Source organism: Hyperoodon ampullatus (assembly GCF_949752795.1).
Source record: "Hyperoodon ampullatus genome assembly, chromosome: 2".
Classification (NCBI taxonomy): Eukaryota; Metazoa; Chordata; class Mammalia; order Artiodactyla; family Ziphiidae; genus Hyperoodon; species Hyperoodon ampullatus.
The window spans coordinates 161045834-161112122 of record NC_136915.1 but is presented as its reverse complement, the minus strand read 5'-3'; the positions used below and the strand labels follow the sequence as shown (position 1 = coordinate 161112122).

At 51.4% G+C, this 66289-nt stretch overlaps 1 protein-coding gene across 1 annotated transcript; it reads left to right on the top strand.

The window, feature by feature from the left end:
* Positions 1-23194: 23194 nt before the first annotated feature.
* LHX4 (LIM homeobox 4) lies at positions 23195-65841 on the top strand (the record flags this gene model as incomplete). Its single annotated transcript, XM_079697922.1, has 6 exons — positions 23195-23270; positions 40955-41126; positions 57536-57738; positions 62561-62715; positions 63117-63288; positions 65447-65841. The coding sequence occupies 6 exons, from the start codon at positions 23195-23197 to the stop codon at positions 65839-65841; spliced, it is 1173 nt and encodes a 390-aa protein (XP_079554048.1).
* Positions 65842-66289: the final 448 nt, after the last annotated feature.

Genomic DNA, 66289 nt, shown 5'->3' with positions numbered 1-66289 from the left:
CATCCCAAGACTCCGTCCATCCTGCTACAAAGAGCCCTTTGCACCAGAGAAGGAAGGACTGCCTCTGGCCCTCTGTGCCCGCTCATCCTCCAGCCCCTCAGACCCTCCTGGGTGGGGTTTGGCTTTAGGGTGGGCTCCGGAAGCTTCTGGAAGTCATGCTGGTCTCCCAGGTGAGGTCTGTGGGAGGAGGGCCTCTGGCTGGCTCCTTCCCAAACCTTGGGTACGGGAAAGGTACAGGCTGGAATTGGTGTGGTGATGGTACTGGGCTGGGGGTGGGGGGTTAGGGAGGGCTGTTGGGATCTCTAGTGCCTTAGCTGTGAGAGGCTGAGTGAAGCGTTTGCTTTGAACATGCTTTGGCTTCTCCGCATTGGGCTCCACCCCTCTTGGAGCTGGGTCTTTTGTCTCTTGTTGATTTTCATCTCCAAAATAGATGCTAATCTTTACTGTGGAGGGAGGGGAGTGTCGTCCCTCTCAAGGGTCCACCTTCCATCCTGTAGAGGTTAAAAGGGTCAGAGGGGAGGGTGACGCTGTACACATGCTTGATCCCCACTCTGCCCCGCGGTCGAGGGGGCTCTGGAATAAATTATTTTTGTTAAGGCAAGCGCCGGTGTGTTCCTCAACTTGCTACTAGTGTCCGGGTCTGGGTAGAATGCAAAACCTAGCCTGACCTGGGATGCAGCCAGCTCCCGGGGGCTCAGAGCGCCCTTGTCATAGCCCCTGTCTCCTGGATGGGGCCCTCCCGCACTGTCCACAGAGCTCTCTGTGCCCCGAGCCCCTCAGTCCCGCCTCCCACCCCACCCCCCCGCTCCCCCGCCCTCCCAGGGAGCACCTGCCCCGGTGCTCTCAGTTCTGCCCCAGGAAACTTGGCCTGCGCCTGCCTGACCCCTCCTCAGGCAGGCGGCCTACATCTCCAGCTCTCCTTGGAGGAAGGAGAGAGAGCTTGTTTTCCAGAGCCAGCCTGGGCTGCCTGCTCAGCAGGGAGGAGTCAGCCAGATTGGAGAGCCTGCCCCTAATCCGGCCTGCTGGGTTCTACAGGGATCAGAGCAGCTGATAATGAGCCTCATTAAGGGAGAGCAGGAGCCTCAATCCGATTTGGGGTTTTCTCTTGGACATCTTCGCTCTGCTCAGATGGCCTCGGTCCTGGGTGGAGCAGGTGGGGTGCCAAGCACGCTCCCTCTGCTAGGGCAGCTGGGTGGGGAGGGTGGAGGGGGGCAGGCAGGTCGACCCCCCCCTTCCCTGCTTGTGTTAGCCCTGTGTCACCTCCTTAGCTGCCTGGCTCCTCGGGTGGATTGCAGCCCGGAGCCTCTCTGCAGGCCTCTTGTCTGTCCAAGAGTTTCCTCTCTGTGTCCTTGCTCTAGTCACCCACCTGCCCCCTCCATCCTCCAAGGCGGGCTCGGCTCATCTCCGCCCCCGCCCCGCGGGGCCCTGGCTGACAGGCTGACAGGCCCACCAGAGGGTGAAAGAGGCTCCCGGGGCCAGTGCCCACTGGGCCAAGACCGCCTGAGTACGCCCGCTTCCTCACCCCCTGGTACCTGACACGATGCCAAGAGTGGAGGATTTCTACCAGCCAGCCCTTATGGCTCCAGTGACCGTATTTTCTAAAACCAGGATCGGGTGTTCAGAGAATTAGGACGAGGCTGGAAAAGCTGATAGAGCAGCCCCAGCTCCACGGTGACTGCCCACAGTGCCCGAGGCAGGAGGCAGGGCCTTACATGGGGCCACCAGGGCCCTGGTGGTGGCTGTGGGTCCCCTTCGTCACCGCGGCCTCTGGCAGGCGGCCGAGCATCTTTTCACCCCGTCCCAGCCCCTCTGATTGATAAACAGGGGTGGGCCTCCTCCTTAGCAGGACTGCTGCCTTTCACCTTGATTTCCCCAGGGCTCGTAGAAGCATCGATAAACCCGCTTCGCCCACCAGCTGGTCCCCTCCCCCACCCGGGCTGCCAGCCTGGGAGCTGGGGCTTCTGTGGTTTGAATGCAGCCCGCCTGTCGTTCTAGGTTGTTCTCTGCACCTTAGGAGAGCTGCCATGCAGGAGAGGTTCCTCAGAGGAGCCCTGCAAAGCAAAGGGCCCTTGTTCTGGGGCCCGACAGAGAAATTCACCTCTGCCTGGGATGTTACATACTGAGTTCAGGGATGATTTCCGGGAGGAGGAGGGAGCTGGCCTGGGTTTTGAAGGATGAGTGGGTGTTAGCAAGGAGAGCGAGGAGGAAAAGGCGTCACAGGCAGCGGAGAGAGCACACGCCAAGTCCAACACAAGAAATTCTAAGCAAAAAGCTTCAAAAAAAATTTAAGGATTTTTTTTTCCCAATGCTGCACTGGGCTAGAAGCTGGGGATAGACAGAGGAAAGAGATGTGCTGTTACGGAGCTTACGCTCTAGAGGAAAAGACAGACAGGTGAGGAAAAAATGACAGACTGTGGGAGGTGCTCCGAAGGATAAAGGAACGGCAGGGGGATGGGGAAGTTTCTCTGAAGCCTGAAGGAAGGAAAGCCAAGATGGGGTCCCATGGGCAGGGGTGGAGGGACCACCAGCCTGAAGGGCTGCTTCATTCAGAAGCCACCCCTGGGCTGGGGAGGACCCAGAGCGGGGGCCCACCTCTCGCCTGGCCCCTCCACGGCAGCCTTGGCACAGGATGGGGTTGGGGGAGCCTCCGCGACTCTGCTCATCGCGGAGGAGGGGTCTCCTCCCCAAGCCCTGGTCCCTGCCCCGGGGAAGAGCGCCCCTGCGAGGGGGGCGTGATGGCCTTCGGGGGGGTCACCGGAGTGCACAGGGCTGATGGCTCAGCCTTCCCTCTAGGTGTCACCTGTGCCTGGGGGGCTGGGGGTGGTACCAGGCATGGGTGCTAGACAGGCAGGAGAAAGTCTGAAAGTCACAGGGCAAAGGTGGAGGCACCCCTGCCGAACGGAGGGGTAAAGCTAAGGGGGACAGCCCATGGGGGCATAGGCCTTGGGCATGTAGAGGAAGACTCAAGGAGCATCTGTTTAGATTCTAGGGTGAGATCTACCTGGCAGGGCTGGCAAGTTTCCAGGTGCTTCTTTGGCAAGACTTGCTCATCTCTACACTGAGAGAGCCAAAGGCCTCTCCCTACCTAGGGCGGCTGGGCTCCCCCAGAGGAAAGTGGACCTCAGTGCTGCCTGTTAACGTCCTTCCTCCACCACCGTGATGGCACGTCCTGCCCTCACCACTGTCTTCCTGGAAGCTTCTGCCACGGCAGGATTGCAGCTTGTGGTTGGAAGGGACCAAAACCTCATCTAGGTTGAATCTGCTCTACCGTGTCCCCATCAAGTTCTCAACCCTCAGCGCTTCCAATGGTCACAGAGTTTAGCAAATAATGTTAAGAATATTGATCATTTGATAAAAACTGAGCTAAGATCCCATTTTTACACCATACACCAGAGTAAATCCCAGTGATGCAAAAACCAAGGCATAGGAAAATATAGCTGAATACTTTACTGTGGTTTAAGCACAAAATCAGTGGAAAAGGTAACTACGGTGAGAGTTTGAACTACTTGATAACACCAATTTTTAAAAATAAGTTAAAAATAAAATCAAGCTACCTATTAAAAGAAGTGGGAAATATATGCGATAAATATCACAAAAGAGGCTCTTCCAACTGGTGGTCCAGTGGTAAAGAATCCGCCTTCCAATTCAGAGGTTGCGGGTTCGATCCCTGGTCAGGGAACTATGATCCCACATGCCGCGGGGCAACTAAGCCCACGCGCCACAACTACTGAGCCCACGTGCCGTGGAGCCCATGTGCCCTGGAGCCCACACGCCACAACTAGAGAGAGAAAACCTGCACGCCACAACTAGAGAGAAGCCTGAGCGCTGCAATGAAGAGACCGTGCGCCACAACGAAAAGATCCTGCATGCTGCAACTAAGACCCGACACAGCCAAAAAATAAATTTAAAAAATATATTAAAAAGGAATATGTCCATTATGAAATATGCCATCTTCAGAAAGAGAGCAATTTGCAAGTATTGACCTAAGATGTCCAAGGATACATTTCTGTTAACATAAATATTACTATTTATTACTATCTTTATTAATAAATGTACATATTTAACACTGTAATTATTGAATGTAATTTAATGTAAATGTAAAATTATTAAATATAATATATCCATATATGTTAATAATGTAATTTATAGCATTGTTTTATATATATATATATATATATTAATGTTTGGCTAGAAAAAGTCTGGAAGAATATACACCAAACTATGACCAGTGCAGTTATATCTAGAAAGTGAGGTTGGGTGGACTTAAAACAGGGCCAGGACTAGAGTGAGCAAGGGAGGTATGTAGGGTGCAAAGCTTAAGGAGATGCTTATCTTCAGGGTCCCCCTATTTCAGGTCAGCCCCTGAGAGTGAGTGCCTCCTTAAATTTGGTGCCAAGGCGCCTCCATAGCCTCACCCTCATCCTGGCTCTGACTTAAATACTTAAGTATGTTTTTGAATTTTTGCAATAAACATTTTTGAAACAAAAAAATAACAAGGAAAATAAATAGAATTAAAGGATCTTACAGGTCTATTGTAAATAAGAAAAGCACTAAAGCCCTATTAAAAATGATGAGCCAAAGTATTAAAACCAGAAGAGAGATGCCACTTTTGTCTATCCTGTTGGCAAAAATGGAAGGGAAAAAAAAAAAAGATAGTGGTAGCTAGAGTGAGAGGAAATGAGATGCATCAGTTATCTATTGCTGTGTAACAAACCACTCCAAAGCTTAGCAGTTTGAAACAACAACAATCATTCATTTTGATCACAAATCTGCACCTTGAACAGAGTTTAGCCTAAAATGGCTCATCTCTGCTCCATGCAGTGTATCTGAGTGTGGTCCATCTGGCAAGTTGATGCTGGCTGTCACCTGGAAGCTCAGCTATGCAGTGGGCAGGAGGCCTCAGTTCCTCTCCACGTGGGCCTCTCCATGGGCTGCTTGGGCTTCCTCAGCATGGTAGCTGATCTCCAAGAGCAAACATCCAAAGAGAACAAGGTGGAAGTGCATGGCATTTTTTATGTGCTAGCCTCAGAAGTCAAATAGCATTACTTTTGCCATTCTTCATTGGTTGAGGCAGATTTAAAGGCTCACCCAGGATGCAGATATAACGGGCTTCCCAGGTTCAAGAAGAGGAGTCCCAGGCTCCACCTTTTGATGGGGCAGTGACAAAAAGTTCTGGAAAACTATATAAGATGGAAGAGATTGTTGAGGTCACCTTCGTACAATCTGCCACAGAGCACTCTCAAACACTGCTAGCAGTAGTATAAACTGATACAAATTTGGGGATATATGTAATGTTTAATGTAACTGTTAATAAGTTTTAAAAGCTTTAAGAAAATATATAACCTTTGATCCAACAATTCTATTTTTGGAAACTATCCTAGGGAAGTAATTGAGGATATTTACTAAGATTTGCTACATGATGAATATTTATAATACCAAAACAAGATTGACCTAAAGTCCAAAATAGGGGATTGATTAAATTCTGGTACATCATTGCAGTGGAATACAATACAGCCAACAGAAATGATTTGAATGTGTATTTTTTTTTTTTCGCGGTACACGGGCCTCTCACTGTTGTGGCCTCTCCCGTTGAGGAGCACAGGCTCCGGACGCGCAGGCTCAGCGGCCATGGCTCACAGGCCCAGCCGCTCCGCGGCATATGCGATCTTCCCAGACCGGGGCATGAACCCGTGTCCCCTGTGTCGGCAGGCAGACTCTCAACCACTGTGCCACCAGGGAGGCCCTGAATGTGTTAACCTGAAAATATTTCCACATCATATTGGTAAGTGAAAATATGAAGTTGCAGAAATAATATAATCTTGTTTTTGAAAAAAGAAAACACGCATATACTTATGGATACTGGATATAGGAGCGAAAACCTGGGATATATACACCAAAAATATTAACAGTGGTTAATAGTCAGTGGAGTTATGGGTGTTTGGTTTTCTTTTTATTTATCTGTATTTTCTTATTTTTATTAAATAAATATATATTACTTGTACAATTGAAAACACTTTTAACGGGCCAAGAATATGAACTGTCAATTCATAAAAGAAGAAATACAAAGATCAATATATGAAACAATATCTTTCAATAATCAAGGAAGTGAAAGATTAATATCTTTTTCTATACATCATGCAACAATAAAATCTGATGCTGGTAAGGTGATAATGTAAGTTGGCAGAATATTTCTGAAAAAAAGCAATCTTAAAGATGTTTATACTCTTTCATTCAGTAATTTAACTGCTCAAAATCTATCCTAAGGAAGTAATCAGAGATACTGACCAAAACCTGGAAACACCTACATGTCCACCATCAGAAGACCTGCCCCCACGGGGTGCAATGCCCACAGGGCAACTGGGTCCCCCCTTCCCAGGGCCATAGTTCCCACCTCTTCCTTTTGCATTCCCGATTTGGAGGCCAAGGGACAAGTTACCTTTATCATCACATTTGCACTGTTGATTTAGAAGAGGGAAATATTTCCAAGCACTCATATCTCTTAACTACATGAGTCATGTTTCAAGAAAAATGAAGAAGGCGCTATCTGTGTGAAGAATATTCCTATATATTTGATACTCAGGCAGAGCATATCTCTGTCTAAGAATGGAGCTAGCTCACTTCATTCCTTACCTCAGCTGCCTGCCCCTTGGGCATATGAGTTGTGACCTGATTTTAGACTCAGCTGAGACCTCACTCCTTCGGGAAAGCCCTCTGAGCCCTCGAGCCTGAGTCAGGTGCCCCAACCCCGTGAGAGCACTTACCACTGGGCAACGAGGTCCCCTGGCTGTGGCCGCCTCCCCCAGCTCCTCTGAGCTCCACGAGGACAGGGACAGTTTTCCACTCTTCCACTGCAGCGCCAGGACTTAACACGGGGCCTGGCACATCAGAGGTGGCCAACGGATGTCTTTTGAATAAATGGGCATATATCCTAGGGTCTGCATTTCTCAAAGCATGTTGTTCCTTTTTGTACCCCTTTCAGTGCCGCTCAGTGAGTGCCCTGAGCATCAAAGATGCTTAACGATGTTAGGATGAGGGAATAACAAATTATTAAGAATTTAAGAAATTATTGGGACTTCCCTGGCGGTCCAGTGGTTAAAACTCCATGCTTCCACTGCAAGGGGTGCAGGTTCGATCCCTGGTCGGGGAACTAAGATCCCACATGCCGCATGGTGTGACCACAAAAAAAAAGAATTTAAGAAATTATTAAGTGGTATAATTATTATTACCACTGTGGATAAACAATATTTTAGAGTCAAGAAACCTGGGTTCAAATCCTGCTGCTGCTCTTTACCAGCCACATAACCTTGGCAAGTGTTCCCTGAGCCTGAGTTTCTTCATCTGTAAAGAAGCTAGCACGGGGTTAAAGGTGTGTGTGACAGGGCCCAGCACATCACAGGATTTCAGACAGAGTCCCATTATCGATAGCTTCAGCCTTCCCTCCTAATCGCAGCGGGCCAGGCATCGGGAAGGGCGGTGGACTCCAGAGACCCAAGCAACAAGGGACAGCCAGGCAGCCAACGCCCCTGGCTGCACGAGGCGCCGAGGCGCCAGGCCCTGGGTGTTGGAACTGGCCTGGAGGCTTGGCCACTCCCTACGGCTGTGGAGCGGCAGAGACGGGGCCCGGCTCAGGACAGTTCCTCAAAGGCAAGAAACACTATGTTCTCAAAGTCTTCTCTCTGAGGCCAGTTTCATTCATGGCCAGCCACAGGTCAGACCACGGGCACCAGCCTGAAACGTGTGTGGTAAAATGGACAAATTACCCTGATGAGTTCCAATTTTCACTCTCCGGGAGCAATTCCCCACAGGCCTGTTCCAGAGCTGCAAGTGTGAAATGCGGCCTTCATGGTGGATTACCCGCCTAAAGGAAGCTGTCATCTCCAGGCCTCCGGGAGAGAGTGGGGCTAAGTCTGCTCCTTCCTGGGAGAATTCCTTTCTGTGTCCAGCTCCTGGCCTGAGCAACCCTTCCTGTCACCACTGCCCTGTTTCTGTGACTGAAAAGACTGAATCCATGTTGCGTGTGTGTTTGGGGGACAAGAGAGGACTTGCTACGGCAGGCCACACGCGCTGCAGATTGGGGAACAGTCTCCTACAGAGGAGACTGTATATAAGTCTCCTGTATGTATGCCCCTCACGCCTTATCTCCCGTCTAGGGGAGAGTTTTGGGTGGGCTTCTCCTGAGGGGCAGTGACAATCATAGCAGATAGGCTTATGGTGCCCTGTCCTCAAGGAGCGTGAGTTCCATTATAACTGTGCCACAGAATGGCTGAGGAAGCCCTGAGCTGTCACCTGCTCTTCAGGAGGGGAGGTGGAGGGGAGGCGCACAAGAGGAGCAGGTGTTCACTGGGGAGTTAGCATGGGGACAGGGTTGGGGGGAAGCACCAAGAGTGAGTGGGAGGGACGTGGCTTAAGCAGGGGTCTGAAGGTGCAGCCTGGAAGTCGGGACTTGATCGGCAGGGGCTGGTGGGGTGTTTCAGCAGGAGAGGGCACAGTCTCAGGTTTTTGTTTTTTTTTTCTTTTTTGCGGTACGCGGGCCTCTCACTGTTGTGGCCTCTCCCACTGCGGAGCACAGGCTCCGGACGCGCAGGCTCAGCGGCCATGGCTCACGGGCCCAGCCGCTCCGCGGCATGTGGGATCTTCCCGGACCGGGGCACGCACGAACCCGTGTCCCCTGCATCGGCAGGCGGACTCTCAACCACTGTGCCACCAGGGAAGCCCTCTCAGGTATTTTTTAGCAAGATGTCCCTGCCGTGAAAGGTGCAGGCCTGAGGCCCAAGTTCTCCTCAGCCAGTAACATGTAACACCTTGGTGCGGTTGCCCAGCTGGCTCTGAATGCTTGCCCGCCTCTCCAGCTGCCTCTCTGGCCATAGCCACAGGTACCCTCCCCACCCCAGGCTGGACAGTAGGACTTGTGGGCCCCCTAAGTCTCAGGATCTCTCACTCCATGGGCCTCATATGTGCTTTTCTCCCCACCAGAAATCCTTCCCCACCAAGCTGTCTGGGATCCTAGGTCACCTCCTCTGAGAAGCCTTCCCTGGCCCTCCTTATACACCCTGCCACCAACCCCACAGTCAGGCTCTTCCTCCCCTCCCCTCTGCAGCCACACTAAGCACTCCTTTTCCTCTCTTGTTGCTCCCTGCATTATTGAAGGTGCGTGCTGACCACATAGCCTCCCCCCGTCAGACTGTGAACTCTGGGAAGGCAGGGACGGCATCCTGTCCATGCCTGTATCTCCTTGTTTGTCACCCTCGCTGCTCAACGAGTGGTTGATGAACGAATGTGTGACCTCCATACACACTGGTAAGTAAAACACTTGCTGACTTTGCTAAGACTCACCTCCTCTCTGTCCCAGGCCACTTCGGCTCTCTGCCCTGGCTGCACTCAGTACCCTAGGGAGAGCAGAGATGCCAAAAAGTGTTTAAAAAAAAAATTTAGGTTCTCAGAAGCACTGTAAGATATGTCCATTGATAGACCCTTTTTTGGCAAGCTTTCGGCACATGGTCTCCCTGACAGAGCAGTTGAACGTCTTATATACACAGGGCCCCCAAACCCCCCAAGTGCCATGCCTCCTTAAAGCTTAGTCCCAGAACAGGCCCAGTGACACATCTTCTGCATTCTGTTGGTTAAAATAAGTCACAGGCCCAGCCCAGATTCAAGGGGAGGGTATTCCACAAAGGCACAGATACTAGAGATGTTCATTACACATCACTTGTGTGACGCACGACCACGTGACCTCTTCTGACTAGTATAACCCCCAAAGGTCTACTCCATGGATGAGAATGTGATGTGTGTGCTCTTTTAGGATGTGGTCATGTAAATGGCAACCACATTTTTGAGAGCAACTCGTTTTTGTGTTTTCAGGAAATAGTCAACAATCTAAAATTCAGTTAAAAATCATAGCCCACTTTGAAAAAGCAAAGATCTAATCATGAATTTTGGAGATCACCTCTTATCATTGTCATTTAAATAAATGGTGGAAAAGCAAGTAACTCCAGGTTGTAAAGTTATTTTGAGAGAATTTACAATAATTTAGGCGCTAACTCTAAGGCATACGTTAACATACACACAGCAAAATCACACTTTCAATTAAATTTATTCGAAGGCAAAACTTTGTGGGAAGGAATGGTCCTGGGCAGAACTGCCTGGTAATGGTCCTGGCTGCCTCTGAAGAGGGAGCCCCTGAAACCTGCTGTGTCCACACAGAGGCCGGATGCGTGCCGCGCAGGGGTGCACAGACCTAATTCTGCAGGGCGGGCAGTGGGCTAGAAGTCCTCTCAGATGCTTCCAGCCTGAGGATCCGGTCCTGTGATGCCAGAGGTGGCTTTTAAAAGGGGCCAGGACTTGGAAAGAAGGAAAGAAGCAGTGTGCACCCTGGGCCTGGAGCAGCACCCTGGGGGCTGGTGGGCAGGAACCCCCCAACCTTGTCCCAGCAAGCAGCCCTGAAGCAGGAGGCTGGTGTGGCTTTTCCTGTGCCTTGGTGTCTGGGTGGTTATCCCAGGCTTTCCCCTTCTTCTTTAACTCTCACCACAGGGATCACGTGGCATACGTAATAAAGTCCAAAGAGTGCCATGGGAGAGCAGGAAGTACATGAAAAGCCAGGGACCATTAGGGGTAAGAGGTAAGTAGGGCCCTGACAGCTGAGTAAGCCTGAGTCCCCAGCCAGCCACCACATTGACAATAGGCCCTGCAGCCTAAACAGGCCCGACAGGGCCGCGTGGCCGCTCGGGGAGCAGCAGCTGAGAGCCTGCTTCTGCCCCTGGGAGGATGTGCTCCTCCCATTCTCGGGCTGCAGCAGTGGATTACTTACAAACTCACTCGCTCCTTCATTCGTTTGTGTAACATATATTTACAAAGACCCCGTAATATGCTGGTCCCTACACTTGGAGCTGGAAACATAACGGCAAACAAGACAGTTTCTTTACTGTCAGCAGAGAGTATCAAGGACGGGGCCCAAGGCTGTCATAACAACATTTATTACCACCTACACAACACCTGTTCAGGGCCAGGCCCTGAGCGCAATTATTTCAGGTGTAATCCTGAGGCAGGTGTTGCTCTCTCCGTTTTCCTGTGGTTGAGTAACTTGCCCAAGGTCTCCAGCACTGAGGCCGTTAGTAAATGAGATCGCCTTTGGAGAGCACAGCTAGTGAGAAACAACAGTGCTTGAATGCCTTCTCAGAGCCGCCCAAGAGGATCCCCATGACTGAGTGGCTGGGACAAGGTGCGGGCACCCAAGGTAAGGGCAGGAATGTGTGTATTATCACGGATGTTGTTGTCATGACAATGCTGGAACCCCTGGAGGGACCTGCCCCATGTTAGCACAGGGATGAGGGGAGGGCGTTCTCCGGAAGCAGGGGCCTCGTCCACACTAGCTGGTGTGTCTGAGGCCAGAAAGCCTGGACCCTGAGGGACCTGGGCAACCTCCACGGGGAGGGCGCCAGGCTATCTGCAACACCAGCCGGCTCCTAGGGCTCACCTGTACCTTCAGGGGCTAAACCCACACCCTGACAGTTGAGCAGGAGGCAGGGGTGGATGGGACTCGCTGGAGCCCATCCCTGGGCGGGAGTAGCTTCTCTGAGAGAGACCCTGGGCTGGAGAAATGGGCAGAGCAGTCCTGGGCTTCTCCCCACTGCAATGAACAGAGTGACTATGCTGCACGCAGCCTCGAGACCGGCGACATCCTGCACTCCGCACAGCACACACTTCCTTTCTTTCCCTCCCTTTCTGAACACCCGCTCTGCTGCCTTCCCCACAGAACACAAATTTCTTGCTATTTGGGCTAGTGCAACCACCCCAGCAATATAAAGAAATGGTTTAACCCTTGGTTTAAAAGTCAAGCTCGCTTGGGGCTGAAATTCTATGTCCTCAAGGCACTTGGGGGAGCCTTAGACGAGCCCTCAAGAGGAGGGTCACATACAATAGAATAATTCTGGCCGCAGGTCAGAGACGATGCTGCATTATGTGTTCTCAGAACTCATTTTATGTTGCCTGCACTAATGTTTCTCCTTGTTCTGGAAACTACGTACGGGCTCTCCTCATAATACATTTCAGGTGCTTTCGTTAAGCAGCTGAAATAATTTTATAGCCAGAAATTGAAGGAAATCAAGCAAACTCTTTCAATACCAAGGAGAGGAGGCACCACACCATCTCTTCATGGGGCTGATGGCCGGCAGGGTCCAGAGGCTGGTCCAGCCGGTTGACACTGGCCCATGAATCAGGGACCTAACCCTGGTGAATCAGGTGCCACTGGTGCTAGGAAGTAGGGGACTGGTAAGTGGGCCTCAGTCACGGGGCCTCAATCTAGACCTTTCTGCCAAAGCTTGGATACGGTGTGACAGGTATTAACACACAACCAATAGCTAATAATAATACCCTGAACATTTGGTGAGCTCAGTATGTGCATTTAGGCAGCACAACAGCCCCGTAAAGTACTTGATATTATTATGATGCCCATTTTACAGATGAATTTATTTTACCAGTTACTATTCCATTACATTAATTTATCATTACAGTGGACATTCTCCAAGTGTCATCACTTGTATTTCTCTGTACCTACTCCCTGGTGCCAAATTCTGCCCATTCAAACCCTGCCTCTTTGTCCATCTCCTCACTTTTACTTGTGCCCTTTTGCTCACGGGATCCCCTCCTCTTCCCCCTTCTCCTCCTATCCAGATCCTTCCCATCTTCCAGCCATCTGACCACCCGGTGCCCAGTGGTCTCCTTCATCTGACCTCTGACCTCCCCCATCCCTGCCCCAGGCCTAAGCAGTGGAAATCCCAGCTCGGTCCTCCCTGGCCTTGCCTGTCCTTGTTTTCGGCCTGTGCTCTAGGAGGACAGCCAGGGGCTCACACCCTCTTGGCCACTTTCAAAGAGACTGGGGGGCCATGAGTGGTGACAGAAGGGTCCTCCCAGGGTGGGCTGGGGGGCAGGAAAGGGAAGCAGGGGCGGCTGGGCCCTCAGAGGCCGCAGGCCCGTCTCCCCCAGCTGAGGGAGAGAGCTCACCAGGCTCTGGGGTGGAGGTGCTGGGCTGAGCTAATCACCTAAATGGACGCAGGCTGTTGAGAGACAGGCTCTATTCCCTAATAGAATTTGCCCTCAAGTGCAATTTAATTTTCTCTGAGGCGGTCTTAGCCCCCCTGCTCCCCTCCCCAGACAGACCCTCATTTCCCCAGCTTCCAAGGGGCAGCAGAGCACCTTTCCTCAGAGGAAAGAGGAGAAGGGCCTCCCCCGGGCTCTGTCCCGATCTGTCCGTTTGGCCTCCTCCTTTGGAACAGCCCCGCCCTTGCCCCCACGCCCCTCCCCCAGCTCCCACCCTAGATGGGGGTGCCGCTCCCCTCCCAGACACTCTCTGACTTTCCTCTAGAGCCGCCTGCACTCAGCACGCGTTGAGAAGAGCAGCTCCAGCCTCCAGTCCTCACCATGAAGGCAGAGTCTTCCCCTGACCTCTGGTAAGTTCACATGCTCCGAGAATGCTTTGTCCTGCTTAGTATCAGAGGCGTGGAAAGGAAACAGGAGGTGGGTGCGGGAGATACTGAAGTGGGAGGATAAGGGCCCACGTGCACATGCGCCCAGGCCCCGGTGGAGGCGGCAGCAGTCCCCTCCGAGCCCTGTGGTCTGGGGCGGAGCCCAGCTCCCGAGCACCCTGGGGACTTTCCTGCTCCACCACAACCTCTTCTGGGCTGGTTTTCCTTCCCCCGTATGTCCTCGTATCCCCAGATCTCAGACTGCAGCGCCCTGGAACCTGACTCTGGTCGCTGGGAGGATCAGAAGATGTGGGAATCTGGGCTCTGAGCGGTCCTGCTAATTTCAGAGTGGACGTGGGGAGCATCTTTAGAAGCTGCTTGCCATCTCTTTCTCTAAGATCCCGTCAGGTTGTGACAGGGGCTCAGGGAGGTCTATGCACGTTCATACCTGGCCCGTGCCCATGATCTTGGACTTCTCTCCCATCCCTCCCCCTTCACCCCCCACCCCTCCTAGCAGGGATGGGGTGAAGACCACAAAGAGAAGCCTGGGAGAGGAAAGCAGAGGAAAGGGGTGGGGCCCCCAGTGTTAGCTGAGGTGGCTTTCAGAGAAGGCAGGAAGCCTGCGGGGCACAGACTGGTCCCTGGATTCAGGCGACCCTGTGACCATCTTCTTTATCTGGCGAGCCCTGGGGAGGGAACACTAGAATTCCTTTTTCTTTGCCATCAAGCCTTGAAAAGAGCAGAGGGTGGGCCGAGGATGACGGAGAATGGATGGGTGGCAGGTCAGGGTCAACTGCAAGGGGGAGATGGCCATTCTTCAGGCAGAGCCACCTGCTCAGCCCCGCTGGCTCCCTGCTGCAGCTGAGGTCTCTTCACCCGCGTGCGGGGCCATCTCTCATGGGGCTCCATTTGTGGGCATCCTCCCCACTCATTCACCAGCAAACGCTTATTAGTCCCCTACTCAAAGCCAGAAACTGTGCTGGGTTCTAAGGGGGAAAAAAGGGACTGCTGTATGCGTACGTGTGTGTGTGTGTGTGTGTGTGCGCATGAGCACAGTACAGTCAGGTCAAAACGCCCAGGAACAGCACTGTCCAACAGAAATATGATGCCAGCCACTTGAGTAATTTTAAGTTTGCTGGTAGCCACGCAACTAGAAAAAAGAAATGAAATTAATAAATGATATTATTTAACCTAATATATCCAAAAGATCAGCATTTCAACATGTAATAAAACTTTCTAAAATCTTAATGAGATACTTTACACTCTTTTCTTTGTATTAAGTCTTAGAATCCAACATGCAATTGACATTTATAGCACATTTCATTTCCTATCAGCCACATTTCTCAGTAGCCACGTGTGACTAGTGGCTCCTGTATTGGACAGTGGTGCCCTAGAGCATGCCCACACACAGTGGCGTCCACGGGCCAGCAGGAAGGGCATGGCCTGGCAACTTGTTAGAAATGTAGAATCTCAGGTCCCAGACCTGCTGAATCAGAACCTGTATTTAAACAAAACTCCCAGGTGATTTATGCACACTGTAAATCCGAGGATCCTGTGTGTGCAGGGACAGGGAAGTAGAGTGAACTTTTATGGAGCATTTGCTTTAGGGGCTTTTCATATGGTCTCATATGACCCCCAACAACCCCTTCTCAGGAGAATTATCTGAGTATTATCATCCCCAGCTAACACAGCAAAACAGAGGCTGGGACAGCTCAACTTCTCACAGCCACAAAGCTCAGATGTAGAGTAGATCCAGGGTTTATGTCTTCTATGGAATGCTTCCTCGGTGAGGTCTTGGGGAAATCCTTTGCCCCCAAAGCTCTCGGTATTTCTTCTTTGACCATCCAAAATGGCCATCGTCACAGTATGTCTTTGTCCCTTCGCTGCAGGCAGAAAGTTTTGGTGATGAAAGGCAGGCCCCTTCCCAGTGAACCAGGGCTGTGAAGAGAGGAGGTGGCCAAGCAGTGAGAGAAGTAAAAGAAGTTCCTCGTCCTTATACACTCACAATAGCGGGCATCTGTGGGGGACTTTCCATGTGCCAGGCCCTGTGCTAACAGCTGGAGCCCTCCTGTGACCATACTACCAGGCAGGAACTGGCACTCTCCACATACCAGTCAGTAAGTGGAGGCTCAGAGTGGGTCACCCTCCAACAGGCAGCGAAACTGAAGTCCATCTGGTCTCGGGGTGGGGAGTCTGACCCCCGCCTCACCACTTCTCACGTGAACCCCACCCCTCCCCCAGCCTTTCTCCTGTCACCTCTGCCCACATCTGGCACATTCATGCTTTTTTGGTTGTAAGTCAGTTCCCGAGAGGAAACTGCTGAGTTAAGTTCCTCCAGTAAAAATTCTTCGCCAAGATGACAGGGTTGTCTTATAGGTTAGCCTTGACACCTGCAGCTATTTTCAAATGGATCCAGGCTGGACTTCCCACCCCTCTTCCTCCTGCTCCCCGTTTATAGCCTCCTCCTTAGAAGCTGAGACAACAGATCATCAGGTTAGAGGCTCTGGGAGTGGGCCCTGGTATGGTAGTGTAGACAGCCCCACATTTTTGCACTGTTTCCTCATCGGTAATGCAGTCGGATTATGATGGGCCCTACCTACCTTGTGAGGCTTGGGTGAGAATAGGTGTGGGAAGGCCCTTAACCAGCTATCAAGCACCACAAAAATGTTGGTCACTGAATCATTCTTGGATTCAGGATGCCCCTGAGTCCTGGAGACTGAAGAGGGAAATGGGGTAGGGAGAAAGGGTGCCAGCTGTGCAACATCTGGAGCCCAAGTTCTTTCTTTCAATGAACTTGGATATTAGATCAACTTTAAAAACAAAGGCAAAGAGAGCATAAATGCAGGTTGTGTGGGCAGAGCGGCTTCTGAAGAGAAGATGTAGCATCGAGTATCTCACTGTGCCATGGAGAGGCTGTTTGGGGAAGGATGCAGGAAGAGCAGAGCCCACTTACTGATTACGACTGTGGGTCACCTTGTTAACAACCACCACAATGACATCTGAATGCCTTGTGTGTGTTGAACACAGGGCTCTGGGGTTTATATGCATTATCTCTAATCCAACAAGCACCCTGCAATGTAGGGGAGGCATTTCCCAATTTTACAGATGAGGAAAGAAGTCGGCAAGATTAAGTAACTTGCCCTAGGTGTCAAGTGAGCCCTGATGGTCTGACCCATTGCATCAGAAGGCTATTTTCAGGCAACGCTTCTCCCAGCCACCACCCAGCTGTACCATCCTGTCTCCTTTGCTTGGTACAAAAGCTGCCTGTTTCTATAGTGGAGTGGGAGCTTTTCACAAGACGGTTAAAATTTCACCAAGGAGTAATTGTGGCACCTTGACCTCAGCTTGTGACCATGTTGTAAGAGTAGGTCTCCTCCACCTCCAAAAGGAGGGAAAAAAACCAATCATGGGTCTCTCTCCCAACTAATATTTTTAGGAAAGAAGAGCTCCCAAGTTCTAGTCTTTGCTTGAAAGTTCCAAGAGAGTTTCTTGCCTCTTGGTTTCTCCCATAAATATAAAACAAGAGAAAGAAAAACAGGCAAAATACTACAGAGGGGGTACAATAATGATGCCAGCCAACGTTTCTAGGGAAAAGCTCCCTAGGTGCTTCAGGTGACCGTCTGTGAGGAGAATACTATCGTTATTTAGCCATTGAGAAGGCAAAGCAAGGAAACTTCCAAAGGTTACCCCAATTAGGATGTACACAAGTTGGGATTTGAATGCAGGTACTCTGAACCTAGAACCCAAATGTCTGCTAACCCAGTCTCTGAGTCCCTCCCAGCACAAGGAAGGCAGATGCACCTGGGGAACTTTGCTGACACTATGTCGTCACCAGCAGGCTGGGAATCCTGGAGCAAAGTAGGCTACGGGCTATCTGCGCCTGACACCCCGGTCATTGTCTTCCAGGGCCCAGCCAGAAGCTGGCATTCAATAGATGTTCAGTGAATGCATGAATTAAGAAGTAATCTAAAATACTCTAGATTTTTGATAGGAAATCAAAAGAATAAACCCTGAGATTAGAATGAAACCAAATCCCCCAATTCATTCCCCTGCTCCCCGTACACATAGGCCATGGGGTACGATAGCTGCACAGGTGGATCTCAGAGGATTTGGCCTTGCCAGGTAATGTACTCTGTGTGGACCCACCACCTGGCTATGCCCAGGAACCTTCAAATAAAAGTTACTTTATGGTGCTGGCAGAAATATAACCAGACTACCTATGACAATACCCTGGCTCCACTTCTTACTACCTGTGCAACCTTGGGCACATCACTTGACCTCTCTGTGCTGACTCAGTTTCTTCATCTGATGGGGATAATAATAGTTCCTGCCTCAGGGGATTTGTGAGGATTGAATGAGTTAACATATATGGAGCACTTAGAGCAGTGCCGGCGACGTAAGGGTTAGCTTTTGTCACTTTCCTTCTTTCTCTAAGGATCCCAGTGCCCTTTACTTATTCCGTTTCTCAGCCACTTACTGACTCATAATCTCATTTTAAGAGTTAGATGTCCAAGTACAGGACCATCTCTTTTCAGTGTCCCTTAAATTCCTGTGTCAAGGACACAGGGCAGGTTTAAGATGAGCAACAACTAATCAGCATCCCAGCGGGGAGAGATCCCTGGAAGATTCTGGGAAGAGAAGGAGACAAATGACAAAGTGGTGGGCTCACAAAAGGGGCCTGTGACAAATGACTGGGAGGACTGGGTGGACAGATGGAGAAGAGCAAAGGCCCCTGTCCTTTCATTGGAGAACTCCTTGTGGCTCCCCGAACAAGACAGTGACTCCCCAGGGGCTGGGCTTAGGGTTTGTCTCCCTGGTTTTCTCTGCTGGGATGACTAATATGGACCAGGGCAGAGGGTCTATATCAATCTAGCCCAGCAGAAAAATGAATGAAAATTGAATTCCCCAGGGAGAATCGGGGAGCTGTTATCCAGACAGAGATAAATCAAAGGATGCCACAAAGACAGGGGGAGCAGGATTCCAACAGCAGGAGAATAATTAAGGAAACAGTTTCAAAATGCAAATGATAAAAGAGGGTTTGAGAGGAATAAGGACAAGGAGGAAATAATTGGAGATGGGGTGACAAGGAGTGGGGGCAGCGAATTCATCCCTCAGTGGAGAAAGAGACTGGGCCTCAGGATTCCTGGTGTCTGAGGGTGAACTTGCCCACTCTGTGAAGTTCCTAAAATGCAAGGGTTAGAAGACACACAAGTCTGCTGTGCGGAGTGGAAAGAGCACCAGATTGGGAGTCAAAGGCTGGATTTAATTTCCAGTTGACTCTGCAACTTATTAGCAGTGTGACCTTAGGCAAACCACTTAACTTCTCTGTTTCCTGATAATCATACCCAAGCCCAGGCATGATTATGAAGATCAAATGAGATAAAGTATGTGGAGGAACTTTGTAAAATGTAAAGACGAATGCAAACTTTAATCATTTTCTTAAGTTGAGTTTCTGGAGATTCTTCCCTTAGAACTAGATCCACTGACATGTTGGGTTTGGTTCCCAGAAATGTAATATGTAAATGTCCAGAAAGTACTGGATACTCTTACTGGCTATTGACCGACTGCCCTGGCAGAACTTACACCTGGGGAAAGCCACATCACCACCAGGCCATCCTCTGGTACCCACCCTCCCATTGGGTTGTAGCTGGAAGGCACAGGTCTGAGGAGGCTCTGAGGACCATTGCTCCTGGGAGGTCACCTGCCAGCCATGGGCAGCTTTCAGTGGGAAAAGCCCTGAGTCAGCTCAGAGGTTTAAGTCTGAACAGATGCACCCCAATGGTCTTCCTGGGCTATTCCACAGTAGAGATTATCTGCCTTCTGTGGGAATCAGCCATTCTTCCATTCTGTGGAGGGTAGAGACAAGCTTAGCCCCTGTTAACCTCAGTTTTTTCATCCACCAATACCACTTATGGTACTGTTGTGAATAATAGGTGGAATTATACATGTAGAAGCACTTACCCTGGTGCCTGGCAGTTTTAAACTTTCAATAAATGTTGGTTATTATTATTACCACCATATGCTGTTATGTTGTTATCATTATCGCTATCTGCAGCAGCAGCAGGCACTAAAAAATACATTTAAGGAAAGATTTTTATTGGGGATTTTTATTGGGGATTTTTATTGGGGATTCATTATTAGATGGGAAGGCTAAGGCCCCAGGAAGAAAGTGAAATACCTTGGCAGATGTAGATGTTAGTGGAAGACCTTGGGAATGGGACTCAGCTCATACCAGGAGGCAAATACCTCTAGAAAAGTATAGGAATGTAACAAGGGCATTTATTCGTGGAGCTACATTGCGTGTACATGTGGGAACACAGAGGGGTGCGGGGGGAGCAGTTGCTCACAAGGTCAAGAACTGAGAGCCAAACGGATCTCCCAGGGCTCCTCTGCCATTGGATAGACTTGAAAGTGGCATCCCCTGAACCAGCCCTAGGCACAGGAGAGTCTCCACCACAGTAATGCTGCCCCTCACCCAGTGAAAGACTAGTGACATGCAGTGGGAAGAGGGCAGGACCCAGGCAGGTTCATATCAGGGGAGCAGGAGCTGCAGAGAGCATTTAAAAAATGTAATATTAAATTATAAAAATAATTACCACATATGCTCTATATTTCACTGCATATAAATATTTTATCTTTTACGAATATTACTGAAAACATATAACAACTTTACAGTAAATCTGAAAGAGAAGAAAGAAAAAATTTCATAAAATACATCTCACTAATATACTTTTTTCCATAATGTACTTCTGAATAGCATTCTGATATATTTCCTTCCAGTTTGTCCCCAGTGTTTTTGAAAACAACTTTTATTAGTTTTTTTCTGCTTTATAAAATAATGTGCTCACTGAGGAAACTGAAAAAAGCAAAAAGAAGAAAATAAAAATTATAATGTACAGGTAACCACTTTTATATTTATATATATTTCTATTTACGCTTCTTTAAAAAAAATTATCCTAAAGTTCATACTGCTTCATATTCTCTTTTTTCCCTTACTTCCTTATAAATCTCAAACACTTTTCTACGTTATTACTCTTGTGTTGTATTTTCTAATGACTGTAACATTCCATTTTATATACTCTAATAATCCCCTGCTGTTGGATATGTAGGTTATTCTCTTTTTTAAGCGTCCTTGCAACTATATCATTATAAATATTCTTGATTATTTTCTGTGGACAAATTTTTGTATGGATTGGGTCAAATCCATCACACTGTTGGGCTATAAAAGATACTGCCAAAATGCCCTCAGAGGACATTGTCCCTCTGCATACCCACCAGGAAACTGTTTTCTAATTTCTGCACACCCTAGCCAACAATGGGATTATCACTGCTTTTATCTTTAACATTTTTACATACTTATGATAATCCAATAGTGCATTCTGCTTTTTAAAAAATTTAGTATTTCACAATTTAGTATTTCACAGTTGCTAGGTTTCATAATTAGTTTCAATAATTGTATATTACTTTTCTTTTGTTGGATATTTAGGTTATTTTTCTCCAAAATGTAATGCTGTAATAAGCATCTTCATGTATGAAACTTGTTTCGAATTTTATTATTTCTGTGGAATAGACACTCAAAAGTGGAATTACATGAGCTAAAGTGTATGAAAAATTTATGGGTTTGATACATATTGCCTAATTGCTTTCCAAACGAATTTAAGAGCTTATAAGCACACCAGCAATATTTGTGAGAGTAGCAGTATCAAATAACCTTCACCAGCACTGAATTCTACCATCCACTCCCCTTTATTCATTGAACAGACAAAAAAGGTGTAAGTGCTACGATGCTTTGTTTTTCCTGTCTTTGATTCTTAATGAGGCTGGCATTTCCTCGTGTTTGTTTACTAGCTAAATTTTTGTAGAAAACATTTTGGTAAACACTGAAAATGTCACTGGGTTCTTGGCTTTTTTCCTGTGCCCTGGAGTTACCTCGCAGGTAAACAGGGCAAGAGATGATGCCAACCCAGTACTAGGTCACATAGAAGTCATTGTGACTTCATTGAAAACAAATTCGAAGCGCTGACAGCCATGCCATCCGCTCCCACACCCATGCTTGTCCCTCACCAACCCTGGTGTCCCCTTTTTGGGGACAACGCCAGGAGAAAAAGCAGGGGACACGCTGGAAAGTTGGAGAGAGCACACAGTTCCCTTTCCCACCCGGGCTGGACCCCACTAGGCTGGGATTACACATCTGTCTACATCTCTAGAACGAATTCCGAGTGGCGGTGTCGCGAGCTCTGGGATCCAGAAAGCCGCCGGGTCCGGGGGATGGGTGTCCCACGTCTGCCGTTCAGGCGGCGTAGAGAATCTAATGAAGCATGAGGAAACCTCGGCGGAGACCTGTCCCAGCGGTGGGCCTTCTGTTTTATTTCCTCCAGGAACTCGCGTTGAGAATTTGTGTGTGTGTGTGTGTGTGTGTCTTGTAAATACCGTAACAACACACACGCCTTTGCTGGTTAGCCCCTGGGGTGGGGTGCTCGCTGCCGCCCCGCACGCACGAGGTGGGGAATTGTTCAAAACGCCCGCTGTCGCAGCGCTGAGGCAGAGCGGTCTCTGAGGGCAGGACAAGCTGAGAGGACGCGGGCAGAGCAGTCGGGACGGGGCGGGGAAGGACTGAAGAGCCGACTCGGGGCTGCGGGCCGCGGCGTGCGGGGGCGCGCACCGGGGGCCTGCGCCCTGCCACCTCCGTGCGCAGCCCCTGGCTGCTCTCCTCGGCCCGCCGCAGCCCGCTGCGTGACTCGCGCGTTCCAGGCTGAGTACGGGCTGTCCCTGGCCCGGCCTCAGCCAGACGCGGGGGAGAGCGAGCAAGGGCTGGGAAGCGCCGGCGGGAAAGGAATTGGCCGGAGGAGAGGAGGAGGAGGAGGAAGAGGAGGAGGATGGAGTCATCTAGTTACGGAGCACGCTCCGTCCGGCCGAGAGAAGCCCGGGACCAAGAGAGCGCGACGGGAAGACACCGCCGTGAGACCGCGGCCTCCGGAGCGCCTGACCCGCCCTTCCCCGCCCCTTGGTTCGAACGGAGGGGCGGAGAGGACACGAGCCGCCGGCTGAGGCCGGAACCCCGGGAGGATCCACGGAAACCTGCGAGCCCCAGACGCGGCCGTCTGGGACCACCTGCTACCGCGGCTGAGCCAGCTGCAGTATTTATACATGGGGCGCTAGCCCGCACCGCGGGGACCAGGGGGAACGGCCCGTGAGGCCCCGCCCCGCTCCATGCGGTCCGGCCCTCCTGCCCGGCCGGCCTCTCTCGGGGCGCTAGCACCACCACTCGGGCCTGGGTCCGCCGCTCGCTGCTGGGTGGGGGGCTTGGCTGAAGGGCGGGCCTCCCTGCGGAAAGCGACGTCACGGCCGTTCCTGCAGTGTGAATGAATCAAAATGCCTGGGTGACCGCGGCCTCCTGGGCGGCCGGCACGCGAAGGGTGGAGGGGGAGGGGGAGAGAAGCGGGAGGGGGGAGGGAGGAGGGGAAAAAAGCCAGAGCTGCAGCAACAGCGTCTCCTCAACCCGGGATGTGCACCAACCCGGGAGAGCGAGATCAAAGGGATTTGAAACAGACTGTGGATTGGCGGGGGGAGGGGGCCAGGCAGCCTGTGGAATCCTCCCGTAGAGGCGGAGGGTCCGGCTTCCACCGTGACTTCGGCGGTCTGGTTGGGTTTTTTATTATTTTCAAATTTCTGAATCCAGCTTGAGCGAGAGAACGAGAAATCTCCGTAGACTGCGACTCGCTGGCTCTCGCTCGGAGATGATGCAGAGCGCAGCTGTCCCCGCGGAGGGGGCTGTCAAGGGGCTCCCGGAGATGCTTGGTGTGCCGATGCAACGTAAGACACCCCCCTTTCTCGCTGACTTAATTTGATAACAAGACGGCCGGCAGCTTTGGCCGGTTTGGGGCGGGCCGGACGCTGCGCGTAGCCTGGACCGGAGGGGACGGGCGGGGCGAGGGGCCGGCGGCCCGGGCGCAGAGGCGGTCACAGGGCAGGGGCACCAGCCAGAGTGCGTTTGAAGGGCCTGGCCCTTGGCTTTTGGGGGTCGAAAGTGAAAGCCTCCCGGATGGTGCTTGAGGCGAGCCGAGGGATACCGAACCCCGCATCCCCAGCCCATGGTTTTTCTAGGAGCCTTGGGGAGAGTGCTGTCTGGGGACAGACACCAGAGGAACGAGCTGCAGGCCAGGCCTAAGCGCTGGGGTGGTCCCCCAAACCCCCCTCCTCCGCCGGGGGAGGGGGGCTACGGTCAAAGCTCGCAGTACCGCTAGTGCAACTTCACCCCAGCTGGCGGGAAGTTAGAGAGCGCGTCCCCCGCCCCCGGGGCTGGCGGCGCAGAAGCCCAGGCCACACGCGCTGTCCCCGCGCGCAGGGCGTGCGCGCCTGGTGCGTCCCCAGCCGCTGCTGCCCGCGGCGCCCGCCGCCTGCGCCGCCAGGGACTGCCGGCTCCTGGTGAGGAAGTCCACTCGCCATATTCCAGCTAGCCGAGGAATGAAGGGAGGGAGAAACACCGGGAAGAAGTTGTGAACTCGGGGTACAGCCTTGGCGCACGAGAGAGCAGGCTCTCAGTATGGTTCGGATTCGGAAGGGGAGAGACAAGGGTGTGCGGGCGCTTTCTTTCCCGTGCCCGAAATTAGGAAGGCGGCCGGAGCTCGGGGCTTGTTTATCCTCAGGTGCGTGCGTGTGTGTGTGTGTGTTTGTGTGTGCGCGCGCACGCGCTCAGGGATTTTCCCGGTGAGAATTTTCTCTGTTCCTTACTGGTGAACGATATCTTCGATGGAGAGCCTGTGCGGAGGCCAGAGCAGGTCCCGTGGCGTCGCGCTCGCTTGGCTGGCGCCGCGTGAGCCCTGCCCCGCAGGCTCGCGGGTTCTGCGGAAAGCCCCTGGGCACGGTAGAGAGAAGAGGAGCTCCCTCACTCCGCTCGCCAAGGGGCTGTGCTTCCGCCCGCGACTTCTTCAGTGGACCGGTAGCTACATCCTTGAGGTTTAAGTAAGGACCAGCTCATCCACGGAGGGTGCCTACCTAGGAACAAGGGCGCAGCAGCGCGCCCTCCTGCGCCCCGGGCGGCTCTCCATGACACGGTTTCTGCCCCGGCAGTACCTCCAAGGCAGGCTGGCGAGCGTGTCTGTCCCCTCACACCCCTACCCCGCGACTTCCTGGGAAGTTTGTGAGAAGGGACTTAGAAGAGGATAGCTTCCCTCAAACCTACTTAGGTTGTTCCTTGACTACATACTACAGCTATCTTTTGTATCTTTTTCTGTCAACTGTTGGCAAACAGTTCCAAGTCTGCGCTGTGCCTCGGGGAATTTACCGTTAAGATGTGTCTGTGGAAGGCGTTGGGGATTCACTGACTCCTTACTACCCCAGCCCACCGAGGGCAGGGAGGCAGTGGGTTGTCAGCCCCTGCACAAACACAAACCCTGGCAAAGGTGCTGCAGCTTAAGTTGATTGTACCTCTGCGCCAGTGAGGGGAGTGTGTGAGTGGGCGCAGGTGTGTGTGACTCATGTTCTTGTTACCCGATACAGCTGTGCTTTAATAGTTGTGGTCCACAGGTGGCCTCTGTCAGGACCACAATGTAAGACGGTGGGTTTTGCTCTGATAGCCTTTCTTTGGATGCGCAGGACACACTCTCAGATGGTCTCACTTTTTGTTTTTCTTACTCAGAGACAACTTTGATTTTGTCGTCAGGAACTCGATTTCCTAAATTGCCTAGAACTCACCTTCAGAGCTACAGTTCGCCAGCCCTCGGCGTCTGGGTTGGAACTGTGGAAAACTTAATGAGGTAGAGAAGGGGACTCTCATCCCAGGGTGGTCCAGTGAGGCAAGGCTGAACCAGGAGGGGTTGGTCTGTCCTTCCTTTTGTCTTGCCCTGGTTCTGTGGCCTGGGTTGGAGGAGGCACTGGCCAAAATTTAGGGGACCAATCCCTGAAGGCTTCGGGATCAGCTTTTTTTTTTTTTTTTTCTTTTGGGGATGTGTGTGGATTTTACCCTCCCCCATTGCAGCAGATCTGGCTTCTGGATATTAAGCTGTTGGTGCTGGGCACTGGGGGACTGGTGCCCTCTGGCACATATACCCAATCATTCTCTTTCTTGGGGCATTGGACCCAGTAGCCTAAGAATTCCATGGAGGGGTGGACATGCCCTTGGGCCTCAGGGAGGAAGAGGGGGTAATCTCCGGCTGTGGGTGTTTAAACCTGGTAGTGGAGGAGGCAACAGAAAGGCTCTCCCACAGGGGTCCCTCCAACCTGCCAACTGGAAGGGTCACCCGCCACCCCACCACCAGGTTCTGCTTCTTCACCCTGAGCCACCGCAGATGGAGCACTTGGCAGCACAGGTCTAGAGATTCCCCAACCTCAGTGCCTCTGGTGCCCTGGCCTCTAGGGGTGTTTTAGGGGTTGGAATCCAGTATAGTCTTTTGCGTTGGAGGGATGGGTGAGGCGCATTCCCTTCAGGAAAACGTTATCAAATTATGTAATCATTTCTCTCTTTTGGCGGCCTTCTTTCTTACACCCTGTACGCCCCCCACACACAGCGCCTCCCGAAACTGCTCGCTCCTGGGCGGCCTGGTCTTTGGCGCGATTGCTGTCCTCCTGCTTTTCCGTGCAGAGGTTGCGGAGCAGGTCCCGGCCTTCCCGCTTCGACAGCCCCTGGGTCGCCCGATCGGGCCGCGCCCGGCTGGGGCTTCTCCGGACAAACTCGGGGGTCTTTATCCGTTTGAGGGGCGTAGGCCTGAGCAAGAAGCTCGGGAGAATCCGGAGGGAGGAGGCTGGGAGCAATCCGAGACCAACTTTGGGTAGAGAAATAGAACACCCGGCCCCCCCGCCACCAAAGCGCGGACTGGTGGGCGGGGCAGCCCCCCTCCCGCCGCTTCAGGTCAGTGTTTTTTAAGGAACTCGAACCCCGGCTCCTTGCTCTGGGTGGTGGGACTGCTCTGCAGGGGGCAACACCCTTGACACCCTCGGGGTCACATCCAGCACGCGCAGAGTTCCTTGTTTTGTGGGCACCAGTGGATAGGTTCAAAAAAGGACTTCGTCCTAAACTGATGCGTCCCAGCTACTTGGGCCATGATTTAGGGTGGCTGGTTTCTCTTGTTTCCGGCACAACCTGCCTTTGTCCGGGGTTGTCCCCGCTGCCTCCCTCAGGGCTGCCAAGGTCCGAGTCCCCACAGCGCCTAACCCTGGGCAGCGCTGAGTGCGCTGGCCTCTTAGCCTCCTCTGAACCTCTCTTCTCCCCGAATCCAGCAGTTCCCCCACGCACCTGGGTCCTGTCGGCCCCTCTTGCTGACCAAGACGTTTGGGAATAGTGAGGGACGTCCAGGGAGGTGGGCGTTTTATCCGCCCCTTGCCCTCGGGTTTTGGTCCATCTCACACGTAGTGTCCCGGGGCACGAGGAAAGGACAACGGACATCCCAGAATGCTGGCTAGGGAGCAGGCCAGACCCGCGGGAGGAGGGAGTGGTTCGCCGGGTCCAGGCTGGGAGTGGTAAATGAGAAGCCAGCCGGGTGTCTCCCATCCCTTCCTTGTCTCCTAAAAGATCTATCTTGCGCTCATGTGAACTCCGAAGCTGTGGGGAAAGGGCATTTGATTTTGTATTTGGCAGGATCTGGGCGAAGGACTCCTCAGGACACCTCACTACCGTTTCTTCCCTTCCTGGCGCTCCTGCGTGGGGTGAGGCTCCCTGCACTGGTCGCGTTAGAATCCTCGTCCCCGACCTCATCCTCTTGCAGGCCATTTCTTAAGGGTGGAGTGAACTCACTTCCCGGTGGGCAGTTCTCTCAAACTCTAGAGCAGGGATTTGCTCTTCTTCCCATTCCTGCCTTTTCTCGTGGTGCCAGGAAAAAAAAAAAAAGAAAACGGAAAAAAATATAGAGATTGAAATTCCATCAGATTCCAGTACAGATATCCAAACAGCAGCCCCCGATGCCACAAACCTCCTTCCCCGCGTCACAAAAATATTGTCAGGGGCGGGCCAACTTTTAAAGGTCAGACTGGCTGTCCCCGCCGGCAGATTCGGGCCTCGCGGGTTGGGGATTCAGATTCTCCAACCGCGAGGATCCCGTCCCAGCGTCGGGCCAGAGCCACGCACCAGCCAGAGGGAGTTTGGAGAAACCCGGGTGACTGCGGCCGTGCCTCACTTGGGGTGGCGGGAGGCCGAGGGCGCCCGAGGGGCGCACTGGCTCTGGCCTCCTCCGTTCCCATGCCTAGATCGGAGAGGGCAGAGAGGGCGGAGGGGAGCCCGCCTGGGAAGCCGCAGTCTCAGGGCGCTCAGGGAGAGGAATTAACGATTTAACCAGGACAAAGAGCAGGCAGGTGGGGCGGGTGAGGGGCGAAGGTCTGCACTGAGCGGTCCCATGTCCGTGTCCAGGTAAGACGAAAAGTCGTGACTGAAGAGAGGAGACAGGACCTAACTCGAGTGGTTTCCTCGCTCGGTCGCAGTCCATCCTCGCGGAAAACCAGAGCCAGGCGGGGCCGGGCGGGAGCGGCGTCCTCGGGTCTGGGAGCGCGACCTGCGTGACCTCGCCGCCACCAGAGCAGAGCTCCTCCGCCCCGCGGGCAGGCGCCGGCCTGGGTGGCCCGGGGGACTGACGATGAATTGCATCCAAAAGCGTTTGCTGCGCACCTATGGGCGGCGCAAGGTCCTGAGCGAGCCTGCCGCGCGCCCTGGGTTTTTGAGGGCTCGCCAACGGAGGCAGGTGCGGACAGGGTGGCCCTTCCCGCGGAGCCGGCTTCGCACGCACCGCGTCCAGCCGCCCCAAGTGGAGGTCGCAACTGAGCAGGGGGCAAAAGAGGGACGGCCACCGCGCGGCGCATTCGGCATTTCTGCTCTTTGGCCCTTTCCCTCCGTCCACCTTGCCCGTTTCTCTTCCTAGTTTATTATCCCTAGCGGTCTGGGATTGGCCAAACCCGGAACCAGTTTCCTACCTGTTTGCAGCCGGGCAGACTTTTTTTCGCGCGAAGAGGCGCGGCAGGTGGGAGCGCGGCCAGAGAGCGGAGATAGTAAGCTCTTTTCTTCCGCATACCCATTTCGCACCAAGAATTTGGGAAGACAAAATTAACCCCCTACGCTGGCGGCACAAGTCTTTCCGTGACTTTTTAACCCTTAGAAAGCGGTTCTCACATTTTGGGAGCGGCTCCTCCGGCACAGAGCCTGGAGGCAGCCGGCGGGTCCCTGCGCTGCGCGCTCCCTGTCCGCATTCTCGTCTGGGCGACCAGCCCTGCTCCCCGCACTCAGCGGAACTTGAAGAGCGCTTGAAAGGTGGCAGGCTCAAGAGAGACGAGGTCTGTACCTGCGCAGCCGTTGTTGTAAATTAAATTCGACCTGGGGAGGGAATTGGTAACACTGTGTGCCCGGGAAGAAATGGAGCGGGTCGCGGGTTGTGCCCACCATCCTACAGAGGAAGCCGCGGCTGGCCTGGCACTCAGCGCAGGCTTCACTCTTTGGGGCTCAGCGGTTCATCACGGATGAGACTTTTTTTTTTTTTTTTTTTAAAGAAGGCAGGGCGACTGTCTTTTAAAGGATTCTGAAGGGTGAAACTAATCAGGAAGAAGAATTACTAGCAAAAGCCCGGGCGGGATGAAACCAGGAGCGGCGGAAGTTAAAGGAAGGAATACCAAAGCTAGTTGTACCTCCCTCTTGACACGCCGAAAACAAAGCGGGGTTAAGACAAGAATGTAGGCTGAACGCTCTGAGGATTAGAGCAACGTGAGTCCTCAAGACGTCTTGGGGACCGCCTACGCGACCAAATACCAGGGTCGATTTTTAAAAAATCGAGTCCTAGAGGTGAGGTGGGGGTCGAGGCAGGTGGGAAACCGGCAAAGCAATGGCTTTCCATTGAGTAGACAAAACACAGCCCACAGGGGCGTCTTGGATTTTGAACAGTGACCTGATGACCCCGCTGACCAGGTGTAGACAGCCTCAAGTCCTAAATATTTCCATTGTCCTAACACTTCCCTTTTGCCTCGGATTTTAGTGTCCTTTCACTCTGTGCTACAGTCAATTAGTGATTACTTAGCACCGCATTAGCAGACAGAACCCAGAGAGACTCAGGCACTGGGAGGGCTGCAGCGGAGGAAGGGGAGGGAGACAGTCGCACCTGCAGTCACCCAGATTGGGAAATTAGTTAACAGGGACTCACCTTTCTTTCTATCACATTGTTAAGGAATCTCCTTCGAGCCTCTTGATTTAGTCAGTAATGGTGGATATCTTGTGGGTTTCCCTGGGAAACTAATCTCCAAATTAAGGAGTTGTGGAGGGGGAGGGTTGGTCGAGTTGGATGGAGGGACGTTGTGCCATTTCTTTCAATTAGGGAAATTTATCAGGATTCTGGCTGAGAAGCTTTGGAATGCAGAGAGACTTGGAACCAGTTTAGCTGCTGAGTGGACGCAAGGAGTAATCTTACCCACTTTGGGAAACCTAAGGTTGGAGACAGACTGAAACAGCAGTTTGCTATGGCAGCACCAGATGCATTACCGTATAGATTGCTGGGTTCCGAGATGGCTGGGGGTGGGGCTTACTTTTGTAATGGTTTTCCGCCTTTCCTCCCTTCCTGGAATGCGTTGTTAACAATGCCTGTAACCCAAATGTGAGCGAACAGGGTCTACTGTTTTTAGTAAAATTCCATCGTGGCTTGAATGTCTGTATTCCTTCTCTTTCTTCTTCCTTTATCCCTTCCTTCCTCTGTCTCTTCCTTCTTTCTTTTGTGAGATCTTTGCGGGGATGAGCATGGGTTTGTGCAGGAATTCTGAGCACCGGGGTGCCATTGGGGGTTGAGTGCCCAGCAAGCTACAGAGAGGTGAGATCCATCTCTCACTGTGTTCCCAGGAGGCCTGGGAGGGAAGAGCAGTTTCTGGGTCCAGAACAGAAGCAGCCCTGGAGCTGGGCTATTGTTTGCTGTAGGAAGAAAACCTCACATGCCGCTGTGAGGTTTTACCTTTTTTAGTCCTCAATTTTACGGAACCCTGATCAAAATGGAACACAGATCAACCATTCTGAGGCACTGCAGTTGGGGGTAGGTGGACAGGTTGGGTTTAATTGGCAAAATTGAAATTGATTCTCCCTTGGAAAATGTACTTTGAGTTAACTGTGTTAGTGGCAGACTGGAAAATCATCTTGGGAGGCAACTCCTAACTCCTGTTGTTATTTTGGTGGATTTCTTTTCTCAGATCGCCCCACTTCCCTTCCCTCTGTCAATCTGGGTCTAGTCACAGATGTTTTACTGCGGCATCTCATGCCCAAATGCCTTTAAAGTATAATTTGTTTTCATTAGAATGTTAGGGGGTTAAGGGATTGGTTCTGGGAATAGCTTAATAGAGAGAAAACTTGCGGCCAAATTAATTGAAAGTTTCTTCTTATGAGGGACCAGTTGCCAAACATATGGAATATTGCCACAGAATGAGACATCAGAAAAATACGTTGTGGAGATTTAGCAATGATTAAATGTGAAAAATGGAGTGGAAATAGATGTCTACGGCATTTCCATAGACTGATTTTTTCTGTTTTATTTGCAATTACTGAGAATATTCAATATCCTACTGAAGATTACTAATTCTGTGTCAGTATATAATCTAGAAGATAATTCTATACCTGCAAATATATGTTTACATTTCTTATTTTATTTACTATGGGACTCCTTCTATTAAAATGTTATTCAGATTCAGCCTTAAAATGGTAACATCAAAATTGTCTCCAGGATACTTTTGAATTTGATCTTTTATTGAAGAGGTTACTATTTTTTGAGCTAAGCAGAAGAACAAAGGAGATTTTCAAAGGGACGTCAAACCACCAAATGAAACAAATAGGACCCATGGTGGGAAGGCTTCTGGAGGAGAAATGGAGGGAAAAGACAACGTTAGGCGTGATCATTTCTGATATGAAAAGGATTTTCTGACTTCTTCCTAGTTGTGAGTCATTTGTCAAGACAAATTAGAAAAAAAACTAGAAATTAGATAAGATGTAGACTGAAGTATTTTCAAAGTATGTAAGTGAATAGAATTATATTAGAGAATATAATTTACCTTAAATGTGATACCAGTGTTTTTTTTGTTGTTTGTTTGTTTGTTTTTACTTTTCCCAATATTTTTGTGGCTGGCCCAGATTACTACTATAGTTAATGCTGCCATCACCATCACAAAGTTCAATAAACCTTTTATCCTTAAGTTTAAAAGAATTAATATTGGAATTTTGTGCTTCAGCTGTGTTGTTTATGAGATTATTCTTACTAGGTTATTGAGATCCCTTAAGAGGAAGTTAATAATAACATTTTGGAAAATTATGTTATGGGCTCTTCAAGATACATGGGTTTAGAATAAGGGAACATATAAATAAGGAAACCCTAAACTGTTCAATAAAAATGGATTGTCTTTAATAGGGAAATAGCAAACAAAGAGCCAGGAGGGGGAAAAAAACCAGACACATCTAGTTATGATTTGTCATATAAGCTGCATCCTTGGGCTCAGTCCTCTGTTCCTTCGGTCACAGTTATCAGGTGACTTAAAAGGGGAGTTGTGACCAGAAAACAGGATTTTATTGTCAATGATGATGGCAGTGACTTTGATTTGGAAAGTTTTATTTTTAAAATATGTATCGAATAACAGAACTTTTAATTAATTTAATTTAACTGTACCTCTGTTATAATTCTTAGATTTGGATATTCCAGAACTTAGGTATGAGTTTAGGCAGGCCTGGTATCATACTTGATATGTCCTGTGGCCTTATGTTGACACACTTTAGAATTAGTCATTCCCAGACGAAATCAATAAGCCCCCACCGAGATTGTTTTCCCAAACCGCCTTTTCAAAACCATCTTCCTTCTTACTCAGAGAACCTTAGGTAACAGAGCAGCATTGTCTGCTGTTAATTTTTCTCCCCCTTCTGTGTGGGGAAGGACTAGAGAATTCCAAGAAAAACATTTGCATAATATTTCAATTATATGTATGTTTCCTTAAAGCCCCATTTGGCTTTTTGTGTAGTCAGTAAAAAAAAAAAACAAATAAAATTATGTATTTTTGGAAACATACATTGGCCAAATGTTATGTAAGACAGAGTTCAAAAAAACTACTTACCAGCAAAAGGATTTGGGATGAAACCCACCAGACAGAGGTGGCTTTGGTGAGCACAGTTGGAAGCCTTGGTCTTCAGTCAGCCCCAGAATCTACCCCAGAGAAAAAGAGGGTTCCAGCCCTAGTTTGGCCCCCAACTGTGTACCCTTAGGGAAACCCTTTTAAATGTAGATTAGAGGTTCACTTTTCTCAGAATCTCTAGGAGGAGTAAATGAGCTTGCAGATTTGCAAGGACTTGACAAAGTTCAAGGTGCTGGTAAACTTAAAGAGCAAGATCAAGGTTCCGTTTTGCAGAGGGAGTCACCCTCCGCGGGCTGAAGTGCTCCTGGGTGTCTTAAGAGGATGGCCAAGCCGATAGGGAGCATTGTGGGGTCTGCAAACAGGGAACCCTGGAAGCATCTCCCCTGGACCAGCTCCCTATTCAGAAAGAAGCAAGGAAAACCTTTTCCTGGGCATTAGGCTGTCAAGCCAAACTGTTTGTGAAACAAAAAGAACTCTATTTGTCCAAAAGGTAGTGAAAAAGCAATGTCTTGCAGGATTCCAAAGCGACCCATCAAAGTCCAAATTTTACAAAATATTAATCTGTTCTGAACACTATTCCTACCAGTACAAAATACCTGTCTTTAAAATATTAACGTATTCACTTGCATTATGAGTCCAATGGAAATATCTGAAATTCTAAACCACTTTCCCAGAAAGATGCACTTTCTTAAATACATTTTAGAAGTCATCGTCAAGTATGTTGGTTCTAGTTTTAGTCTCTTTAGTGGAAAAAAAAATGTTTTTCCTCACGTTGTTCATCTTCTGTGACCAAAGAGACAGAAAACACATGTTTTCAAAGAGTTAAAATCGATCAAACAAACACAAACCATTTCTGAAATGTTTCATGGTGGCCCTTGAAAGTTTCTTGGAAATGAAGAAACGTTGAGTGGGGAATAAAAATGCGCAATACTTATTCTATATCACCAGAGGGCTGAGGGCAATTTCATCTACCACAGACCACATCAGACCTTTGATCTCTTCCACTTCCCAGCTTTCTGAAACTTCACTAGTGGAGGAATTTGGGGATTTAAAACAGAGTCCATTGTTTGATGGGCCACTCTGAAAAACAAGCCCCTTGTACCTCCACTACAGCACTCAGGTGATTTGAGCGCTGGGCATCACATTGTGTGTTTTATAAGCTTCCTTGATGAAGAAGTAGGTATGGCTACGGGCAAAGGGTTTTTAGTTATTTCATATCAAATAAGAAATAGTCGCTTCACCATTGGGCATTTAGATGTCTCTAAGAAAAATACTAGAAGCCTCAAATGTTAATATGAACTCAATCCTTTCTTACCTGAATACATTACAGCAAAAGTGAAGTGAGGTCAGGCAGTTGGTGGTCCTAACTGCCCCACTCTCACCATTCACATGTGGGGAGGGGACCAAGGTCTGGCAAATTTGCCCTCATTCTATGGAAGAAAGAATCTGACAGATTTCTTTATTCCAAAAAGACTGAATCTTGTAATGTTGCATTATCTGCTGTTCATACTCTGGGATAATGTTGATTAGAAAGGTTTGAACATTTTCCAGATGCTTTAGAACTAGGGGTGTGGAGGAGAGTTTTGAGTGTTTTGGAGGGGGTGGTGGGGAAAATTATATTGGGAAATAAAGAAGCATGAAATAATTTTGATACACTTTAAATATATAAATCCATCTTGCTGGTGGCTGGTCATGAAAAGGAAGAAGGGAGCTGACCATTGACCTTGGACAAAGGTATTATGGGGCTAAGTGTTTTATACTCATTAACTGATGTGATCACACAACACCACAACACCAGAGACTGGTGTTATTATCTCCATTTTACAGATAAGAAAATTGAGGCTCAAAGAGGTTAAGCAATTTGTCCAAAATCACATACATGGTAGAATCAGAATCTCAGAATCTGGCCTGGGATTTATTGTAAACGATTTGGCAGACCTAAAAATTTGAAGAACAGAACTGAAAACTTTCAAATTCCCTCAATAGTTTTCCAAAAAGGTCTTTGAGCAAAATTTTCTAGTTCCCCTTAGCTTTCTATTTCACTCACTGCCCACTCTCCCCACCGCTCCAGAGTTGGACAGCTCCCTCATTTCGGAGAGGCTTCCTTTCCATAGACACAGCTTGACTTCAGAAGAATTGGCTTTTTCCTGGAATCACAATGCCTTAGCCCTTGTATCAGGATATGTGTGTGCATGTGTTTGTGTGCATGTGTGAGTGTGTGTTAGTATCTGTGGTATATGTGTGTGTACTTATGAGTATGTGTGTGTGCTAAACATGCATGTCTCAGTATATGTGAATATGTGCAGGTGCGTTTTGTGTCTAAGTGAATGTGGTATGTGTGGGTGCCTTTGTCTAGTATGTGTATGTCTCAGTGTATCTCTATTTGTGAATGTGTTTTCCTCTGTGTGTCTGAGTGTATATGTGAGTATGTCTGTGTTGTGTCTTTGTGTATGTTGTAAGTATGTGTGAATGTGTGTACATCTGACTTGTGTATGTGTCAGTGTGAGTGTGTGTGATGGTGTCTGCTTGGATAGCTGTGTACATGCAGCTGTTCTCCCTGTGGGGTTAGGTCTGTGCCTTGGGCCGTGTCTCTCCTGGGCGCTTGTGGATGGCCCTGCAGATGGGAGTGTATTGTACTGTGTGGTCCAGCATCTCCACAGATTCCTTGTCTGTTCCAGGGATGTTGCTGTCTTTTCATGCCTGGGTTTACCCTCTGCAGAGCCCCAGCAGAGAGCATCACCACAGAACACTTTCCTGCAGATAAGATAAAAATTTTCATTTTAAATGAAACGACTCCTTGGATCAGGAACTGAGTTTATAGATCAAATTCTGTCTTAGTGACTGCGAGGATCTGCTTAAACTCCAGTTTTTAAAGTAAAATTTCGTGATATCAAATACTGCATGAATAAGTTGAGTTTGCTAGGGATTTGGAAATTTTGGTTACGACTTTATTTCTCTTAGGAAACCTATGTAACTTCTGTCCTGTTCAGACTCTCCAAATTATAAAAAAAATCATAATTTATTGTAGGTTAAAAAAAGATTTGTTTTGTTGCTCTTTAAAATTTTCTAGCTCGCTCATATTTCACACATTTATTTCATCTAAATAATTGCATGGAGCACTGTCTCCTAAAGTGTGGGGTTTGAGTTCACAGGTCCCCACCCCCTCACAGGCAGGGATGAATCTGAACTTGACAGATGCCATCAACAAGCTGGCACTTTGCAGCTGGGTGGAGGGGATCAGCCGGACAGGGGTTCCCACTCCCAGCCCTCCTTGGGCATTAGGTGTCTGTCCCCTACAACACATGCATACTCTGTCCAAAGGATGGAAATCTGTCCCTCAGACTTTTCCATTTGCCTAATTGTTGGGGAGCATCAGAGGCCAGTGGCTCACCTAATCCTGTCACTGCACACAGAGCAGCTTTGAGACTATCCCTTCACCTCCATTTACCCTCCATAAAGTGACAGGGTAGAACCAGCCAGGTGAGGTGATGTCTCAGACCCTCCAGCTCTGGGGTTGGGTGAGCCCATCTCGCACACAGGCCCAGTTGAAATCCTGGTTCCCCCATTGTGGGACCTTGGACACTTGGCTTGATCTCTCCCAGGCTCAGTTTCCTCATCTGTAAATTGGGGATAATAACACCTCCCTCACCAAGTTGTGCGGATTGAGGAAACATACACTTAGGACCTGGCACAGTTTATAACAGGCTCTTGTTGCCTGGTTTTACGATTACTGTAGGTATATTGTGGGTCTCTTAAACCATTTGTACATTATCTCTGTTTTAAAAAATGCTCTCTCTCTCAAAATCTACAGTGGAATACAGTGGGAAAGGTTTTGTTTTCTTTTAACTTAAAAAGCACCCTTAGTATGTCCCTTAGATTTTTGCCAGACTCAGGGACCCCCAGTTGGGTCCCAAGGCCTCTCTCTGAGAACCCCTAGTTTGGGCAGCCCAGCCTGTCCCTGCTGGACGCATCCCCTGCAAGCTGGAGGTCGAAAGAAATGGCTGTCTGCTGCTTTTAGTGTTGTTCCTAAATATGTTGTTGCCTCAGCTTCCAAGCCTCTAAAACTCCCCTGCCCGCCCTTCCCGCATACATTAGCCTTAATGTATTCTCTCTTGAATACTCATCATATTAAGGCTCCCGGTAGATACCTTGCTCGAAATAAATTTTACGGGCATGCATCCTCGCCCTCATCCCCATGCATTTGTGGCCAGGAGGAGAAATATAACCGCTTTCCTCGGAGGCCAAACAACAATTAGGTGGGAATTGGCGGCCCTCTGGCCCGGGGGGAGGGAGGGGTGCGGGGAAGGATCGGGCTCGCGCCCCGAGGGTCGTCCCCAGACCCCAGCCCCCAACCGTCGGGCTCTCCAGGGGTTAATTTGCTTCCGCTGGCCGGCTGCCTGGCTCCTGGGACAAAGACATCCCTAGCGGGCCGTGTCCCCGGGGCCTATGGTCCACAGCGACACACAGGTCAGGCCGGGCACTCTCGGCTCCGGGGGCAAAGGTTCCTGCAGCTCCGCACCCGCCCGCCCTTCGGCACACCTCTTCCCTGAGCCGGAGGGCTTCTCGTTAGGGCTTCCTTCCCCTCCTTTTGGAAAAAGATGCCTGAGCAATCTTCCTCCACACCTCCTTCCTCAAGCCCCTGGCTCTGCAGCTGCCACAGCTCCAAACGCGAATTCCAGCAGGGGAGATCCACACCCTTTCCCGCTTAATGGCCAGGTTTACCTGTGTTGTCTCCACCGCTTGCCCAGGCTGGACTTGTCACGCCACAGGAGCTCCAGGTTATCCTCCCCTCATTCCCTAGAGTCTCCCCTCTTCTTTCCCAACCTCCAGCTGGTAAGGGCCCTGCTCTCGGAACCCTCCCTGGCCACTCCAGGGATGCCAGTCTCTGATGGTCCCTGGAGAGAGGCAGGCGTGTGGTTGAACGGGCACCTGCCTGGAGGTGCCAGACGCCCCCCCCCCCACCAAACCACGGCATAGTTGCTGTGTGATGTGGGCCCTCTCTGAGCCTCCGCGGGGGGGCTTGACATCTTTGCGGGGATTCTCGGTGGGAGTTCAATGAGGTCAAGCCCAGGATCGTGGGTCCCTAACTTTCCTTGCTCTCAGTCCAGCGGCACCACTTCGAGCACCTGGTTACTGCAGTTACCTTATCTCCTAATAATAGCAAACCTTTACTGAGCACCTACTGTATACCAAGTCCCTTCCTACATATATTGATTCATTTACCTTGACAACAATTCTACCAGGTACTATTGTTATCATCACCCCACTTTTACAGGTGAGAAAACTGAGGCAGAGAGAGGCAAAGTAATTTGTTCAATCTTAGAAAGCAGAGCCAGGATATAAAATTAGGCAGTCTGGCTTCAGAATCCATGGTCTTCATCTGTGTCCTACCTAGCCCTTCTTATTTGATGGAAATTCGTGTAGCTGTCATGTGTTTAGCACTTTTCTGGGACTCCTTGGTAAGTACTTATTGGTTGAACAATTTCTTTGTCAAGGAGGAAATGTTTTGAGATAAAAAGAAAATCCCATCTGAACTGGGACAGGTACCAAGTGTCCAGGGCTACACGTATCTGGTAGTTTTCATGGGGCATTTTGGTCTGAGAATCAGGTCAAAGGGCAAGGAATCTAGTGAGTATGACTTTCGGGCAAATGGTGGTGACTGCCAAGACCATGAAGGGAACAAGGTGTGCTGGGGTTTAATTGGGTCCAAGATAGACAATTGTGTGTACAGGGCTAATGATGACAGTTAGTGAATGTCCCAACAGTGTGTCTGTAAGTTTTAGATACATATGACTTAATACTTGAGAAAGCTTTCTCTCTATATAGGTTTAGATGTGCTTAAATTTTCCCCCTAATGCTTTGAGACTAATTCCCTATTTCAACACTTTAAAATTATATCACAACCAACAAACTTGTTATGAATCAAGAAACACTAGATTCACGAAATCTCACGAGAGATTTGGTTTTACTACCTTTGTTGACATTTTGGGGTGTGCAGGAAAAACTAGTGAAGAACTGTTTCAAGTGAGCTTCTTAGAGAGGATTTGATCAGTAATTTATCTGGTGAAAAATATCTGTGGAGTTACTCTTGTGTGCCAGACATTGTGCTAGGCACGGATGATACAAAACTGAGAAAGAAATGCTGTTCTTGCTCCTGGAGGATCTCACCTTCTGATGGGAAAGACGGTGTGTAAAAAAAACAATTAGCAAAAATGCTATTTATAATAGAGGTGAGAAGCCCCAGGGTTACCAGTCTCATGACATGCTATATCACGAGGCTACCATAGGAGGCCAAATGCTTGCACTTTTATATTTTTGTTCTTAACATTTGTTACTTTCCCTTTTTTGAGGAAAAGGACCAGGGAAAATGGCTAGAGATGCTAACACTATTCGTTCATCCAGCTGTGAAAGCCTGACCATTTTGAAACTAATTCAGTGACTCAAAATACTATCAACCCCCTGAGCAATCCCTTGGTAGAGATGGGATGGCAGAGAAACAGACCTTGGATAGGAAGTCACCCAGCACAGGAACAGGGTGCGGTAGTGGTTCAGGTTCAGTTGCAGACAACAGAATCCATTTTCACTATTTAAGTGGAGAGTGATCAATTACCAGGTATGTAGTAGATGACTTTTAATTCAGTGGAGCCAGTTCTGGGCCAAGCTGCTGGGAATAACTCCCAGCCCCCAGAATGTTGTTGCTTCTGCCATGATTGCTCAGGACATTAAAGCCAGAGAACCCTGTAGCCTCTGCCATGATCCACACCAGCATAGTGGGAGCCTGCCTCTTGCCAGGCTCCATTCAACTCGGTTCTGAATTCAAATCTCTTCTAAGTTCATCTGATTGGCAGACTCTAAATCACTTTCGGAACCCAAGCTGCAAGGGAATCTGGAAAAGCAGTTTCTAGTTTTCCTGTCTGCAGTACATGAAGGCATATTAGTTGGGTATGTTGATCGAGTTAATCGATGGTATCTTTTGCATTTCATTAAAATGCTGAGATTCTCTCTCAGGAGACTCTCAAAATAGTGAGCTTCTCCAATGGACAAAGGATTAATCTCCAAAATATATAAACAGCTCATGCACCTCAATATTAAAAAAACAAACAACCCAATCCAAAAATGGACAGAAGACCTAAATAGACATTTCTCCGGAGAAGACATACAGGTGGCCAAGAAGCACATGAAAAGCTGCTCAACATCACTAACTATTAGAGAAATGCAAATCAAAACTACAATGAGATATCACCTCACACCAGTTAGAATGGGCATCATCAGAAAATCTACAAACAACAAATGCTGGAGAGGGTGTGGAGAAAAGGGAACCCTCTTGCACTGTTGGTGGGAATGTAAATTGATACAGCTACTATGGAGAACAGTATGGAGGTTCCTTAAAAACCTAAAAATAGAATTACCATATGACCCAGCAATCCCACTACTGGGCATATACCCAGAGAAAACCATAATTCAAAAAGACACATGCACCCCAATGTTCATTGCAGCACTATTTACAATAGCCAGGTCATGGAAGCAACCTACATGCCCCTCGACAGATGAATGGATAAAGAAGATGGTGGCACATATATACAATGGAATATTACTCAGCCATAAAAAGGAACAAAATTGGGTCATTTGTAGAGACGTGGATGCATCTAGAGACTGTCATACAGAGTGAAGCAAGTCAGAAAGAGAAAAACAAATATCGTATATTAATGCATATATGTGGAACCTAGAGAAATGGTACAGAGGAACTGGTTTGCAGAGCAGAAATTGAGACACAGATGTAGAGAACAAACGTATGGACACCAAGGGGGGTGGTGTGATGAACTGGGCGATTGGGATTGACATGTATACACTGATGTGTATAAAATTGATGACTAATAACCTGCTGTATAAAAAAATAAAATAAAATTTAAAAAAATACTGAGATTCTCTCTCCAGGAATACCTTCAGCCATGGACTTTGGTCACTACCCACCCCTAACATATCATTTGCTTTTTATGCCAGATGACCTCTCAGTCCATGCTTAGGCAGGGCTTACTTTAGAGGCTGAGGTTTTTAGCACAGATTCTATCCAGTAGTGAAAATGTCATAGAAATAAAGGTGGGTGTTATTGGGTCTTCCTGGCCATTGGCTGTGGAATTGCAGCTGGCAAAAGTGGAGTTAGCTGATGCTGCTAGCCTTGTGGTGCTCTTAGAAACAGGCAACCCCTTTGGGTCAAAGCCACCCAAAGCCAGGCCAGCAAAGCATGGATTGGATTTCAGTCCCAACCTACTCCTTTGACCAGGCACCTTTGTGCAGTGTACAACCTGTACAACTGTATGTGGCAGCCCTGAGGGTTTGGCTTATGTCCTTTCCCAAAACAAGCAGAATGAGAAGGCATCCAAACAGCACCTGGTTAGTGGTGCTGTACAGAAGTCTTACATTGCCCTTCTCTCCTCTCTCCACAGAGATCCCCCAGTGTGCTGGCTGCAACCAGCATATCCTGGACAAGTTCATCCTGAAGGTCCTGGACAGACACTGGCACAGCTCCTGCCTCAAGTGTGCAGACTGCCAGATGCAGCTAGCTGACAGGTGCTTCTCCAGGGCCGGGAGCGTCTACTGCAAGGAAGACTTCTTCAAGTAAGTCAGAACTGGGGGGTGCACCTTGCTCTCCTTGTCCTGATCTAACTGCCTCCCCCATGCAGTGATGGGGAAGCTCTCATTAAGGCAGGATGGGGAGGGCGGGGGTCCACCCTGGGTGGGGTGAGTGAATCCTGGTGCTGAGAGGCTGCTCCTCATTGAGGGCCCCCTTTTGATCACCGGCCCCATCAGCCCCTGAGGCCCAGAATCTCAGCCTCACTTGAGCTCTGCAAGGGCCATGGGTGGGGAGCCAGCAGGAGGCAAGAGCCAGACTTCTCCAGGGTGGCTGATAAAGGATCCCTGCAAATCCTAGAACGAGTTGCTCTTTCTGTCTTGGTGAGTTGGTGCCTCAGGGCACTTAACTGTATCATTCCTGTGGCTTTCAGAGTGGTACTTTGAATTTTGTGCCCTAAATCTAGAGGCATCTCTATGGTTGCTCCTAGGGTCTCAGAGAAGTGTTGCTCCTGGTAGGGGTTGAGCCAGGCTCAGACAGTGTCATCAACTTCAATGGAAATATGACAAAGAGACAGTTTTGTGTGACGGTTTAGAGCCCAGACCCTGCCTGGGTTTGAACTCACTTATTAGCAGTGTGCTCTTGGGCAAGTTATTTAACTTCTCTGTGTCTCCGTTTGCTTATCTGTAAAATGGGGCTGATAATAATAGGGTTGTTAGTTTTGAATGAGTCAACATGTATAAATTCCTTAGGATACTTGCCTGATACATGAGAGTTAGCTCTTAAGACTGTCCTTGATTTTTCATTCTGGGGTTGGGTCCATCGGAAACAAATCATGTTGGAACTTTAGGTCAAAGTGAGGGGATCTCCTAGAATTTATTTTCCATGGCATTTAGTCTGAGACTTCTCTCCAAGAATTTATTACCTGAGGCACTTAGGCTGATGCTTCAAATGACGTGGGCCAGCTGGTAACAGCAAAGCCAAGAGCAGGAGGTGGGGGGGTGTCTGTCAGCGACACAGAGCCCAGTGTGGGTGGCCCATGGGATGCGTGGAGTGTGGTGGGACTGCCGGGAGGCTCGCCAGCACCGGGACACACTGGGCACAAATGAACAAGCCCTGGAGAGATGGTGTGCATCCTTCAGAGGATGTGTTTTCTGGAGACAGGGAGGAAAAATAGGGAGAAGCGCCAGTCCTGATACAGAACGTGATTTCTCACAAATCCTCCCCAAGGTTTAACTGCGGGGAATAAGTGATTGGAATTTCTGAGGATTCTCAAATTTGGTTAGTCCAACATGAGCCGATTTGCTCTCCCCACCTCTGACCCTCGCCTCGCTGCCTTTATTTTGGCATTTACGTGGTTCCGTCCCCTCTACCCACATCCTTTCTCAGCAACACGTTTTCCTCTGCCTTCCTCCCTCATGGATGCTGTGGCCAAGCACCATGGCAGCTCTTATGGGCCCCTGGATGGGACGAGTGTCATCGAGTGTTGGGGGAGGAGGGCAGGAGGAAGTAGGTGGGTGGGCCTGGCCGGCGGGGTTTGCTGAGCTGTCCCTGCTTCCAGGGCCAGCGCATCATCCTCCTATTTGGAAATCCTCGGAGAGCTCCAGGGACGAGCAAGAGGCCACGTTGCCTTCTTGCCCATCTGGGGACAGGATAGGTGCTGAGATGTCCCTGGGTCAGAATTCTGGCTGGGGTTCAGGCAAGACCTGTCAGGACCACAGACCTAGGGCTCTGTCACCAGAGAAGCTCCGTCGAGCCCCGGCCTTGCCCTAGGGCCCTATCTGATGTTTGGACCTCGACTGGCTGCCTCCGGGTGTGGGAAAGGGAGGTGGCAGCAGCTGAAGTGTAGATTTGGGTTTGGGAGAAGTAGTGGTAAGGAAAGAGGGTCGCTCTAGACCCGGGAGGAGCCCAGGGTATGGGCTGAGGAGGGATTAGCACAGGCCTAGGAGCCATTAGCCCAAGACCAGAAATAAAAGTGACAATTACTCACCCAGGCCGTTGCCCTGGCCCCCTGTCTCCATGGCCTTGCTTATCAGTAATGTCCCTACTCATCTCCCCACCCACACACCTCCCCACCAGACCAGCGTCCCCCCCACAGCTCAGTTCCTGACACCCCGACCCCAGCTCCTTCGGCAGGGCCCCCTCTGCCTACAGAATATCCCAGAAGCACTGTGCCCCCAGAGCCTTCCACCCTGTGCCCAGCCTCCCATCCAGCTCACTGCTTTCCTTGGGTACCCGATGCCCCCAGCAAGGTGCCCCATTTCCCAGCTATTTCATCGTCCAGGGATGAGGTCCACCCTCTCAAGGTCTCCCCATCCTTCCATGACGGTGAGTCCAGCCCCTCAGTGGCCTGGCCACCTTGCCCCTTGTCTCTCCCAATGACTCAGCACGAGCTGCTTGCTTTGCTCATTCCTCACGCACCTGTTTGATCTTCCCCGTTGGCTGGAGGAAAGGCTTATTGGTCCCTCATTTTCTGTCTTCCCCACGCACCTGGCCCCGAGCCTTGCCCACAGGCCATCGCTGGGTTTGATGCAACAGAGGGTAGATTACATAGCGAATTCACCACGCACTGTGGGGACCAGTTTCTTCCGTACCTGGCTTGGCGTCCTGCGAGTCACAGAGGCCCAGGGTGCCTCCGTTATTTAGCCCCAGTTCTTTTCCTTCCACAGCACCGCTCTGCTTCCTAAAGTAGCCCACCCTCAGGACTGGACCGTCTTATAAAGCAGGGGAGCTGGCCGCATATTCAGTGCTGAAACCAGGTCATTAACTGTGATGGGGCCGCCGGGTGGAGAGAAGTTTAAACCTGAAGTGATTCTCCCCACTGCCAATGGAGGGGCAATCAGACATGAAGATCGGGCACCTCTGAAGTCCTAGGGAGGCCACGTGGATTTACAGTCAGTCAGGCCTCACCCAGCTTTTGGGGACCATGGCTGTTTGGTACAGGAAGGCACACCTGCAGTACAGTTTGGTATAACGAGTCACAGTCCTCAGTGAGGACAGGGAGGGAGAATTGTCTACGGTCAGAGTGGCCTCACCTCCCATCCACAGGGGTCTTGGGACCTGCTGCCCACTTGGGGCTCAGGCTGTGATTTGGTCACAGAATGGGTGGGTCTGCTCCTCATTACAGCTCATTAAAGGTCACCAGGCACCAGCTTTCAGATGGCACATGTGCAGAGGGACACTGGGAGCAGAGAGAACAAGAGGCAGGGCAGGCGGGGAGGGCAGTCCCAGGCAGCCCAGGTCCGCACCCCCGTCTCACACCAGGCTGCAGGTGTCACCACCAGCAGCCTCGAGAGAGGGGCAGCAGGTGCCGTGCACTTGGATTTGCCCGTCACTTGTGCCCGTGGCACTTGGAAGATGCCTGGTCAGAGGCATCTTCTCTATGCTCCTTGAAGTAAAAGAAAAAAAGGAAAAAGAAAAAGCAGTGTCCTTTTATGATATCTGCCCCAAAGCCCGGCTCGGAGGCAGAGGGCAGGATTCACTGACCTCACCGATCAACGCTGTGGTTCTAAGTTCCAGGATCAATATTTTAAATCTCTTTGCCTATAACAAGGGGCAGGGCCACTGCTTTGCACAGTTCCAGGGGCATCTTTTATTCTGTGTGAAGCTTTGTGACCCAAGACTGTAATGTGAGGAGTGCCCCGCTGGAGGTGTGTAATACCCCAAAAGTGGGGTGGGGGGACAGAGAGGAAAGCTGGAGGTTGGCTCCCACTAGCTTCCAGCCTGTGAGACATGGTCGTACTGGTGACTGGCAGCAGAGGGCGATGTTGGTGTGTGCACAGGCAGAAAGAAGTACTGTCGGAAGGCTGTACTCTGTGGTTGTTATGTCGTTTGAAGGGGGGGCTGTTAAACTCTGTCTTACTCAGTAACATTGGCTGATTTTTGCTGTTGTTTGTTGCTTTGACTCTTGGGTCCTTGGCTCCCCTTCTCCAAAGGAAATAACATTCTGGGGCCTTAGAGGAGAGGCTTAGTTGACTAACACAGTGTGCTTCTAAGATTATTACAATTTGACTCGCAAGCCAGGGAGCCAACACTCCTTGGGTTGCATTTGCTGAGCAGGTCTTTTCTGGACTGTGCACCCAGCATGTGGAGGATCCCTGGCTCCTTGCAAACGGACTAGACCCTGGGGAGAGCAGGGGTCTGGGATTTGGGCTTCCGGGTCCCCCTTTTCATCACTGATTCGGTCCTGGGATGAGCCTAGCAGCTCCCTTACTCTGAGGCATGGTGAAAACAGGTTTTCTGCTCCAGGAACTGGTTCAGGTGCTGGGGTCCTTAGGCAAGTTCCTTAACATCTCTGAGCTCCAGTGTCCTCTGCAGGAAAAATGGGAACGCTAATGTTGGCTGCTTTAGAAGACCTGGTACACAGTAGCATTTCGCAAAGGGGAGTTATTTTATCAGTAGAGTGGTCTGGTGAACCCAAACGGAGCTTGATTGAATTCCTGTCCTGTGTTTTACCAGCTATTTGTCAGCAAACAAGTGACTAGGCCTTCCTGAAAACCTCATTCCGTTATCTGTTAAGAGGTGACATTCTAACCCACAGAGTTGCTATGAAATGCAACTCTGTGGGTTAGAATGTCACCTCTTAACAGATAAGGGAATGAAGTTTTGGAACGCACAGGCTCAGCAGCCATGGCTCACGGGCCCAGCCACTCCGCGGCATGTGGGATCTTTCCGGACCAGGGCACGAACCCGCGTCCCCTGCATCGGCAGGTGGACTCTCAACCACTGCGCCACCAATGGAAGAAGATAGCGTGTAAACTGTGTCTAGCACTGCTGGGTGCTTCATGCTAGGTGCTGTATCTCTGGGTTTCTGGCCCTGGATGTGTTCACCTGACCTGCGGTCATGGAGGACCAGCTGGCAGAGTTCTCCCTCGGGCTGGGCCTGAGCTGACCTCTCCTGCCCGCTGCTCCCTCCAGCTTTGAGACCTTCCCACTGAGATGACTTTTAGAGGCCTAGAACTCCTCAGATGGAGGCAGGGGTAGCCTGGCAGGTGGAGAGGGTACATGGCAGTGGGCCGGGGACAAAGATGCCATGCCAATTTACATGAAGACTTGAGAAACAAACCAGTGATTATTGTAGTATGAAACAAACAGCTATAGAATCAAAGAAAGCGCAAGAGCCCGTGTACGTTTTTAAGGTAAAGCACAGCCTTTAAGAACATCCCAGGCTTGTGGGGAGCTTCAAGCCACGCCCTGGCCGCCAGGTATGCGTGCTGGCATCTGCCTGCCAGAGGGGGCCGTGGGGAAGAGTTGGAGGCGTTCTGGGGTGACTGCCACTCCTGGGGGGTCCTGTCTAAAACTTCATGCTTCTCTGGGGGTGTCTCCCTGCCCCTGAGGCCCTCACCTTCCTGGCACTGCGGGGACCCAGCGGGATGGAGGGCTGCTGCGCCGTTGTCACTGGGGAGCTGTGTCCCCTCCCCCAGCCGGTCAGTCTCCAGGCAGTCAGCCTGGCTGTCAGCCAAGGGCAGGTTAGCGGTGTCCTTGGGAGCCCGGGAGCTGCTGATTTATCCCCGCAGTTCAGAACAGCCTGTTTCAGCTCCAGCTCGCTCTGAGTTTGGCCCAGCTGCAGGGTAGTTTTGCTGGCTCTGGCCAGGTCTTCGTTAGTGACCTTGGGCCAGTCACTCCGGTGACCAGGGCCTCCATCCCTCAGCTGGGCAGACGCCCACAGGACATCGGGCAATATGGGCCTGATGGGCCGATAAGGGCCCAGAAACCTCTCTCCAAGGTGGACGTTGAAGAGGGACCAGGTGCTGGGTTTGAATCCAGGCTCAGTGTGAATCTGGGGCATTAGACCTCTCTGAGACTCACTCTCCCATCTCGAAAAAGGGATGGGAATAAAAATGTCTACTTTTCAAAAGTTACTATGAGGACTGAGTAAAATGAAGTGTTCAGTAGCCATCATTACTGGGAACTATTCCTATTAAGGCCATGATGGCATATCTATGTAGGGAGGAGGAAAAAAAAAGAGAAAAGGAGGGTCCTGGGGCAGAGGCTACAAAAAGCCTTGGGCTAGACAGGGGTCCTGGGGAGGGAGGTGGGGCCTGTCCAGTGGCAGTGGCAGGTGATTGGAACAACTGTCCACCTTTTGGTGTGCGGAGCTGCCTTGAGTCTTCCCCACAGGAGACCATCCCTCTCTGTGTGGTCCAGAGCTCTGTGGCAGTGACCGCAGCCCTCAGCCTTCACTTCCCAAAGCGGGGTTCCCAGCTCTGGCAGGAGGGTCCTGCCTGTGCTTGTGTGGCTGCCTCTAGTAGCTTGTACTCTGTTGCCCCAGGAAGAGGCCACTTCAGTTCTGGGGTTGGTTGTGGTCCAATCTGGGGCCAGGTTCTTGCTGAGCCACTTGTTATTTTTGATAACCACACACCTGTTAGGACATACACACACACACACACACACATGCGCACACACACTCTAGCAAAATGTGCTTGAAGAACTCACAAGGGGAGGGTCTCTTTGACGTGTGACTTTCCATAATTTCCGAATAGTTTATAGTCTAATTCCCTCGCTAAGCAAATTAAACCTCTTAAGGTAACGACCAGGTGGTCCAGATAGTAGCTGCGTGTGCGGACATTTGTAAGATTCAAACACTGGTGGGACCAGGCCCATAGTCATTTGCAAAGGCCTGTAATCAAGGCAGAAGCAATTACTTAGCTGAGCAGTTCCCCCTGGGACCTGAGGCGGTATATCAGGCGGTGATGAGTCCACGGATTATCTGTCTGCCTGCCCCGGAGGCCTCCCGTTCAGCGGTGCCTGCCCACCCTCCCAGAGCCCAGGCTCTCAGTGAAGGCCTCCTGACATCTCTGGAACCTGCATACTGGAGACCTTTCTGCCTTGGGAGGATCTGTTTGGAACCAAATAGTTGCCAATCAGCCTGGGAGTCAGATGGCATCTGGGCTGTGGGAACATGGTCCCCAGGCAAAGAGGGACGGGGTGACCTGGGAATGGGAGATGGAGGCAGCTTAAAACACGCCAGCTGGCAGCAGCAGGTCCCGTTCTCTGAATCACTGGGGCTCAAGCTCCTGCCTCCTTTACTTCCCACTCCCAGCCAGTCAGGTACCGAGACATGGGGTCCCACCTCCAAAAGGCCCTCTCTCTCCATTCCCACTGCCTCTCTCCTCTTTTGGTCCCCTGTCACCACACCTCTGCACTGCTGGAAGCTTTTCTAATAGGCTGTCCTTCCCCTCTCGATCCCCTCTCTGCCAGTCTATGCCTTCCTGCTGCAGCCCATCTTTGGCCACGTTGCCCCCATGGCTCCTGAATCTCCCAAGCCCAGTGCTCAGGAACCCGTGCCCTGGCTCCACCACGTTTCCTGCTGATTCTCTGGCCGAGGTCACACGAAGGTCCAGGGAGATCCAGTCTCTGACTTGTCGATCTGGCTCCTGGGGTCTGTTGGTGCCCCTGGAAGTGCCACTTTCGGAGAAGCCACAGACCAGCCTTGGACCCTGTGGCGGGCATCATGGGTCCATGCAGCGGGCTGGCCGGGTGTATGGTGGGAGGGGGTGGGATGGGGCCTCTGTCCCAGAACGTCCATGCTGCTGCCTGTCCCTGTGTCTGCTGCACCACTGTTGAGAATGAGTCCTTAGGCCTTGAAGGGCTCAAGAATCAACAAGCAAGCTGCAGATGCTGCGAGAGGGCCAAGAGCGTCCATTACGCAGGGTTTCTCAAAGAATGGTCCATGCCACAGCTGTACTGGGGTCATCCGTGTGGGGCTTGTTAAAAGTGTGGGTTCTGGGCCCAGAATCAGGAGTCTGGGGTGGCTTTTCTGCTTCTAAGCAAACATCCCAGGTGGCACTTCTGCACAGAGTGATTTGGTGACAGCTGGGCTAACACCTTGGCAGAGAAGAATTAGTCTGGAGTAAGGAGAGCTGATTAGGTGCCTAGAGGAGAGGAGTGGGAAGGAGGGACGATGTTGTTGGACCAGCTGGCAGGCTGTCGCATCTGTGAAAAGGGAATAATAGCAGCTACCGATAAGGGCTGTTGTGCGCTTTCAATGAAATAGCACACGTGAAATCCCCTGGTGCATACTGAGTGCTTAATGCATGTTCACAAAAATTAAGAGAGATGGGCTGCACTCTCGTAGAAGAGGGTCAGATCCTACACGTCCCATTGCCTCTTGGGAAGCAAATCTCCCCCCAACAGGGAAAGTGGGGAAGGATGGCTGGGGGAAGGGAGAGTCGGGCTGTAGACCTTTTTCTGACACTAACTGGGCTGTGTGACCTTGGGTAAGCCCCTGACCCTCTCTGGGCTTCCCCAGTTTGCTTCTGTGTTAAATGAGGAGGTTGGACTAGGTCACTGGTTCTAAAGCTTTTCCCATTGTATTCATCTCAAAGTAATATTGAATGCTTGTTGAAAAGAAAAACATTATATTAAAAACAAAAAGCAGAGCCTGAGGGGCAGTTCTGGTGGGCCTGGGAGCTTTATGTGTGAGTATGTGTATGGGGGAGCTGTGTCCGTATTCTCTAAGGCTCTAACATTCTCCGGTGTCAGGCCTTCTCCAGATATGGCCCCCGTCTATGTCTGGAGAAGGCTGACCGTTCTGGGGCAGAACTCTGTGTGCCGTGACATGGCTGTGGTGGTGATATATGTTGGAAATATTGGTACATACAGTAACAGTAAATATCAGCGACTTACCTGTCAAGTGTGGTGATAGATAAAAGAAATACATGGAGGGAAGTGTCAACTGGGAAAAAAATATACAGCCGGCAGTAAATCACCACCAAGCAATTAAAGCATAAAATTAAGTTGTGTGGTATTTTGTTTCCTCGGGACAGTCCGCACTGTGGCAGCTCCCACACATGGGAGGCTGGCGTGGGCCCTGGGCTGGCTTCCACTGACTGCTGTCAACGGCCCAGAGAAAGGAAGAACATTGGGTTCAAATCCCAGCTCCACTGTCTATGGCTGTGAGGCCCCTGGCACATTTCTTACCCTCTCTGAACTTGTTTCCTCATCTACAAATGGGGGAATTGTGCATTAATGCATACCGTAGGAGTGGGTCATTCGCTACGTATGACCAAATAGTCACTGAACACATATCCCGGGCCAGGCACTGCTCCAGGCACTGGGTCCACTGGTGAACCAAAGAGATCCAGCCCCGCTGTCACGGAGCTCGCCTTCTAGAGAGGGGAAAAGACAATACGATAAATGAACGAAATGCACAGTACATCCATGGGAGATGAGTGCTTTAGAGAAGGGAAAGGAAGTGCTGGGGTGGGATGCAGGGGAGGTGGTTAAGGACTGCCCCCTGAGAAGGATCCATCTGAGGGGAAACCTCTAGAAAATGCAGGAGTGAGCCATGTAGATATCTGGGGAAAGAGCTCCGAGCCCAAGAAGCAGGCCGGATGGTGCAGGATCGTAGAGGCCAGTTAGGGGACTTTGGCTTTTACTCTGAGTGAGAGGGGAGCCCCTGGAAGGTTTTGAGCAGGGGAGTGAGATGGTCCGACTCAGGGTCACTGTGTGGAGGATAGACGGTGGGGCAAGGGCTGCAGCCAGGGGATGCTTTAGGGGAGCTGTGGGCAAGCGGAGAGGGTGGCCTCAGCTGGGGAGGCAGTGGTGGAGACGGCGAGGGGTGGTCCAGTTCTTGGCGTAATTTTGAGTGGTGCCAATGAGATCTGCTGACAGATCAGATGCGGGTGTCCGAGGCTGTCGGCCTGAGCAACTGGAAGAATGAAATCACCCTTCTCTGAGATGGGGAAGGTCACTGGAGGAACAGGAACAATTGCAATAGATGTTTGTTTGAGCAAACATCTGGTTGCCCATGAAATTAGGGTTAAAATTGGCTTTTCAATTCCTGCAAAATGTGCTGTTGGGATTTTGATAGGAATTGCATTAAATCTGTAAATCCCTTTGGATAGTATTGCCATATTAACAATATTAAGTTTTTAAAGCCATGAATATAGAATATCTTTCCATTTGTCTTGGTCTTTTAAAATTTCTTTCAGAAATATTTTGTAGTTTTTAGTGTGAACGTCTTGCACCTGTTTGGTTAAATTTATTCTAAAATATTTTTGATTCTCTTTGATGCTATTGAAAATATTCCTGTTCCTGAGGAACAGATGTTGGGATCTGCATCTGGATCAGGAGTTTGGTCTTGGGCGTCCAAGTCGAGATGCTGAGGACGTCATGGGATGCACCCTTCTGGAGTTGGGTGGGGAGGTCTGGGCTTGGAGGTGGAAGTAGAATCCCCAGGGGTGTAGGGGGGACAGAGAAGAGGTGTGGGAGGTGGAGAAAGGGCTGTCCGAGGAAGGAGCAGACCCAGGAGAGTCAGGTCCTGAGACCAAGTGAGCGCAGCGTTCTAAGGAAGAGGGATGGCCGATGTGGTAGAAGGTCAGGGAAGATTAGACCTGACCACTGGACTCAGCAATGCCGGGGCTGCGCTGACCTAGTCAAGTGCAGTTGAGGTTGATTTGTGGGTGGCATCTTGACTGGAGCGTGTATTATTCAGGGTTTTCCACAGAAATGCAACCAACAGGGTGTGTGTTGGGGGGCGTGTATGTGTAAAGAGATTTAATTTAAGGATTGGCTCACATGATTTTGGAGGCTGAGAAGCCGCAAGATCTGCAGTCAGCAGGCTGGAGACCCAGGAGAGTTGATGGTGTAAGTCCCCATCCAAAAGATGGCAGGCTCGAGACCCAAGAAAGGGCCAGCATTTCAGTTCGAGTCTAAAGGCAGGAAAAGACTGATGTCCCAGCTCCCGGCAGTCAGGCAAGGGGAGTTCACTCTCACTCTTGGGAGGGCCAGCCTTTCTGTTCTCTTCAGGTCTTCACCTGATTGGATGAGGCCCATCACTTTGAGGAGGGTAATCTGCTTTACTCCGTCGACTGATTCAGATGTTAATCTGTCCAAAACCGCTTCCAGACACACCCAGGAAAATGTTTGAGCAGACACCTGGTTGCCCATGAAATGAACCATCGGAGTGGATTCAAGAGAAGACTGAGAGCAGGGGCATTAGAGACCCTGCCTAGAGACCTGTCTTCTGAGGGATTTTGCTCCAAGGGGAGTAGAGAAAGGGCTGGTAGGTGCAAGGAGGTGTAGGGTCAAGAGAGGTTTTATTTTTTTAAGTGACAGAACTATTGATAATAGCATGCTGTACGCTGCTGGGTAGATGTGATAGAGAGGGGAAGTTAATGATGTGGGTGGCACGGGGGCCAGTTGCTGGGTGAATGATCTTATCAGGCAGGAAGGAGTGGACTCTGCGCCCAGGCGGGCGGTCGGCCTTGACCAGGAGCGCAGCCGAGTCAGCTGTAGGAAGCCGAGAGACCTGGGCAAGTGGCGGCGGGGCGGGGTGGGGTATGTGTGGATGGGACAGTGGGAGTGCCTGGCAGGCCTTTGCTTAGAGCTCCGTTTTTCTCCCAGAAATAGGAGGCTGGGCCCGCCAGCTGAGACGGAGGATGAGGGGCTTGAGAGAGAGAAGGCATGGGAAGGTGGGAGGGCTAATGCACTAGGGAAGTGCCCTGTGCTTTCCCTGGCCCTCTTGAGGCCCAGAGCCTGAGTTTAAGGGGAGCCCAGTCAGGGAGGTGGTATGTTTCCCTCGGTGCTGTCAGACGCCCGGTGCTGCACGGAGGAAGCGGAGGACTGAGAGTGGGGCGCGGGTTCGGGGTGTGGGCGCGAGAGGGATTCCTAAGGTGCACCACGGAGTCTTTGCTGGGTAAGGGGGGGACGTGAGGCCACGAGGGAAGGGAGGGGCAGTGAGAGGGCCCGGGTTGCAGGGCTGTGGGCGTCGGGCTGCTGCGGGGACTGAGCTGGAAGGACAGGACGGTGCGAAGGTTGGAGGCGCCGCAGTTCCTGGTGACACGGTCCGGGGTGGACCATATGGGCATGAGTGGCTGAGGAACGGGGGAGGCCATGCCTTTCAGGAGAAGAGGTCAAGGAAACGAGGGGGCAGGGGAATGAGGGACTGATCTGGGGACACGGACGCCACTGAGAATTACGGCAGCAGGGACGGTGAGCCAGGAGGGAAACTCGTCCCGGGGTGGGACGTGGGCCGGGGTGACAGTGACTGCCCCGGGGAGGCAGCGGTGTGGCCTGAGGGCCGGTGGCGAGGATCAAGTGAGGTTATGTACCACGCAGGCACACAGCAGGTGCTTGGTAAACGGGAGCTACTCTTTAATTGTGTTGGTGACCAGAATATGGTACCTGGCCTGATGGTAGGTCAGAACTTAAAATCAGGAATGTGCTGGAACATCTGTGGTGTAGGATTTACATGCACCTGTTTCTAGAAGATATGGTGCCTGCCAGGTCTGCCTGTCACCCTTCCTGCAGTATCCAGACACCCTGAAGTGGAGAGCGGGCCAGGCAGGCCTGTCGAGAGCAGCCGGGGTGGACAGATGAATGGGCAGAAGGAACTCAGGCTGAGCGCGGGAGCAGAGGGGGAGGCCAAGGACACGGGCCTGGCCCTGTTCCCAGGGTCGGGGGCAGCCCCTGAATGTCAGCCATGACGTCTGGTGCATTTCCGGAAGCCCAGGCCCCTCACACCTGAGCTACAGGTGCAGGAAGGTGTTGATAGGACCAGTTGGTGTGTTGAGGTGACCCCTGGGGGGGAAGGCTCTTGGGGCAGCCCTGCATCGCAGGCCTGGGAGCCGCATGCTCGGCGGCTCAGAGCAGCTGGGGATGCTTGAGGGGCACAGGGCCCCTGGAACCCACTTCCAGTCCAGAGTAGAGGCACCACGGCTGGCTGCTCTGTGATGCTTGCTGCCTTTGACGGCCACCGTGCGCCAGCTGTGCTGTCAGAAGCACCGAGTTCAAATCCTGGTCTTTTTACTCTTTGCCTGTTTGAGCCGAGGCCGGCACCTCACCCATCTGAGCCTCAGTTTCTCATTTGTCAGAAGGCATCCTAATCCCCGCCTTCCAGGTTGGGCACTCAGGAGACATCTGTGGAATGAGTGCAATGATGAGAGCAAAGTGGGGTGGAAAGTTTATGTTTTTGTAAACTTCGGGCCTCATTTCAACGGGGGGGTTCAATTCCCTTCTTAGGAGAGCTTTTGCCAGGAGCTGCAGTTCTTATGGTGAGTGCTAATCCTTCCCCTCCTGCTTCGGACACATGCTTGAAGGAGCAGTTCGTGCACTCATTCCTTCCTGCGTGCATTCATTCACTCCTTCGGTGGGTCTTTGTGGCTTGCCTGCTGCTCGTTGGGCAGAGATAAGAGCATTGCCAGTGATGCTGCTCCGAGAAGGAAAGTAACGTTAGCCATTAGCAAGTCCTCCCTTGTGTTTTCTTTGTCTTTTGGATCAGCTCCAGCTGCTTTCCCAGGGGAGCCCGGCTGTCCCTGAAGGCCTAGCAGGTAGGGCTGACCAGAGAGAGATTGTCCTTCTGGAGAGCAAGGCCAGTGCAGTTTGCACCCGAACGGGCAGGGCCCTGCACACAGTAGGGGCTCAACGATAGGATGAAGGGAATGCTGACTTGAAAATTCCTCGGAAGCCTCTTCCTTGGCCAGTGTCCTCCTCCGCCCCCGCCCCCAGCATCCTTCAGATTTGGTCAGGTTGGTTAGACTATTGATTCTGTGTAGCAGCCAGGTTCACAGTTTTACCTCGTTTTGGACCCGGGAGTTTTAGCCGCGGCCATCTCATTATTACTCGTCATAGAACAAGTTGTGTAGCCTCTCCAGGCCGTGGCTGCCTCACCTGTGACTCTGGCTGGTCTGAGATCTGGACACTCAGGACAGTGTTGTCCTTACATCTGCAGCCCCACAGGACGGCGCCTTATTCTGGGCCCGCTGGCTCTGACCAGAAGTTGGGGTGGGGAGCCCCCTCAGGACTGGGCCATGCTGGGAGAGCCCTGTGAGCCCAGGGGGTGCACGCAGTCCCCTCGATGAGGGTCCCACTGGCCGTGCTCCAGGGGAGAGAGGTAATAAGGGGCAACTTCCACTTACCATTGGTATAAATCCCACAATCAGGAAAATTGCTTCAATTGCTGAAAAACGCCGGTGGGAAAGTCCATTTTTTTTTCATTTTTCTTGTGCACTTGCCACCCTCATGCATGAATCACTGTCGGTATGTAGATTAAATTTATACCCTCGTTATCTTTCATGTCTCTGGGGCTCTGGTGTCAACTAGGTTTCTGGTCACGGAAAGCCACAGCCTGCTTTTTAGTGGGGAGAGGATGTGGCCCTGCCTGTGGGCGGGGCCGCTGCAGGGTCTCCACTCTGTTCTGGATTCTGCTCAGGCCTCCTCCCACCCCCCCAGCCCCCCACCCCACCCCCGGTCTCCACCCCGTGACTCGGCCACAAAATAGAACTTGCTTTTTGGAAAACTCTAGCTCTCTGGAGCTGCTTCTGCTCCAGCCTTTGCAGCAAAGGATTTGGACGCTTGGGTTTCGGTGGTTTATTTGGGAGGGTTTGCAGTGAGCAGGATTGTTTCATTTTGAACACCTGCTTTGTGAATTGGCCTGGACTGGATAGCAAACTACAGGCAATTTGAAAACACACTCTAGAAACACATATACAGGCTTCCTTTCTCTTTGACACACACACACACACACACACACACACACACACACACACTACAGGCAATTTGAAAACACACTCTAGAAACACATATACAGGCTTCCTTTCTCTTTGACACACACACACACACACACACACTACAGGCAATTTGAAAACACACTCTAGAAACACATATACAGGCTTCCTTTCTCTTTGACACACACACACACACACACACACACACACACACACACACACACACACACACACACACACACACACACACACACACACACACACACACACACACACACACACACACACACACCGAAGCCTGGTTCTCAACCACCTAGGACTGACAGTAGACTTTGTTCTTCATTCTCAGATTTAGCTGTCTCCTCATCTCTAAAATCATGGTTCTTTATTCACTGATTTATTTTTCAACAAACTTGATCTCTACTTTTCTGGGTCCTGGACTTGAAATCTGATGAAACCCTTGAAACCCTTTGAAAATTTGTTGAAATCCAGCCCCCCACTCCTGATGCACAGTTTTGAAAAACTCGGGGGTGGTTGACAGGGCCTGTCCTGAGCTCCGGGCTGAGAACCCCTGCTCTAAAGAGGCCTGTTCCCATGCATGCCACCGTCCTCCCAAAACCGAGGGGCATTCCAGGAGTTCAGAAGCCTGGGGTCCTTTCTAGCCAAACAGCTCAGGCCCTCACACCCCGACACCCTCCTCAGATCTCGTCTCAGAAAAGCAGTCCCTGGGGCCACGCTCCTGGCTCTTTCGGGATTACCCATCTAGACTTAGAGAACCCCACTTCTCTCTGTGACCCCATGCCCCCAGGACGGGGCTGAAGCCACAGCTGGCCGTGCCTGCTCCAGGCCCCTGCAGCCCCCGGCAGGTATCATTACTGCACAAGAGACCCATCATTCTGCATTAATCTGGGATTCATCATGATAGCCATGACCATAATTAATTTATTTGGTATTAATGGGGATGAAATATGTACTGTCCTTTCAGGGGAAATCAGGCTGCCTATAAGCATTAGTTAAAAGGACCATTAAAATCAAACCTTCCCCAGATCCATTAGGCAAAGTCTCTCATCCTGAAGAAGATAAAGTTCTGCTGTGTGAAGTGTCATGAATAATTAGGTTGATTGCTGTTTGAAACTCTGCCCCTCCCTCCCCAACCCTCCCACCTCCCTCCTGCAGCAGAGCCCCCCACGCACCCACCGCTTCATCGTCACATCTGCACTGGCCCCCAGTTCCCCCCGGCCTCTACGACCACTGGCGTGGCTCTGCGTGTATGGCCAGGACAGGGAACGGGGCTTCAACGACCCAGCTGGACTATAGTTGCAACGAGTCTACGTCTCTTCTTTTCCCAACCTTGGGCCCGGGTGGTGGGCACCTTCCTCTTGCCTCGGTGCTGCTCCAGAAAGGGGTTGAGAGGAAGAGGTCTGAGGCAGCATTTTTCAAACTGAGGTCTGCAGGCCCCGCACCTCGAATGGTGGCAGGGCTATAAAACGCAGATTCCCGGGCTCACATCTCAGGGGCTGTGCGTGGGAAGGGGACGGAGGCTGCTACGGAGGGTTTGGTGTCTGCCGGATGGAGGGGAGAGGCAGGAGAGAGAACCCATCGTGAGAGGCCCGCTCTGCGGCCGGAGCCCCGTGTGGACCCTGGCGTGTGGCGTGTCCCAGCCACATGGGCCTCTCCCGTGGGGAGCACGGGAAGAGGCGTCTCACCTGATGCTTTATGCACATGGGTGCACACAGTTGCCCCGTGGGGCTGGTCCTCTAGGCCTCACCATCAAGCTGAAGAAACCAGGAGGCAGAGGGGGAAACTGCCTGCTCAGTGGGACCTGGAAAATCCTACAGCCCTGGGTGAACTGACAGAGCTGTTAATCGGACAGTTGGGTGGTCCAGGGGTGGAGGCCCATGGACCCCCCGGAGTGGTGGGGTGGGGGAGGGACAGATGAAAAGTGCGCGCAAGCCTGACCCCGCCTCCCTGCCCCGCGCTCTAATCCTTTCACGCTGCCCTGACAGGCGCTTCGGCACAAAATGCACGGCCTGCCAGCAGGGCATCCCCCCGACCCAGGTGGTCAGGAAGGCGCAGGACTTCGTCTACCACCTGCACTGCTTCGCCTGCATCATCTGTAACCGGCAGCTGGCCACGGGGGACGAGTTCTACCTCATGGAGGACGGGCGGCTGGTGTGCAAGGAGGACTACGAGACGGCCAAGCAGAACGGTAACCAGCACGGCCCCTCCCCCGGCCTCCATGCCGGCCGTGCCCCCTGCCCTGCCTGAGTCCGGGCTGCCCACCCCTCGGAGCCCTGCTCGCCCCCTGCCTCCTCTAGAACCTTCCCAGATGCCTGCAGGGAGGGGGAACCCCCAGCCCCCAGCCCTTGGCACTTGCTGCTCCACTGAAGCATCAGCCGGTTTCCGGCTGCTGAGCGCCTGCCTGTCTCGCGCGCCAGCACGTTGGCTGGGGAGCAGCCGAGGACCTCGTGCCCGTCATCTCGAGGCCCCTCCCTTGGGGCGGGGCTGGGAGGGTGCCCCGTCTGCAGTGGAGCTGCTCGTCAGTTTCACATATCGGGGTGCACATTTACCTCTGCACCTCAGAGGCTTCGGTCAGCAGGAGCCCTGGCCTTGGCCTAAGTCACCCTTGGAACGGGTCAGCTCGTATTCAGTTAACTGTATTCTGTTTCCCCTCTCAGACTGTGGGCTTCTCGAGGGCAGGGACTTAGGGGTGACGACTCTTGTGTCTCCCGAGCCCCTCATAGGGGAGCATATGCTCAGCCAGTCTCCGCGTTCAGGGAGACCCAACCGTCTCAGCCATCTGCTCCCGTGCACCCCGCCACCCTTCCCTGGCCACCTCAGGGCCCTGTGCACGGTCTGCACAGAAGCTCGCAGCACAGGCTGAGGCTGATGTCGGGCCCCAGCCTTTAGTAACCACCCTGGAAAGCCCGCCTTCGCAGGGGCGGCCTGGGCAGCAGCGGCTCCTGCCCTCCAAGGCCTTGCTCCTGGGCAGCCCTAGGTCTTTCCTGGGCCTTCCCAGGGCCTAGAGAGGGCTTGGACCCCTCCCCCCCATTCCCCAGCGCTCCCCTCAGGAAAGCCAAGCCCGACTCCCCACCTCCTGCAGCCTCACCTCAGGCTTCTCACTCACAGCTGCGCCCTCCACCCTGGCTCCGAATATGGCATTTGGCCAAAGTCAACCTGGGAATCTCAGGCGCACAAACGCGTGAAACGTCCAAGGTCATTTGCCTTTGACTAGAAATTTTATCGACTCAGGGTGTTACTGCGGAACGCTTTTGTTGACGGCTCTGGGCTTGATGAAAAAACAAAGGAGCAACAATTTCATGTATCTCCTTCCAGCTCTTTCCTCGGTCCCCACATATATATTGTATCCATACGATCAATGCATGGAGAAATTAGTCTTTCGCTAACGAATGCAGTTCAAGGGTTTGTGGTGGTGAGGCCGCGGGAGCCGAGCTCCGCCTGGGAGGGACAGCGCGTCAGGGCCTCCGCTCTCTTCTGCCCCCATCCCCAGAGTTCTGGCGCTTGGCATGGACCGCCCTTCAGTCTCTTCTCCTCTTTCTGGGGCCTCTGCAAGCCTGCTCCTAGGCTCTTTGCCTTAATGTATTCATCTGCTCTGGCCCCTTAAAACTCACTCGATGCAGTTACTTTGGAGTCAGTTATAGTGTCACAGAAGATTAGAGATAAACCCTCAGCGCAGAGGGACTCAGAGAGCCCAAGCTGCCTGTGCAACTCTGATGCTCTTCACCAGAGACCCCAAGGATGCAGGCCACCCCCAGGGCCAGCGGCTGCCTCTCGCCATCAGAGGCCTCCTTTAGACCCTGAGCACGTGCAGCCTGGCGTCCACTGCTGCTGTGGATGGGTCGAGAGAAAGGGGAGACCAGCTGGGGAGGCAAGAATGACCCAGTGGGGCTAACGCTCTTATAGAGGATGCTTTGCCCCGCAGCAGACCTCTGTAGGATGGTGGAAAGACACCGAATTTGGCCTCAGAGGTCGGTGGGCATCTCTGCCGGGTCATGCGCTAACTTGGGGGTTCCCCCGGCAAGTTGTGTACCTGGTTGAGCCTCAGCATCTCAGCTCCATGGGGGTGGGTCAGAGCACCTGTCACGTAAGGCTGTGTCCTGAGGTTTCCAGAGGTTGACACTTGTGGAATGGGACGTTCCACGAGGGAGAGACCAACGTGGAAAAGAAATGCAAACAGTAGGTGAGATCTGTTGTGGGTTTGCCAGCAGCTGGGGCTTACACAGTGTTTCTGGTCCGTTCCTCCCGCCTTGGCTGTCAGTGAGGCAGCGGCCACTCCATCCCTTGAAATCTGGGTGCTCCTTGGTGCAGCAGAGGCCTTGGTCTGCTGTGGGGGCATTTGGCTCTCTCTTTTTATGTTTTAATTCCTCCTTGCTAATCTAAACCCTCTTTCAGGCTTAGATTCCCTCCCTGGTGCTACCCAAAAGACTGAATATCAGCTATTTGTATCTTGGTGTGAATGATTTTGTTCATTTGTTAGTCTCCCTGGATATTTGCATTTTCAATATAATGAGGTGGCATTTTGTGCCAGGGACAAGTGCTAGAAGACCCTGCATAATTCAAAACTAACATATTTTAAGACTAATTTTCCCATAGGAATTAATGTAAAAAGTCGGGGGGCAGGCATGTATCCTGGGAGCACATAAATCCATAACCAGTGAAGTGTATCTTTGCCTTAATGCTACTTTTTATTTTCTCAGCACTATCTCAGTCTCTCCCAGATGCTCTCTCCTAAATTAACAGCCTAGGGTATCATGGTCTTGCTTGGCCTTCCTCATAGCGTTTTATCACATTTAACTTCCGTACCAAAGTTATTGATTTTTGGGTACATTTTTCAGCACGAGCACTGCCACCACTACTTAATGAATACTCAGATGATATTGTTATAGGATATAAAAAAGATTTAAAATTTTAATAACATTGAATGTTAAAATAACAGCATAATAGTCCCCATAATCGCAAGAAGAAAGTTCTGCGTACGTAGCCAGCCATGCGGAACCAAGGGGCCACCAACCCAGAGTGACAGGGGTTTGTCCCAGTGGCGCTGCCATCTGGCCGTGGTGAGAACAATCTCTAATGCACTAGGCCAACCTATTTTGAAATTAAGCAATTCTCGATGAATTGAAAAAATTTTTGGTGGTTTCATTATTTCAAATTTTGTACGTAAAGACCGTATGGATATTTTTTAAGTGCACTATTTCGTATTTGCATCAAGTTCTGTCATGCTCTTATCTCTGTAAATACGGGCAGACGGGAGTGATTCCTAACAACAGAGTTTAAAGAATTTTGGAGGTTTTCCTCAGTGCGTGTGTCTCAGTGGCTCTGGAATCCTTCCCCCTGGTCCTGTGTCCAGGACCTGAGTGGTGGGCTTTGAGAATGACAGTGCTCTGCTGGGGAAGAAAACAGCCCAAGGAGGAGAGAGGACTGGGGGCCTTGTCCCCCCTCCGCTGTGTGCACTATAGATCGTAGTGTGAGCCTGGGCTTCATGTCATTAAGGTTGACTTAATCCTACAACGTGCCACCCACCCAGGCTTCAGAGGGGGGAGGGGACTTGCCCACGTCACTCACTCAGTGAGAATGGAGAACCCAGGTCTTCCGACTCCAAGGAAAACCTTTTAGAATTGTTGTGAGGCTCGTAGGCACATAAAGCTCTTAGATCAACACCAGGCGCACAGTAAACACTTAATAAACATTAGCTATTATTATTGTTGTTCCTAAGAGAGGGTTTTCTTGGGCGGAAAGGAAGAAAGGTAGGAAGATAGGCGTGGAGCAGGCCCCCTTCAAAGTGCACATGTGGGAGGGGCACAAAGGACCCAGAGGGCCAGACGCAGCTGCCCATTCCCTCTTGCTCGACTCCGGGGGTGCTAGGCAGAGAACGGAAGTAAGTCTAAGTGCTGGGAGAGGAACAAACCACTTACACCCAGTGCCTCTCTCTGTGTCTGACTCTGACTGAGAATAAACAGCCTTTGACCCACAGGAACTTGATGCTCAAAATCCATTGAAGACAGTTGATCAATCAGCATGTTGTCCAGTGGTTTTTTTTTTTTTTTTTTTTTTGCGGTACGCGGGCCTCTCACTGTTGTGGCCTCTCCCGTTGCGGAGCACAGGCTCCGGACGCGCAGGCTCAGTGACCATGGCTCATGGGCCCAGCCGCTCCGCGGCATGTGGGATCTTCCTGGATCGGGGCACGAACCCGCGTCCCCTGCATCGGCAGGTGGACTCTCAACCCCTGCGCCACCAGGGAAGCCCCAGACCAGTGTTTTTCAAAAAATTTTGACTATGATCTCCAGTAAGAGACTCATTTTATGTTTCAACTCAGCACACATATTCATACAGCAAGCATTGATCAAGTTTCATGAAACAATACTTGCTCTAATCTGCCTCATCCATCCCATCCCAACCCATCCCATCTCATTCCATCCCATCCATTTTATTTCCTCTCTTAGTTTTCGATCAACTAAATTGGCTTCACAACACACTAGTGGGCTCTGACCCATAATTGATGAACACTGCTTAGGTGAATAGTGAATGTACAGGTCACCCCTGCTATGAGTCCAGAGCTGTGGAAAGGCAGCGAAGCCGTGGGTGGGACCTGGGGGAACGGACGTTCCTGATGGGAGGAGGGGCAGCCCAGAGCACAGACTTCCTTCTGGCTCCTTCACCTTTGCAGCCTTGGCAGTAACTCACCTGGTTGGCCAGTCAGAATGTTTGTCATGATGGGGAAACGCATGGAATGGTACACCTTCAGTGTGAGGAAAGCCCCTGGGTGGCTGGCAGGGGAGAGGCAGGGAGCTGAGGCAAGCGGGACATCGTCCTCACTTTTCAGTGACTCAGAGGGCCTGTGGTGCAGGCGTGGGCTTCCTGGGGTTTGGGACCACTCCCCTTTGGTATTCCCCCATTTTCCCACACTCTTGCCCATAGCAGACAAGATTACATGGGGAGAGGAGGAAGGCGGGTTGAGACCCAGCTGCTTCAGATGGGGTGGACCCAGTAAGAAGTGGTTTTCGTTGCAGATGACTCAGAGGCCGGAGCTAAGCGACCCCGGACCACCATCACGGCGAAGCAGCTGGAGACATTGAAGAACGCCTACAAGAACTCCCCTAAGCCCGCCCGGCACGTGAGGGAGCAGCTGTCCTCAGAGACAGGCCTGGACATGAGGGTCGTACAGGTGAGACACCAGCCACCCTGGCCCCCAGGCCTCCTTTGCTGACTGGGGATCCCAGGCCTGGCACCACCCAGGCCGGGCCTGGGGCAGGGGTGGAGGGTGTCCTGTGGGTCCCTGCATCTGTGCCCTCCACGTGAGGGAGGCTTCGGGAGTGGTAACCATGGCACCTCATCAGCGGTGTCCCTGATCCCCTGAGGGAGTTGGGCTCAGGGCCACAACCCCCGGAAATTTGCCGAATCAGAGACGGATTTCTGAGGCCCAGGCAGGGGGAGTGGTGGGCCCGTCCCATTCCTTTCCCTGAGCTCTGCTGAGGCTTCAGTCTTTGTCTTTTGTCTCGGGGACCCTGGGGGCTTTGGGTTCGTGGTGGACGCCCCCCAAGAGTGTCCCTTGTGCTTGTGTGACAGGTTTGGTTTCAGAACAGAAGGGCCAAGGAAAAGCGGCTGAAGAAGGACGCGGGGCGGCACCGCTGGGGGCAGTTCTATAAGAGCGTCAAGAGGAGCCGGGGAGGCAGCAAGCAGGAGAAGGAGAGCTCGGCAGAGGACTGTGGGGTTAGTGACAGTGAGCTGAGCTTCCGAGGTGAGCAGGGCTGCAGGGGCGAGGCCCAGGCCCTAGGAGAGGCCCCTGGGAAACTAATCCCCGATGCTCACGAGGGGTCTTTCTTGAGGCCTGGCCACCTCCCTCCCGAACACAGCCCTCCCTGCAACTTGGGGTAAAGGGCAGGGGGGAAAGGGTAGTGGCCCTTCCAGAGGGGACAGGGCAGAGGAAACCAGAGCTCTGCTGCGGACACATGGAAGCCGGGTTCCCCGGCCCGTGGGCCCCAAGGCCTCCCCTCCTTGCCTGCGGCCCGGGGCTCCCTCACCAGCCCACGCAGCTGTGCAGGACAGCTGTGTCTCTGCCTGCGCCCTGAGCCCCCCTCCTGCGTTTCTCCCCTCGGCCGGGGCACTGGCCTCCCTCCCGTGACCCCCTAGAGTGAGCCCCCTCCTCTCCTGGCAGTGGGAGGATGTGCTCAATGGGCCCTTTGCCCCGGGAAATCAGTACTGTGAGTGCACGTGAGCTGGGGACCGGCCTCATTCTGAAATCCCTTCCCCCACCGCTCCTGTCATCCGGTCCAGCGCAAACGCTTTGCTGCATGCGCTATATTCAAATGTGTGCGTCAGCAAAGTTGCAAATGGCTGCATGTTCTGGATCCTTCGGTTGTTTGCAAATAGCCATGACGGTTCTCATGCAATGAGTCCTCAAATGTGGAAGGTCTTCTGTTGTGGGGCGAAGGGAAGAGTCCTGAGCTGGGGGATCAGAAATCTGGCTTCCGGTTACGGCTCTGTCCAACGGATTCACTTCTCTTGAGCCTCAGTTTCCCCATCTATAAATGGGGAATAACCACATCCTTGCCCACCTCACAGTGTTCTTGGGGATCCATGAACACAACTGACTGTGAATGTGTTTGGGGAAAGCTCAGCACATTTTTACACTTGGAAGACACGACCATCCCCTTTAAGGAGCCTGTGGCTCTCACAGAGGGCCCTGGCCGCACGGGATGACAGGTGTAGGCAAAAGGCCAGTTAATGGCCATTTTACAGTGGAGCTGAGCCTTCATCACCAGCCCCCTCTAAAGGGCATGACTCCTCTCCCCCTTTTCGTTTTTATGGGTGGGGTGAGGGACGGCCTAGGGCTGGTTGTCAGAAGGGATGGGTGTTGAAGTCCACTCTGGGGTGGTCTTGGTAGGAATGGATGCACAGGTCCAGGTGGGAATAGAAAGGAAGTCTGTGGGGCAGCAGATGGCATGAGCTGCCTGCCAGGACCGTGATGTCCCGAGAGGACTGTAGCCCAGCCCAGAGGTCTGCCTGTGGGGCCCTGGGGAGGGTTCAAGGGCCTTATGCTCACCTTCCCGACCTCTTGGTGGGGGAGGGGGAAAGCCACTTAATCTCCTCTAAGCTGCTGAAATCAACGTCTGGAACATACAGGATTGTTAAGTCTTGTTTCATAGCTCCTTTCTGTTGGGTGCAGGTGGGTCCCCAGGTTGACATATCATTGGTCTCTCCAGGTAATTATATAATCTTCTTTTTCTTAAGACTAAAATTGCTCACCTCTGTTGGAGAGAGGAATTCTTCCGGGTGGCAAAGGTTCCATTAGATCCCCTTAATGAAATTCTTCATAAAACAAGGTCATTTGCCTTAATCAGTCCAATACTTTGTCCCCAGTGAAGAGCTTATTGATAGACAGAGAAACCAAGTACTTTAATATTGAACCTCTTTCCCAGGTAGACCAGAAGGCTTTTGTACACATGTCTTAGAGAGGTCCTCAGCTCCCCTGACTGTATGGGCCTGCTTGTTTCCCAACTAACTGAACCAAGCACTTTTTTCAGCTTGAACACTTTCAGATGAAATCTTGTTAGCACAGAGTTTCTTCCATTTGTGATGTGGAGAACATATGACCCACCAAACCTCAGGCGTTCATATTCCTCAGTGTAGCCATCTTCGTACCTGAGCACACATGGGACCAACAAACTCACCAAACATTTGTCCCGCCTTCTGGGACCTGGGCGTTTGGTCTCTGCAGGTGTGGGTTCTGTTTTTTCCTCTTGATGCGGGTCAGTCTCTGGATGCCAGGCTGACACGTTGGCGTCTGGCTCATGCTTGGGCTTCTTTCCTGGTCGTGTGTATTCCTAGGTTGTGAAGAACAGGGGACCACCGGAGTCCTGGCGGCTGACAATAAATCTCCGTTCTTTTGTCCACAGAGGATCAAATTCTCTCAGAACTTGGCCACACCAATAGGATTTATGGCAACGTGGGGGACGTTACAGGCGGACAGTTAATGAATGGGAGCTTCTCCATGGACGGGACAGGACAATCCTTTCAGGACTTGAGGGATGGGAGCCCCTATGGAATCCCCCAGTCTCCATCCTCCATCTCGTCCCTGCCATCCCACGCTCCTTTGCTCAATGGGCTGGATTACACGGTGGACAGTAATTTGGGCATCATTGCGCATGCAGGGCAGGGAGTCAGCCAGACGCTGAGAGCCATGGCTGGGGGACCCACCTCTGACATCTCCACAGGAAGCAGTGTAGGCTATCCCGACTTTCCAACTAGCCCAGCCTCTTGGCTCGATGAAATGGATCATCCTCCTTTTTAAGCACCTCTCCTCCCCACCCTACCCGTCCTCTGGCTTGACAGAATATCTTCAAGGATCAAAAGAGACTTGCCTTTTAAGGATCAAAAGTGCGCCAATGTGAATTTCCATTATTTTCAATGGAAGTCCTCTGCCGATCCCGGGGAGGTCGCAGGACCCCACTAGGGCTTGTTTTCCTGGGAAGTGGTGGGAGAGCAGCCTCGTCTCAGAACACAGCACAGGGGCACAGAGCCCAGAGCGCTAGGGTGCTGGCTTGTTGGCTCCTCCCCCGCCCTGCTTACAGGCTTTGGCTGCACAGTGCTTGGTTGACGGCATGACTGTGTCAGGCCACCTTGCTCGTTGGGAACTCTCCTCCAACTGGAGTGTCTCATGAGATGCCCCCCCGAACCACTGCTCTCACCAGAACCGAGATTCCTGAGGTAGAGGCATCACGGCCCTTGAGTATTGATAA